At 39.1% G+C, this 72089-nt stretch overlaps 1 long non-coding RNA gene across 2 annotated transcripts; it reads right to left on the minus strand.

The window, feature by feature from the left end:
• Nucleotides 1-36861: 36861 nt before the first annotated feature.
• On the minus strand, nucleotides 36862-39096 carry LOC132614813 (uncharacterized). 2 transcript variants are annotated; one of them, XR_009572453.1, is made up of 4 exons: nucleotides 38814-39096; nucleotides 38225-38270; nucleotides 37442-37703; nucleotides 36862-37288 (listed from the first exon to the last, which is right to left on the minus strand). It is a non-coding gene; the product is annotated as an uncharacterized LOC132614813 (long non-coding RNA). The 2 variants fall into 2 exon arrangements; XR_009572452.1 differs by having other exon boundaries at nucleotides 36862-37703.
• Nucleotides 39097-72089: the final 32993 nt, after the last annotated feature.

Below are 72089 nucleotides of genomic sequence, written 5' to 3' on the forward strand. Positions count from 1 at the left end.
GGATTTAAATTGAAGAAAGAAGAGGCGGTGCAATTGGTGCAAGCGAGTGTAGAAATTGGTTTGATTGTGGTTGTTGTTAGATTTTCAGAACCACTCCAAAGGGGGTGCGAGATTTTACTATTTCATTTCATTTACGACTTATGTTTACTTTCCATATCATTATTATTATGCCGAAAGCGGCATGCCCGAAGGGGCCAGGATCATTATTATTATGCCGGAAGCGGCATGCCCGAAGGGGCCATCATTATTAAGCCGGAAGCGGCTGCCGAAGGGGCCATCATCATTATTAAGCCGGAAGCGGCTGCCCGAAGGGGCCATCATTATTATGCCGGAAGCGGCCGTCCGAAGGGACTATTGTGATACTAGCCGGAAGCGGCTGTCCGAAGGGACCATTTTGTTAATATGTCGGAAGCGGCATGTGTGTTAGATTGCATTATTTACTTAAAGAATGTGTGTTAGATTGCATCATTTACTTAAAGATTGTTTTGGAGACTTTGTGTATATGTTTATGTTTCTTCCAGCGAAGGTTGCAGGTATTGAGTTAGATTGTGATTTCTTCTCTCCTAAATCAAATTATGATTATGATTTGTTACCACCTTACATACTCAGTACATTATCCGTGCTGACGTCCTTTTGCCTGGGGACACTGCGTTCATGCCCGCAGCCCCAGATTGTTTGGCAGGTTAAGTATATAGCTAGGATGCTTGGACGTCAGCTGGGATTGGCAAGTTCGACCTCATTCTGGAGCTGTGCTGAGTCATGTATAGATACGTATGATTACGGGTATGTCAGGGCCCTGTCCTGACTCATAGTGTTCAGTTTACTCCTTAGAGACTTCTGCAGACAGTGTCCTGTGGTATGTTTGTCGAGATGTCGACAAAGTGATATCAGTTGAGTCATTTATGGATTGTAAAAGAGTATGTATTTTCGATGATTTAGATTGGTCTAAAGTACTTATTGATTGAAATTTTTCATAACCGTTATAGACATAATGATTTCTATTTGGAAAATTTTATATTTTTCAAAGTTTTTGAAATGACAGGTTTTAATAGAACGAATGTCTAAGGGTTCGCTCGACTCTGACGAGAGTCGGGTGCCCGTCATGCCCTATCAAGATGAGGGTGTGACAAAGTGGTATCAGAGCAGGTCGTCCTAGGGGTTGTCTGCTAAGTCGTGTCTAGTAGAGTCTTGTTTATCGGTGTGTTGTGCACCACATCTATAAACAGGAGGCTACGAGACATTAATAGGGTGTCATTCTTTCCTTCATATCTATGATCGTGCGATAGAGCCCACTCGTAGGAAATGAAATTCCTTATACTAACATTTGATTTCAGCAAAAGAATGATATCGACAAAAGAAAGCAACCGATGATATTGGAAGCTACACAATACGCAAGTAAGTTATGGTACGAAAGAGGCGTGTCGGATAAGGTAAGAATATTGGAATATGATTGAAATGTGAGATTGGAGGATGAAAGAGAATGTGGATAGAAAAGTACAACAGAACAGATAGTTAGAGGTTCAGGTACGTCTCAAGGTGCGATATGTGAGGTAAGTCCCGACACCTTTATACTTTTTCTGGAAATTGGGAGCCCTGTGTGGCTGTGATACGATATGATATATGTGTATATATGTTGGCCCTGTGAGGCATTGTTGGTCTTTCCTGCGTGCAGGTTCTGCGATAGTAAGAAATACAGAGGAAACTCTGCCCAAATTTTCCCAGGAATAAGAAAAAAAAAAGAATGAAATATAGGTTCATGATGTGCCTTGAAAGTTGATACCGATAGGGCAAGATCAATTAGAAAAAGGTGAAGGTTTAGGTACGCCTAGTCCACAGGATGTAATTAAAACATAGTAAGAATCGCGAATAAGATTAAGAAGTGTTACGTTATAGGATGGATTACAAACAGGATGTAATGTGAATACCATAAGGATTGTTATAGAAGTGAGTGAAGCCTAGCAAGGAAGTAACTAGAGGATATGATGTGATTAGTGTGAAACGGGAAAGCAAATGTAAAATAAGAAAGACTTACAAAGTTCTATAGGGAAAGTTCAGAATAAAAGTCAAGTGGTAACGAAAGTGAAAGCGAACACACGAAGAGAAGGAGTCAAGTTAAGACTTAGCGCTCAAGGAAGAAAGTAAGATTTCAACGGAAGAGCTCGCAATACAACTGACAACGGACTGCGAAGTAAGAGAAGGGTGAAGGCAATGACGTGGAATTATTATCTCGGGAAGTAACATAAAGAAGAAATATTACTGGAATGACTATGTAAAGACCTGGAGTACGTTATAATGGATTAAAGCGAATCGACCAATGAAAGAGGCACGTGAGGAGCATAATTAAATAAGAGAACACTTGAGTAAATATTGGGAGTTCAGGACCAGTTTAACATTCGACGACGAATGTTCTAAAGGGGGGAAGGATGTTATACCCCGTATTTTTATACGTCAAATTATTCATAAGTTAATCGACATAAGTTAAGGATGGGATTATTTTGGGATATGTAATAGGAAATTTTAATTCTCAATTTTAATTAGTGCACGAGTGTTTATAAGTTTCAACTAGTATGAAAATATTAATGGAGATTAGGGATTTATTTAACTATGATTAAATTATTAAGTGGCACATATTGATTAATTAAAGTTAAACAAGTAAATTAGTGGGACATGTGTCAATGTTATGGGCTATATATATATAGCCATAAGATGACTCATAATACACCATTTTCATTCAAAAAATTCAGCCATCAAAATAGAGTTAGTGAGAGAATCTCTCAAACTTAAAGAAAGAGAGAGAGTCACGGATGCACGGTTCACGCGCCACTGTTCACACTGCCACTATTCACGGCGACGCACTGTTCACGGCCGCCACTGTTCACGGCCAGCCTTGTTAAAAAAAATTGATTAAATCTCCAAGGTGATTTAAATGTCCCAAAGGAAGCGGCAAGTTAGGATTTAAATTGAAGAAAGAAGAGGCGGTGCAATTGGTGCAAGCGAGTGTAGAATTTGCTCCGATTAAATTAAGGTAAGATCTTCTCACTTTATGGTATAGTGGATTAATGGTGTGGTAATGGAAAGATTAAAATTGTATGAAGTGGAATTGGAAGTAAGAAAATTGCATGATTAAGTGTTGGTGTTGAAATGGACAGAATTGAAGTTGTTTAAGTTAGAAATTGGTTTGATTGTGGTTGTTGTTATTATTGTTGTGAATTCTGTGTTAAAAGTAAAAGGTTATGTATGTTGATGTTGAATTATAAATTGAGTCGTGTAAGGGGAGTGTTTTGAGTAAGAATGATGAATTGATTTTAGTAGCATTATGGAGGAATTAAATGATTAAATTTAAAGTTGTGTTATTTAATGGACATGTTGTTATCCTTGCTGAATTGAAAGAATTGAGGGTATGATTATGTTCATATGATTATTGTTGTTGTTATCGTGGATTATGTGATGAGAATGAAGGAATTTAATGGTTAGAGTTGGAGTTAAATTTGTTGTGGGTTGTTGTAGGGATTATAATGATAATAATGTGGTTTACTTGCATATGGATAGATGATGCAGTTGTGGTTTAGCTGCGGTAGTATTTCATTAAATTTGCTGCAAAGATTGCATGAAATAGTGTATAAGTAGTGTATGTGGGCTGCTTGGTGTATTGTAGGTGTTCGGTAGAATTTCGGGCATCTTTATGTTATAGTTGGGGGCTGTTTTGATATGTTGTTGTTCTTATTGAATTAAAAAGAATTGAAGATATGGTTGTGCATATATATTGTTGTTGGTATTTCTGTGTCAACAGGAGAGTAATTGGAAATTCGGGATAGGCGAATATATAGGGGAGGTGCTGCCCGATTTTCGTCAAGTCTTTAGATAATAGAAAGCCTTAAAACAAATATATGTGAACTAATGGATAAGTTCTATAAGGAATGGGCTATGGAATTGTGAACCAGAAAATGTAGTTACTAATGACAACGTTACTTTATATAAATAGGCTAAAAGAGCGACGAGGTGAAAAGGATTCGCGAATAAGCGCTAAAGGTATGTTAAGTCTATTCCTTCTTTCATTTTGGCATGATCCTTGTTGTTATTCATTCTATAAGTACTCCATATGATTCCATTCTTAGACGAGTAAGGTCTAAATGTTTCTTGTGATGGTTTATTGATATTGTACTCCTATTCTGTTCCGAAGGGAACACCCATAAGGTGCCAGTTGAAATGTGTATAAGGTTTTACTAATGATTTCGAGGAAATTAGTTTTATACTAAACGAAACATAAAGTTAGATTTTCAAAACCACTCCAAAGGGGGTGCGAGATTTTACTATTTCATTTCATTTACGACTTATGTTTACTTTCCATATCATTGTTATTATGCCGAAAGCGGCATGCCCGAAGGGGCCAGGATCATTATTATTATGCCAGAAGCGGCATGCCCGAAGGGGCCATCATTATTAAGTCGGAAGCGGCTGCCGAAGGGGCCATCATCATTATTAAGCCGGAAGTGGCTGCCCGAAGGGGCCATCATTATTATGCCGGAAGCGGCCGTCCGAAGGGACTATTGTGATACTAGCCGGAAGCGGCTGTCCGAAGGGACCATTTTGTTAATATGTCGGAAGCGGCATGTGTGTTAGATTGCATTATTTACTTAAAGAATGTGTGTTAGATTGCATCATTTACTTAAAGATTGTTTTGGAGACTTTGTGTATATGTTTATGTTTCTTCCAGCGAAGGCTGCAGGTATTGAGTTAGATTGTGATTTCTTCTCTCCTAAATCAAATTATGATTATGATTTGTTACCACCTTACATACTTAGTACATTGTCCGTGCTGACGTCCTTTTGCCTGGGGATGCTGCGTTCATGCCCGCAGCCCCAGATTGTTTGGCAGGTTAAGTATATAGCTAGGATGCTTGGACGTCAGCTGGGATTGGCAAGTTCCACCTCATTCTGGAGCTGTGCTGAGTCATGTATAGATACGTATGATTACGGGTATGTCAGGGCCCTGTCCTGACTCATAGTGTTCAGTTTACTCCTTAGAGACTTCTGCAGACAGTGTCCTGTGGTATGTTTGTCGAGATGTCGACAAAGTGATATCAGTTGAGTCATTTATGGATTTTAAAAGAATATGTATTTTCGATGATTTAGATTGGTCTAAAGTACTTATTGATTGAAATTTTTCATAACCGTTATAGACATAATGATTTCTATTTGGAAAATTTTATATTCTTCAAAGTTTTTGAAATGACAGGTTTTAATAGAACGAATGTCTAAGGGTTCGCTCGACTCTGATGAGAGTCGGGTGCCCGTCATGCCCTATCAAGATGAGGGTGTGACAAAGTGGTATCAGAGCAGGTCGTCGTAGGGGTTATCTGCTAAGTCGTGTCTAGTAGAGTCTTGTTTATCGGTGTGTTGTGCACCGCATCTATAAACAGGAGGCTACGAGACATTAATAGGGTGTCATTCTTTCCTTCATATCTATGATCGTGCGATAGAGCCCAGTCGTAGGAAATGAAATTCCTTATACTAACATTTGATTTCAGCAAAAGAATGATATCGACAAAAGAAAGCAACCGATGATATTGGAAGCTACACAATACGCAAGTAAGTTATGGTACGAAAGAGGCGTGTCGGATAAGGTAAGAATATTGGAATATGATTGAAATGTGAGATTGGAGGATGAAAGAGAATGTGGATAGAAAAGTACAACAGAACAGATAGTTAGAGGTTCAGGTACGTCTCAAGGTGCGATATGTGAGGTAAGACCCGACACCTTTATACTTTTTCTGGAAATTGGGAGCCCTGTGTGGCTGTGATACGATATGATATATGTGTATATATGTTGGCCCTGTGAGGCATTGTTGGTCTTTCCTGCGTGCAGGTTCTGGGATAGTAAGAAATACAGAGGAAACTCTGCCCAAATTTTCCCAGGAATAAGAAAAAAAAAAGAATGAAATATAGGTTCATGATGTGCCTTGAAAGTTGATACCGATAGGGCAAGATCAATTAGAAAAAGGTGAAGGGTTAGGTACGCCTAATCCACAGGATGTAATTAAAACATAGTAAGAATCGCGAATAAGATTAAGAAGTGTTACGTTATAGGATGGATTACAAACAGGATGTAATGTGAATACCATAAGGATTGTTATAGAAGTGAGTGAAGCCTAGCAAGGAAGTAACTAGAGGATATGATGTGATTAGTGTGAAACGGGAAAGCAAATGTAAAATAAGAAAGACTTACAAAGTTCTATAGGGAAAGTTCAGAATAAAAGTCAAGTGGTAACGAAAGTGAAAGCGAACACACGAAGAGAAGGAGTCAAGTTAAGACTAAGCGCTCAAGGAAGAAAGTAAGATTTCAACGGAAGAGCTCGCAATACAACTGACAACGGACTGCGAAGTAAGAGAAGGGTGAAGGCAATGACGTGGAATTATTATCTCGGGAAGTAACATAAAGAAGAAATATTACGGGAATGACTATGTAAAGACCTGGAGTACGTTATAATGGATTAAAGCGAATCGACCAATGAAAGAGGCACGTGAGGAGCATAATTAAATAAGAGAACACTTGAGTAAATATTGGGAGTACAGGACCAGTTTAACATTCGAGGACGAATGTTCTAAAGGGGGGAAGGATGTTATACCCCGTATTTTTATACGTCAAATTATTCATAAGTTAATCGACATAAGTTAAGGATGGGATTATTTTGGGATATGTAATAGGAAATTTTAATTAGTGCACGAGTGTTTATAAGTTTCAACTAGTATGAAAATATTAATGGAGATTAGGGATTTATTTAACTATGATTAAATTATTAAGTGGCACATATTGATTAATTAAAGTTAACCAAGTAAATTAGTGGGACATGTGTCAATGTTATGGGCTATATATATATAGCCATAAGATGACTCATAATACACCATTTTCATTCACAAAATTCAGCCATCAAAATAGAGTTAGTGAGAGAATCTCTCAAACTTAAAGAAAGAGAGAGAGTCACGGATGCACTGTTCACGCGCCACTGTTCACACTGCCACTATTCACGGCGGCGCACTGTTCACGGCCAGCCTTGTTAAAAAAAATTGATTAGATCTCCAAGGTGATTTAAATGTCCCAAAGGAAGCGGCAAGTTAGGATTTAAATTGAAGAAAGAAGAGGCGGTGCAATTGGTGCAAGCGAGTGTAGAATTTGCTCCGATTAAATTAAGGTAAGATCTTCTCACTTTATGGTATAGTGGATTAATGGTGTGGTAATGGAAAGATTAAAATTGTATGAAGTGCAATTGGAAGTAAGAAAATTGCATGATTAAGTGTTGGTGTTGAAATGGACAGAATTGAAGTTGTTTAAGTTAGAAATTGGTTTGATTGTGGTTGTTGTTATTATTGTTGTGAATTCTGTGTTAAAAGTAAAAGGTTATGTATGTTGATGTTGAATTATAAATTGAGCCGTGTAAGGGGAGTGTTTTGAGTAAGAATGATGAATTGATTTTAGTAGCATTATGGAGGAATTAAATGATTAAATTTAAAGTTGTGTTATTTTATGGACATGTTGTTATCCTTGCTGAATTGAAAGAATTGAGGGTATGATTATGTTCATATGATTATTGTTGTTGTTATCATGGATTATGTGATGAGAATGAAGGAATTTAATGGTTAGAGTTGGAGTTAAATTTGTTGTGGGTTGTTGTAGGGATTATAATGATAATAATGTGGTTTACTTGCATATGGATAGATGATGCAGTTGTGGTGTAGCTGCGGTAGTATTTCATTAAATTTGCTCAAAAGATTGCATGAAATAGTGTATAAGTAGTGTATGTGGGCTGCTTGGTGTATTGTAGGTGTTCGGTAGAATGTCGGGCATCTTTATGTTATAGTTGGGGGCTGTTTTGATATGTTGTTGTTCTTATTGAATTAAAAAGAATTGAAGATATGGTTGTGCATATATATTGTTGTTGGTATTTCTGTGTCAACAGGAGAGTAATTGGAAATTCGGGATAGGCGAATATATAGGGGAGGTGCTGCCCGATTTTCGTCAAGTCTTTAGATAATAGAAAGCCTTAAAACAAAAATATGTGAACTAATGGATAAGTTCTATAAGGAATGGGCTATGGAATTGTGAACCAGAAAATGTAGTTACTAACGACAACGTTACTTTATATAAATAGGCTAAAAGAGCGACGAGGTGAAAAGGATTCGCGAATAAGCGCTAAAGGTATGTTAAGGCTATTCCTTCTTTCATTTTGGCATGATCCTTGTTGTTATTCATTCTATAAGTACTCCATATGATTCCATTCTTAGACGAGTAAGGTCTAAATGTTTCTTGTGATGGTTTATTGATATTGTACTCCTATTCTGTTCCGAAGGGAACACCCATAAGGTGCCAGTTGAAATGTGTATAAGGTTTTACTAATGATTTCGAGGAAATTAGTTTTATACTAAACGAAACATAAAGTTAGATTTTCAAAACCACTCCAAAGGGGGTGCGAGATTTTACTATTTCATTTCATTTACGACTTATGTTTACTTTCCATATCATTATTATTATGCCGCAAGCGGCATGCCCGAAGGGGCCAGGATCATTATTATTATGCCAGAAGCGGCATGCCCGAAGGGGCCATCATTATTAAGCCGGAAGCGGCTGCCGAAGGGGCCATCATCATTATTAAGCCGGAAGCGGCTGCCCGAAGGGGCCATCATTATTATGCCGGAAGCGGCCGTCCGAAGGGACTATTGTGATACTAGCCGGAAGCGGCTGTCCGAAGGGACCATTTTGTTAATATGTCGGAAGCGGCATGTGTGTTAGATTGCATTATTTACTTAAAGAATGTGTGTTAGATTGCATCATTTACTTAAAGATTGTTTTGGAGACTTCGTGTATATGTTTATGTTTCTTCCAGCGAAGGCTGCAGGTATTGAGTTAGATTGTGATTTCTTCTCTCCTAAATCAAATTATGATTATGATTTGTTACCACCTTACATACTCAGTACATTGTCCGTGCTGACGTCCTTTTGCCTGGGGACACTGCGTTCATGCCCGCAGCCCCAGATTGTTTGGCATGTTAAGTATATAGCTAGGATGCTTGGACGTCAGCTGGGATTGGCAAGTTCCACCTCATTCTGGAGCTGTGCTGAGTCATGTATAGATACGTATGATTACGGGTATGTCAGGGCCCTTTCCTAACTCATAGTGTTCAGTTTACTCCTTAGAGACTTCTGCAGACAGTGTCATGTGGTATGTTTGTCGAGATGTCGACAAAGTGATATCAGTTGAGTCATTTATGGATTTTAAAAGAGTATGTATTTTCGATGATTTAGATTGGTCTAAAGTACTTATTGATTGAAATTTTTCATAACCAATATAGACATAATGATTTCTATTTGGAAAATTTTATATTCTTCAAAGTTTTTGAAATGACAGGTTTTAATAGAGCGAATGTCTAAGGGTTCGCTCGACTCTGATGAGAGTCGGGCGCCCGTCATGCCCTATCAAGATGAGGGTGTGACAGTCTGAGCACAACATTCCATCCTCAAAGCGACGGACAGGCCGAGCGCACTATACCGACGTTGGAAGATATGTTGCGGGCCTGTGTTATTGACTTCAGAGGCAGCTGGGATGATCACTTGCCATTGATTGAGTTTGCTTATAATAGCAGTTACCATTCCAGCATCCAGATGGCTCCGTACGAGGCTTTGTATGGCAGGAAATGCAGATCACCAATCGGCTGGTTTGATATTGGCGAGACAGAGTTGATTGGCCCAGATATGATCCAGCAGGCAGTTGATAAGGTGAAACTTATCCGGGAGCGACTATTGGCAGCCCAGAGTCGACAGAAATCATACGCAGATAAGCGACGTCGACCGTTGGAATTCCAGGTAGGAGATTGGGTATTCCTGAAGGTATCGCCTATGAAAGGCGTGATGCGGTTCGGCAGAAAGGGTAAGCTCAGTCCGCGTTATATTGGGCCTTATCCGATTGTTAGAAAAATAAAAAATGTCGCCTATGAGTTAGATCTGCCATCTGATTTGGAAGCGGTACATCTGGTATTCCATGTATCTATGCTCCGCAAATGCATTGGTGACCCTTCCAGAATATTTCCTGCGGATGACATTCAGGTGACGGAGCAGTTATCTTACGAGGAGCAGTCCGTAGCAATTTTGGACCGCCAGGTAAGAAAGCTCCGAAACAAAGATGTAGCCTCTGTTAAGGTGCTGTGGCGTAACAATAATAGGGAGGAAATGACCTGGGAGGCCGAAGAGGAAATGAAGAAGAAATATCCTCATTTGTTCCCTATGCCCACAGGTAATCTCAAATCTTTACCTAATTATATTCGATAATGAATGTATGCCATTTATGCTGACCATAAACAGAAACTCCCCCGAAGCCTTTTCAGACCCTATAAGATTAATTTAACATTCGAGGACGAATGTTCTAAAGGGGGGGAGGATGTTATATCCCGTGTTTTCACACGTTGGAAAAATTTGAAAATATTCTTGACTTGTAAGAAATAAGGTCATAATTAATTTTTATTTGACATTGGAGTTGTGTATGAAAGAATATTAATGTGGAAGTGTCGAATAAGGCCAAGGGCAAATTTGGAATTTTGGAAATTAATTTCGGGAATTACAAAACGTGGACTATAAGTCATTGGGCCAAGAATAATGGAAAAAAAATGAGGCCCAAAGATTCTAGGGGTGGCCGGCCAAGCCAATGGCCCAAACCCATGTTTTATTTAATTTCTCCATGTGATTAATTAACTTAAGGGACCATGTTATATATATCATCTTATCCCTTAGAAAGTTCAAGAACATTAGAAGACAAGAAAACAAAACAAGAGAGAGCAAGAAGAAGAAGGGTTCGGGTTTTGCTTGGAAATTTCACCACCAAATATCTTGCCTTAAAAATTATTCTCTTGTTGGATTTTCACTAATTCAAAGTCACTTTACAACTTGGTATAGTTGGTTTGGAGAGAGAAGCACTCAATTCTTCAAGGTGACCATTCATTCAAGTGAAGAAGAGGGAGTAAAAAGGTAAGAATTCACCCCTTATTCTTGTGTTATGATGTTTTGTTTGTGTTGTAGTATGTGGAAATGTGTTGATTGCATGAAGAAATAGAAGTTTGCAAAGTGGGTGTGTGGTATATATGTGTAGCCGTGTGTATGCATGCATTGTACACCAATGAATAATTGAAATTATGTTGTATTCTAATTGTGAATGTGATGGAATTCATATTGAGAATGAAAGTTGAATAAAATTGGATGAATTGGCAAAAAGAGCATTTGGCCGTGTGGTATGGAGTTGTATGGAATGAAATGGATTAAGTTTGTTTAGTGTGTTAGTTGTGTTATTGTGATTCTTGCAATGTGAATGAAAGTAAAATGATATGAGTTTGCTTTGAAATGAAATGTCGAAACTTATGTCGCTTTAGTACGATTTTACGACGTTGTGAAAATGAAAATGTTAGGGTATAAGTTATGATGATCATTGATGGATTTGGAAGATGGAAACAGGTTATGAATATGTATGCCAAAGATTAGAAGTTTTGGACGAGTTAGGACTTTGTCGGAAAGTTTGTATATTATGTATATCGTATGTATAATTTGAGGAAACGATATGAAACGCTTCTAAACTATGTTGTGATGATCTAGTTTGATAATGAATGCGAAATCATTGAAATTGGTTTGGGAATTGAAGTTGAAATGAAGGTTATGGCATTATGTCGGCAAGAAGAACCAGTTGTGCCATATTGTGTTTCTAGTGTTTGTTGTTGATGTTGATGTTCTTGTTTGGATTGTTGTTGATGATTTTGAGCCGAGTTGAATTCTCGGGGGTGCTATATGTATAGGGGAAGTGATGCCGAAATTTCGGTAAACAAATATGAGTTGAATTGAATTCGTAGCATCTATAACTTACAATTGGTAAATATGACCATTTGCAGATTTTCGACGAAACGGGGAGTGAGCTTGGATAGGCTTAAAAAGCTCAAAAGGTATGTAAAGCTACCCCGATCCTTCTTTTGGCATGCCTAATTGTATTAGAATCGAATTCGGGCCTCGAAAGACTTTCTGCCCATCGGAATCCGCAATTGAAAATCTCGCTTTTTCCTTCAGTAAGATTGAGCCCTTTTGGTTTGTATTCTTGAAAATCATGCAAACTTTCCCTAAACTACTTGGAAAGCTATAGAACGTCCGTAGAACCTTTGTAGGTGACCCCATATGTTTAAAATACGTAATTTGAGCCCACCACCTTGCTTGTCCCGAGGTGGGCCCGCTATTCCCGGTTTCGCCCTTATTGTACTTAAGTCCTATTTTCGAGCGGTTTTTGAAAGAAATGTTTTGACTACCATTCTAATTACCTAACAAACATTGTTTTAAATATTCCATTAAGTCTGATAAATTGTTTTGACACTCGAAACAACTTCAGAAAGGTTATACTCTGTAATTCATCATGATATCCGAAACTCGTTTACTATGATCCCTTCCGACTTCATTGGATCGGTTTGTCTTTGATATGCCTCATCTAGTCTATGGAAACATTTATGATATTTTAATTGCATTAGTCTCTCACTACTCCACTCGTGGATGCCCCAATGTTTCCCACACTGAGCCCGGGCCAGGATATGTTGTCAAGCGTGATCCTCTGCATTGTTCGCCGTGCCTCGATGTGAGGGGGCAGGTATATGCGTACATGGGTCTGTGGAGTATGATGTGCCATGTCCGCTTTTCTGATATGATTTGCTATGGCCATTTGATATGACATATTATGTTCGGGGTTATGCCCCTATTCTGATTCTTCTGTGTTGTGGCACCAGCGTCGGGAGGGTGGCCACGTTCTGTCTGCCGAGTCCCTTAGCAGGGGCCGGATTTGATATGACATATGTTTCTGTACACACTCTGCATGTTTTGAAAATATGTATCTGATACTTTGGATTTTCTGTTTACTTTCTGTACGTTCTGTACCAGTTATGATTTTGTCTCTGTAATTCAGGCTTTACATATTCAGTACATATTTCGTACTGACCCCCTTTCTTCGGGGGCTGCGTTTTCATGCCGCGCAGGTACCGACGACAGGTTTGCAGATCCGCCCGCTTAGGATCTTATTCTGCTATTTTGGGGCGCTCTTTTATTCAGAGCCCATCTTTTGGTACAGTCTGTCATTACTGTATATGTATATTCTCGTTCATGGGTACGGCGGGGCCCTGTCCCGTCATATGATTCTGTAGGTCTGTTTAGAGGTCTGTGGACATGTTTGTGGGTTGGGGTCTTTCTGTACAGATGCGGGTATATGTTGTGTTTGGGCGATCCCATTCGCCGCGGCGGATGGTCCGCATATGTTTAAATGTTGTTTCGTTGGCCTTGTGTGGTCTTCTGTTGGTATTTTCTATGTGCAGGGTTATTTTGGATAGTCTGTAAAACAAAGGAAACTCTGCCGAAATTTTTCTGGAAATTATCTAACTTCGAAATACAACCTTGTCGGCTTCTGCTATATACTTGAATGCGTGTTGATAAAATCGAGATAGCTTTTGATAAATGTGTTTGGGTGCCCAGATCGGGCACTAGTCACGGCCTACGGGGTTGGGTCATGACACATCAAGACCCATAGCTCAATTCATACTATTTCTCAAAATGACACTATTCCATAATCATGACTCATTTTTCTATACCCTTCTACAATCCAAGTATTTCAACTCTTAACTACCTTAAACAACATAGAAATATCATGAATCTTACCTTAAATGTTGTACGAACAAGCTTTAGTTGATAATACTCTCCACTTTGAGCAAAACCCTAGTTTATCTCCATTTGGATTTCTTGACCTTGGATGATCTTGATGGTTTTCTTGCACTTGATTCCCTTGATTTATGTTGATCACCAAATATCCTTGAATTCTTATGGAATATATGTAGAGAGATGTTCTAGAGAGAAGGGTGTGATGTAGAAGTGAAATGAAATAAGCCTTGGTCCCTTTATTTAATGACTTAAAAATCTGATTTGAAGTGCACAGTGGACGTAAACTTGGTTTACGGTCCGTATTCAAGTTTACGGACAGTCCTTCGTGGTCGTATTTAATCATAACAGAACCAGAAATTCAGGCTGGGACATGGTGATTGACGATCATGGTTTACGGGCCGTAAACCACTTTACTGTCCGTATTCCAGGTCGTATTTAACCATTTGATCATTTGGCAGAAAGTTTGAAGTTTTGGAAGCCACAATACGACATGGCAGATTACGGACCGTATACCACTTTACGATCCGTATTTCATTTTACGACCACTGGCCAAAGTGCAAATCTGCAACTTTTCTCATTTTCAGAACCTATAATTATTCATTATGGAGCATAGCCTATCTCTTATTGCAATTGCCTTCGGAATCTTACTTAGGGTCGTCAAATGTTATTTCTTACTCATGAAAATGTCAGATACTCGTACTCCTCGCGGGTCCATTCACTTGGGCAAAAATGGAGGATTTTTCCGAGGTGTAACATTCAATTAGAGCTTAAGTGCATTCGTAAAACACTCCATTCGAAGTATCCATGGAAAAATCTATGCACTCCTAAAAACGTGAACATGAACATGGTTGGATTTAATCCATGGATGTCAAAAACATGACTTGTATATAGTTTAACATACATCATATGATGTGTTTGCATGAGGCATAGAAAACATGTAAAATCGTTGGAGTAAAGTAACATGGGGTAGACTTGAGTTTACATGGATGACAGATAGAATGATGGAAATGCAAAAAACATTCATGAATATAAATACTGAAATATATTTGAACCTGACATGTGTTGCTATAATTTCATAAGAAAACATGTATCTAGGGTTTATCAAGAAATGATACCAAACACCCTAGAAATCCGAGGAAAACATGGCTTATGAATCAAACGTAGTGTGGGGAAGAACAAAGATATTCCCACACGTAGATTGAAGCCCTACATACCTCTAAACGCTCCAATCTAGCGAACTAGGTTGCCTCTCTGACGAAGAACTCAAAAACCTTAGCTTTGAATGCTTGAGAAGATTTTCCTTGGAAATCCTATATTTTGGTTGAAGAATCATGTCACAAATCATGAATTAATGTTAGAATTGCCTAGAAATCCTTAGAGCGGTCTTATCTTGACATAGGAGCATCAAGAGAGGAGAAAAACAGCTGCTTAGGGCTTTAAAACGAAGTTGGAACGTGAAAAATGACATAAAGTTATCTAATGGTCGCATTTATAGGCCTGGGGAAAAGTCCTCCTTAGCTCATCGAGCGAGTTCTAAGGTGAGCTCCCAGCTCACTTTGGGCATCACCGATACTCGCTTTAGGGCATGCTAAGCATGCTTCAATAAAATGGGCATAAATCTTTGTACGAATATCCGTTTGACCTGATCCATATATCGATGGAAAGGTATTTCAAAAGGTTACAACTTTAATGAAGGGAGTTTTCCCAAATTCCCAACTAATAATTGAGTTATACTCACTTGAAGTGAGACCTTGTGCAAATTCACATAAAAACATGCTCTATAGAGTAGCTTCCAGCTTTACTTTGTCCTAAGACTCTACTTATGCCTTCATTAGGTTTCAAAACCCTTTCTACACTTCTCAAATTTGTTCTATTATACCTCCATCTTACGAGTCAAACCTTAGCCCAAAAGTATGGGGTGTTAAATTCTCTCCCCTTGGGATCATTCATCCTGGAATGATGGTCGTGCCTAGAAATGGGACTAATTCTGGATTTCTATTGAAATGTTGGCAGAGTTTCCTTTGTAGATAGGACTATCCTAAGATTTGTCAAACACCTGCCAACTAATAAGACCACAACACAGGCCTTACAGGGCATTATAATATGCAAGACATAACATAACAGGGTAATTGAAACATGGACGTGACTAATATGAATATGTGATTACTAATTGTCATGAACACTGATCTGACATAAACACATGGATATTGAGCTAAATGAATACATGAATACTATACATGGAATTTGGAAATGAATTTGTAGGCACGAATGACATGAGTACTAGAACACGAGCATGAACATGACATGATTACATGTGTCACAACCCGACCAGGGGCCGTGACGGGTACCCGGGGCTAACCACCGAGCACCACTCATTCTATTGCTCATCATAATCATAATACACTTCTTTAATATTCATATGCCCGTAATCATAGGAAAAATCATTTTTCATTTGGAAACATAATTACCTTATATACATAAGCCTTCTGGCTATCAAATAATATATACATACGAGGAGAATCCGTGAGACCATATTACCCAGACATATGTATCTACGAGCCTCTACTAGAGTACTAGACATATGGACGGGACAAGATCCCATCGTGCCCAAAATACATACATACATACATACATACATATATATATATATATATATATATATATATATATATATATATATATATATATATATATATCAACTTCATACACGAATTATAGGAAAAATATATTTTAGATAGAAATATAAATGCTTTATATACATTCGCCTCTCGGCCATCAAAATAATATATGCACATAATAACATCTTGTGAGACCATCTAACCCACACTGCGTATCTACGAGCCTCTACTGACATACTGGATATATAGACGGAACAAGACTTCGTCGTTCCCAAAATATGCATATATACCAAAAGGAGAATCACAAGCACCTCCGAACAATGGAGTGCCCTCAATCAGCTGACAGCTACTAAGAATCTGGATCAAGCTCACCTCCCTGTCTTCCTGTGGGCATGAACACAGCGTCCAAAGAAAACGGACGTCAGTACGAATATTGTACTGAGTATGAGAGGCATAAACAATGAAGAAAGACAACAATAATATAATGAGAACATCAATATGAAACATCTGGATCTGAATGGCAATCATAAGAGAAGTAATGCATGCTGTCTTACTCATACTCATCATCATATCATATATGCATAATATTTAAGCTGCCCGTCCATATCGGAACGGTGTGATAATCAATAACATTAGCCCGCGTCCGGGGTACCATCTCATGCCACCCCCTAGTGGTGTCTGCCCATGCCAAAAGGTCATGGTGTATCCGTATAGCTGCCCGCCTTGGCGGTGACTGCCCGGCCAACTAGGCCCGGTGTGATGCAATCATGACATGCTTATCATAAAATACTTATAGTAATATGCTTATCAACATATACTTGTCATCATACATGCAATAATACTCTAGCACAACTGCATTCTATCGAGGTGACGTAAGGTCGTGGACCCTCGATTCCATTATGAACATATATGAGCATTCTGCCTCACCTTGAAGGAAATAATACATAAGGTGAGTGTGAGAAATAAATAACATCATTATCAACATGGCATCATCATATCATATCTCCTTATCTTATATGGACACTTATGGATATAGGCTTTTAGCTTTCCGGAATATAGGAATTCATGAAGAGGAAAGGAATTCATGCTATAGGATTCATGCCATTAGAAAGAAAGGACTAGCCTCACATACCTTTGTCGTTTAGCTAAGCTGTCGATCGCTTTCTCTCTTTAATGTCACGTCGCTACCTTCACGAAAGAATCTGTATTAACGTTAGCTAATCAACTTAAGGGAATACGTCACTATTTCTAGAGAAATTGGGCAGCACTTCCTTTATTTATACTACTTTTCCCATAGTCCATATCAACTCCCACGTCCATAACAACATTCACCATATTACAATCAACAACCATCATTTATATACGTTTATCACATTCCACCATTTTCCTCCAATTTTCCCACATTTGTTCTTATAACTCATTTTTGTGTTTTCGCACATTTAATACTTGTTTCACGATATAAACATCATTTATAACGTATTCATAATAACAACACATCATCATTCCTGATTCAATTCCACTATCATTCAATGGTGACACTATTCACCCATTCAAGACCCATTTACCATGTCTTTCTACAATTCAAGCTTCTTAGTCTTCTAATACCTTAAACAACATGATAAAGTCATGAAACTTACCTTGGATGATAGTTGAACAAGTCGTGAGGTGAAATGCTTCACTTGCACAAAACCTTAGTTCCACCTTTTATGGAATTTCTTGACTTAAATGATCCTTGAGGTGTTCCTTACACTTGGTTTTGGTGGATTGATGAAGTTTATCTTAATTCTTCACTTGAATTCTTGGTTTAGAAGAGTTTGGAATGTTATAGAGAGAGATTGGGTCGTGGAGTGAGAAGGAGGAATGAATAAAATGAACTTGGATCATTTTTTTATAAAATTGAAATCTGTCCCGATGCCATTATTGTTATATCCCGTATTCTCGCGTATTCGGAAAAATTTGAAATAATTTTTGATTTGTAAGGAATAAGGTTATTTGTTGATTTGAATTAGTATATATGTGGGTTGTTCATAAAAAGTATTGATGTGGAAACACGGAGGGAGGTCAAAGGCCAAATTGGAATTTTCGAAATTAGTTTCGGGAATTACAAAACGAGAATTTTAAGTCATTGGGCTCAAAAAAAAAAAGGAGAATTTTGGCCCAAAATGAGAAGGGTGGCCGGCCAACATGGCCTTGGCCCAACCCCTCATTTTAATTAATTTCCCATGTGTTATAATTTATATAAGTGAGCTCTATCCATTAGAAGATTCATGAAACATAAGAAAAACAAGGGAGCAAGAACAAGAGGAGAGGGGTTCGGCCCCCTCCAAAGAAAGAAAAAAAAATTCCAAGTCTATTCTTGATCCAAAAAAATCATAATTTTCTAGCAATATTACTAACTCATGGATGCTCTTCAAGATGGTATAATTTTTAAGTCAAGAAAGCACTTGTGTTGGCAAGTGGAAGTTTGAAGAAGTTGAAGAGAAAAGGTAAGAATTCATTCCATATTATTATGTTATGAAGGTTTGTTTGTGTTGTAGTGTATGGAAATGAGTAGAATTCATGAAAACATGGAAGTTTGCAAAGTGGGTATGGAATATGGTCCATGGCCGTGTATATATATACATTGTATGCCTATGGTGGATTGAATTTATGTTGTATTCTAGTTGTGCGTAGGATGGAATTCATATTGAGAATGAAAGTGGAAAGAATTTGGTTGAAGTTGGAAATGTATAGGTTGGCCGTGTGATATAGGGAATGGAATGGGAATGAATTAAATTTTGATTTAACATGTTAGTTGTGTTATTGTGATTCTTGCAATGTAAATGAAAGTAAAATGATATAAGTTTGCCTTAGGATGGAATGTAGGAACTTATGTCGTTTAGGTATGATCTTACGACATTATGAAAATGAAGTTGTTAGGGTGCAAATTAGGATGATCATTGATGAACTTGGAAGATGGAATCATGTTATGAATATGTATGCTAAAGGTTAGAAGTTTTGAATGAATTATGACTTTGATGGGAAGTTGTATACTTTGTATATCGTATGAATATTTTGTAGAAATGTTATGAAATGCTCTCGAATTATATTGTCATGGTCTTAATTAGTAATGAATGTGAGGATGTTGATATTGATTTGAAAATATGAAGTTGGAATGAAGGTTGTGACATTATGTCGGGAAGAAGGTTAGTTTTGCCATATTGTGTGTTTTGTAGCTATGGTTATTGTTGTTAGTGTTGTTGTTGGGTTGTTGTGAATATTTTGCCCGAGTTGAATTCTCGGGGGTGCTATATGTATAGGGGAAGTGCTGCCGAAATTTCGGTAGACAAATATGAAGTTAAATGAATTCTTAAGTTTTACAATTCCTAATTGGTAACTATGACCAATTGCAGATTTTTGACGGAACGGGAATCGAGTTTTAACGAGCGTAAGAAGTGAGAAAGGTATGTAAGGCTACCCCATTCCTTATTTTAGCATGTCCTAGGTATACTAGGTCGATATCGGAGCCTTGGAGGCCATTCTGTTCTTGGAAATCCGAACTAGAAATTGGGTACTATTCATTCAATTCAATTGAAGCATAAAACTCTCATTTGTGTTAAAAAGTGATCTAATGTCCGAAACGTTTGTAAATGTATTCGAATCGCTTCGAAACTTCCACGTATGATCCCATAGACCCCAAATGTCCGTAACTCATGTCTGCCACCTCGACTCGACCCGAGGTGGGCCCGCTAACTCCGAAACTCTTTTGTTTGCCCTATAAGGCTCATTTTTGTATAACGTCGGCAAAAGACTTTTGTTTATGAACTTGGCTATTGTAAAATAATGTTTTGATTGCCACGATGTCCTAAATTATATTTTGAACCAGAATTACCGTTTTGGAAATACTTTTGTGAAATGAACCTCATTTTGATTAATTGTTCGAACTATTTTTGACTAATGAGTCAACATATGATTTTGTCAAGTTTGCAAAAGTATTTTGATATGTAAATTGCATTGTTTTCTCATGACTCCGCTCGTACCCTTATTATGATTTCGTTCACCGGTTCCCGGGCCGGTTATGATTCGTGCGCCCTATGATTAATTCGGCCGTATGCTGTGTTACGGTTCCCGAGACCTCGCCATAGGGCCGGGTTCCGTTTGGAGTTATGCTGTGATATGGCTGGTGATATGTTATGATGATATGTGTGTGTTCGGGGATGTACGGAGATTTGAACCTTCTGGTGTTATGCTGTGTGTGGCACCTGCGTCGGAGGGGTGACCACGTTCCTGAGCTTTGCATGATTTTTATCTGCATTATGTACATACGTTTTGGTACAGATTTTGATATACTGGTCAGTATTCCCTTTTTTGTATCCTGTTTGGTTTCAGTTATGGTTTACACTTCTGCACTCTATGCTTTACATACTCAGTACATCTTTCGTACTGACCCCCTTTCTTCGGGGGCTGCGTTTCATGCCCGCAGGTACAGACGCCGGTGATCCACCACTGTAGGCTCCCCGTCCTGCTACTACAGAGTGCTCCTTTTGATTCGGAGCCCATATGTCGGTATAAATCTTTTGTGATGTATATGTATCTGTATATTTGACTATTTGGGGTATGGCGGGGCCCTGTCCCGTCATATGTTTTCGTTTTGTATTTGTAGAGGCCTGTAGTCATGTTTGTGGGTCGAGGGTCCTATATGTGTCTGTTCTATTACGATCTGTGTCTTAATGCGGTCCGTTTGTTATGGTGGCCAAAATGGCCCTTATGTTTATATTTGTACATATGATCGGTAATGTGCATTCCACCGTTTCTATTTGTTCCGATATGATATTTTGGTATGCGACCGCTTAAGACAAGTTTTGTTTTAAATTATGTTTAAAATAACTATTGTGAACTCTGAGCTAAGTTTGGATATGATAATTGGATATGTAAGTCTGTCTGGGTGCCCAAGTAGGGTGCCAGTCATGGCCCACGGATCTGGGTCGTGACAAAAGTGGTATCAGAGCGGTTTGTCCTCGGAATGTCTACAGGCCGTGTCTCGTAGAGTCTTGTTTATCGGTGTGTTGTGCACCACATCTATAAACAGAAGGCTACAGGGCATTTAGGGTGTTACTTTTCTTTGGATCTTAGATCGTCCGATAGAGCCAGCTGTAGGAAATTAATTTCTTTTTCTAACCTTTGATTGCAGCTGGACAACGGTATCGACGTAAGACAGCGACTGCTGATATTGGAAGCTACACAGTACTCAGGTAAGCAATGATATGAAAGATGTATGTTGGGTAAGGTGTTTGAAATACGATTGGAACATAAAGTCGAACATTGAAAGGAGAAATAAAACATGAAAAGTGTAGCAGCTGCAGTTGAGTTGGGCATGTGAGGTAAGCCTTGACATCTGTATACTTCTATCTGAAATTGTTAACCCCGTGTGGCTATGATTCGACCTGATGTGATATGTATATACGTATATGTGTTGGCCCTGTGAGGCATGGTTGGTATTTCCTGTGTACATGTTTTGGGATAGTAAGAAATACAGAGGAACCTCTGCCCAATTTTTTTTTGTTTTCTACAAATACGAAAGGAAAAATGAGATATAAATTCCCAACATATCTTAAAGGTCGATATCGATAGGATAAATCTATTATGGTGGATTAAAAGTTTAAGAGGTACCCTCCATGTCATTTGTAAGAAGCATTACCCTTATCGGAAAAATTTTATCTCGAGAAAGCATATACGAGTAGCAAATTCGCAATTTATTTGGAGGGACCAGAAATATGTTCCAACCCATTTTGTTTTAGCACAGCCCATGTGAAGGGCAAAAATGTCCGACGATCAAGTTTCCTCTAATTGAAAGAATACAAAACGTATGACAAGCAGTTGAGAATTGAGCGGTTCGCTCTCCGCTTAAGTATATAGATATATATAACCGTGGAGGTAATTATGTGAATTAGGCATTAGAAGATTCCGCGAAGTTCGTCGGGCTCTAGCTTTCTTTTGCTGGTGGTCGGAAGATACCCTACGATAAGGTTTTATCAGTTTTCCTCGACCGGGTGGAGGTGGAATTTGTGGAATAAAACTTAAACTTGTGGGCGGTCTAGAATCATATATATACATGAAGGTAAATATTGAGGGTTTACAAAAGGGGCGACACGGTAACCATATAGTCAGAAAAGTAAAAGAATCCTCGTTAGGCCGGGGTGGGATCCGCTACGAAAACGTTTTGAAAAGTTGTTAAGGCCCCGACTTGTCTCAAATTACATGACAAAGGCTGTGGGGGGAAATCGGTGTGATTACACGGTCTTAACGTGCCTAAATTCATTAAAGTGGTAAGGTTAAGCGTGCCAGGGCCAGAGTAATTCTAGGATGGGTGACCCCCTGGGAAATGTACAAAAATGTTCGCGAACTTAGATATGAGAGACGAATAGGAAATTCTGGGTAACCAAAATGGAATTAGGATGTGTGATATGGCTAGAAACTTTATAGGGGCCACACGAGCTGAGACGGATTAGATTGCTAAAAAGGGAAGAAAAAGTAGCGCAGCTCCGAAGCTAGAGTAAGTATGAGCGAGTGATTGAAGATGTACTGTAAAAGAAATAGTAGTGATATATATATATATGTAGGGCCCCCATTTATGACTGCGTCAATTGATTGGCGAACCCTGATAGCTATTGTTGTAATATATGGAAAACGTTAACCGGACAGAATTTATGAGGCAAAGCGAAAGGTATGGCACAGATGTTACGAAATAAACTGATATTCATTTCGCTACCGGTTGAGATTGGAAGATTCTAATACGATGATGTTTGGGAAGAAAAGAGAATGATTGAGTGGAAGGTAATCAAAATGTCAGAAAAAGTGAGCCGTGGGAAACGTAATTAAACAGAGCCTCTAAAAGAGTCAACGGGTAAAGCACGAGAATTATTTACGAGGACGAACTAAATTGTAGTAGTGCAGGACAAAGGAAACCTAGGGCATGGAATGATGAATCATGTGCATATCAGTTAATTTGAATATCGAGAAAAACAGAACGACGGATAAGGAACGGGTGTGAAAGAAGGAATAACTTGGCCAAATCATCCCATGAGGAAGGATGTAATTATTAAAATATAAATTGTTATATTAATTGCGATATCTGAGTGTCAGCTATTGGATAAGATTGTGTATTACGTAATTATGATTCTGTTAAGGTTTCGTACCAAAATAACCAGGTTGTAGGTTAGAAAGAAAAGATACGAATATGGTGTAAGTATAACCCCAAAGAGGGGGAACGAAGGAGAGTAAGTAAAGTAAGTATACATGGAAACAACTGACATACAGAAGACTGAAGTGATAAAGGACTAGCCTAGGCCTTCGACATCGACTGAAATATGTAGTTGTCTGGAAGCGGTCAGATTATAGCCTATGTTCCCCGGCAGCTCAGACCGCACGAGAAGAAATTATTTCGCTCATGATCTGGAATTAGCTACGGCGATTCATGCTTTAAAGATATGGCGGCATTACTTATATGGGGTCCGCGTTGACATTTGTACGGGCCCTAAGAGCCTCCAGTATATTTTAAGCTAAGAAGAGTCGAATTCGTGGCAGAAAAGATGGTTCGAATTATTGAAAGATTATGATGTTAATATTTTGTGCCACCCTATAAGGGCTAACGTTGTGATAGACGCACTTAGTCGTGAACCTATAGACGGCATTGACCGGCGTACGTTCAGAAATAAAGAATTGGTCTGTGGGACTCAGCAGTCGGCTAGCCTTGGAGTCCGTCTGGTCGGTTCTGAAGATATTTAAATTTTCGTCTGAGAAATTGCAGAATCATCGATTATGGAAGAGGTAAAACAGCGTCAGTTTGAGGAGTCTGTCATGGTATGGTAGAGAGACGACCTTTGATAAGGAAAAGATTTAGCTCGAGGTTTTACCGGATTAGTATTGTTATACCGAGGCAGATCATGTGTGCCCGACATCGTAGGACGACAATGGCCAATTATGAGCGGAGCGCATAACGTTCAGTATTCTGTTTACCCCCAATCCACTCAAGGGTACCATGACCTCGGATGTCTATGCTGATGGAATGGCATGAAATGGGACACCGCAAGGCCCGTGGCCCGAATTGTCCGCAAGGCAAAAATTGAGCATCAGAAACCGGGTGGATTGTTTCAGGAAATGGAATTTCTGATTTGGAAGTGGGAAATAATTAATATGGATCTCATTACGGGTTTTCCTCGCGCTCCGCAGAAGTATGATTTCCATATGGGGTATGGTTAATAGACTGACAAAGATCAGTCCATTTTCTTCTCGTTGGAATCGCTGATCCAGCTGAGGATTATGCCAGACTATTGTATTAAAGGAATAGTGGAACTCCACGGAGTTCTTATATCTATTGTCACTGGCAGAGGTACACTAATTTATGGAGTTTTGTTTTCAGGAAGAATTAGGGGCTCGGATAAGCCTGAGCACACTATACAAACGTTAGAAGATATGTTGCGGGCCCGTGTTATTGATTTCAGAGGCAGCCGGAATGATCACCTACCGTTGATCGAGTTTGCTTATAATAACAACTACTATTCTAGCATCCAGATGGCCCTATGAGGCTTTGTATGGCGGAAAAAAAAATCAGGTCACTGATCAGCTAGTTCGATACTGGTGAAACAGAATTTAATCGGTCCGGATATGATCTAGCAAGCCGTCGATAAAGTGAAACTTATCCGACGAAGACAATTAGCAACTTAGAGTCGTCAGAAGTCATACGCAGGTAAACGGCGTCGACCCTGGGAATTCCAGGTCGGCGATAGGGTATTTTGAAAGTATCGACTATGAAAGGCGTAACGTGATTCAGCAAAAAGGGGTAAGCTCAGTCCGCAATATATCGGACTTTACCAGATTATTTAAAGGATTGGGAATGTCGCCTACGAGTTAGATTTACCATTTGATCTGGAAGCGATACATCCGGCATTTTATGTACCTATGCTTCGCGAATGCGTTGGTGGCCCTCCCAAAATATTTCCAGTAGAAGAGATTCAAGTGACGGAAGAATTGTCTGACGAAGAACAATCTGTAATTATTCTGTATCGCCAGGTGCAGAGAGTGCGCACTAAAGATATACCCCTATTAAGGTCTTATGGCAAAACAATAATGAAGAAGCTATGACTTTGGAAGTAAGGGACGGAATGGAAAAGAAATGTCCTCACTTATTTCTTATGCCCACCGGTAACCTAAATTTCTTACTTGGCTATATTCAATAGCGAATGTGTAATAATTGTGCTGACCATAAAATAAAGCTCCCCCGAAGTACTTACAGACCCTATAAGACTAATCTAACATTCGAGGACGAATGTTCTAAAGGGGGGGAGAATGTTATATCCCGTATTCTCGCGTATTCGGAAAAATTTGAAATAATTTTTGATTTGTAAGGAATAAGGTTATTTGTTAATTTGAATTAGTATATATGTGGGTTGTTCATAAAAAGTATTGATGTGGAAACACGGAGGGAGGTCAAGGGCCAAATTGGAATTTTGGAAATTAGTTTCGGGAATTACAAAACGAGAATTTTAAGTCATTGGGCTCAAAAAAAAATAAAAGGAGAATTTTGGCCCAAAATGAGAAGGGTGGCCGACCAACATGGCCTTGGCCCAATCCCTCATTTTAATTAATTTCCCATGTGTTATAATTTATATAAGTGAGCTCTATCCATTAGAAGATTCATGAAACATAAGAAAAACAAGGGAGCAAGAACAAGAGGAGAGGGGTTCGGCCCCCTCCAAAGAAAGAAAAAAAAAATTTCCAAGTCTATTCTTGATCCAAAAAAATCATAATTTTCTCGCAATATTACTAACTCATGGATGCTCTTCAAGATGGTATAATTTTTAAGTCAAGAAAGCACTTGTGTTGGCAAGTGGAAGTTTGAAGAAGTTGAAGAGAAAAGGTAAGAATTCATTCCATATTATTATGTTATGAAGGTTTGTTTGTGTTGTAGTGTATGGAAATGAGTAGAATTCATGAAAACATGGAAGTTTGCAAAGTGGGTATGGAATATGGTGCATGGCCGTGTATATATATACATTGTATGTTACGGTGGATTGAATTTATGTTGTATTCTAGTTGTGTGTAGGATGGAATTCATATTGAGAATGAAAGTGGAAAGAATTTGGTTGAAGTTGGAAATGTATAGGTTGGCCGTGTGATATAGGGAATGGAATGGGAATGAATTAAATTTTGATTTAACATGTTAGTTGTGTTATTGTGATTCTTGCAATGTAAATGAAAGTAAAATGATATAAGTTTGCCTTAGGATGGAATGTAGGAACTTATGTCGTTTAGGTATGATCTTACGACATTATGAAAATGAAGTTGTTAGGGTGAAAATTAGGATGATCATTGATGAACTTGGAAGATGGAATCATGTTATGAATATGTATGCCAAAGGTTAGAAGTTTTGAATGAATTATGACTTTGGTGGGAAGTTGTATACTTTGTATATCGTATGAATATTTTGTAGAAATGTTATGAAATGCTCTCGAATTATATTGTCATGGTCTTAATTAGTAATGAATGTGAGGATGTTGATATTGATTTGAAAATATGAAGTTGGAATGAAGGTTGTGACATTATGTCGGGAAGAAGGTTAGTTGTGCCATATTGTGTGTTTTGTAGCTATGGTTATTGTTGTTAGTGTTGTTGTTGGGTTGTTGTGAATATTTTGGCCGAGTTGAATTCTCGGGGGTGCTATACGTATAGGGGAAGTGCTGCCGAAATTTCGGTAGACAAATATGAAGTTAAATGAATTCTTAAGTTTTACAATTCCTAATTGGTAACTATGACCAATTGCAGATTTTGGACGGAACGGGAATCGCGTTTTAACGAGCGTAAGAAGTGACAAAGGTATGTAAGGCTACCCCATTCCTTCTTTTAGCATGTCCTAGGTATACTAGGTCGATATCGGAGCCTTGGAGGCCATTCTGGTCTTGGAAATCCGAACTAGAAATTGGGTACTATTCATTCAATTCAATTGAAGCATAAAACTCTCATTTGTGTTAAAAAGTGATCTAATGTCCGAAACGTTTGTAAATGTATTCGAATCGCTTCGAAACTTCCATGTATGATCCCATAGACCCCAAATGTCCGTAACTCATGTCCGCCACCTCGACTCGACCCGAGGTGGGCCCGCTAACTCCGAAACTCTTTTGTTTGCCCTATAAGGCTCATTTTTGTATAACGTCGGCAAAAGACTTTTGTTTATGAACTTGGCTATTGTAAAATAATGTTTTGATTGCCACGATGTCCTAAATTATATTTTGAACCAGAATTACCATTTTGGAAATACTTTTGTGAAATGAACCTCATTTTGATTAATTGTTCGAACTATTTTTGACTAATGAGTCAACATATGATTTTGTCAAGTTTGCAAAAGTATTTTGATATGTAAATTGCATTGTTTGCTCACGACTCCGCTCGTGCCCTTATTATGATTTCGTTCACCGGTTCCCGGGCCGGTTATGATTCGTGCGCCCTATGATTAATTCGGTCGTATGCTGTGTTACGGTTCCCGAGACCTCGCCATAGGGCCGGGTTCCGTTTGGAGTTATGCTGTGATATGGCTGGTGATATGTTATGATGATATGTGTGTGTTCGGGGATGTACGGAGATTTGAACCTTCTGGTGTTATGCTGTGTGTGGCACCTGCGTCGGAGGGGTGACCACGTTCCTGAGCTTTGCATGATTTTTATCTGCATTATGTACATACGTTTTGGTACAGATTTTGATATACTGGTCAGTATTCCCTTTTTTGTATCCTGTTTGGTTTCAGTTATGGTTTACACTTCTGCACTCTATGCTTTACATACTCAGTACATCTTTCGTACTGACCCCCTTTCTTCGGGGGCTGCGTTTCATGCCCGCAGGTACAGACGCCGGTGATCCACCACTGTAGGCTCCCCGTCCTGCTATTACAGAGTGCTCCTTTTGATTCGGAGCCCATATGTCGGTATAAATCTTTTGTGATGTATATGTATCTATATATTTGACTATTTGGGGTATGGCGGGGCCCTGTCCCGTCATATGTTTTCGTTTTGTATTTGTAGAGGCCTGTAGTCATGTTTGTGGGTCGAGGGTCCTATATGTGTCTGTTCGATTACGATCTGTGCCTTAATGCGGTCCGTCTGTTATGGTGGCCAAAATGGCCCTTATGTTTATATTTGTACATATGATCGGCGATGTGCATTCCGCCGCTTCTATTTGTTCCGATATGATATTTTGGTATGGGACCGCTTAAGACAAGTTTTGTTTTAAATTATGTTTAAAATAACTATTGTGAACTCTGAGCTAAGTTTGGATATGATAATTGGATATGTAAGTCTGTCTGGGTGCCCAAGTAGGGTGCCAGTCATGGCCCACGGGGCTGGGTCGTGACAATTATACGGTCCATTATATGGCTCGAATAAATTTATACGGTCCGTATAATCGACCGTAAAACTGCTCCAGTGGCTGCCCTTTTCTGTGTCATCTTGACGGTTCATTTTACGGGCCGTATAATTTTATACGGTCCGTATAATATACCGTAAAACCCACCTTTTCTCAACTTCACTCTGTGACACTTCTACGGTTCATTATATGGCCGTATAACGTTATATGGTCCGTATAACCCATCAGTTCACTGATCCTCATTTCATCACTTCGTTTGATATCCGATCCCTATGGAACCTTCTTAACAATTGTTCAACACTTCGATACCAATCTAAGGGATGTCATTACTCATCAAAACATCGCATACGCTATGTCCTTTGTTAGCCTATTCACTGTACGCTAACGGGAAAATTTCCGAGGTGTAACAACAGCGTCCAAAAAAACGGACGTCAGTACGAATATTGTACTGAGTATGTAAGACATGAATGAAATAAGCATAATAGAAGAATCATAAACCATAGGAGGAAGATATAACCTGCATGAGTTTTATAGGTGAATACATTTCATACATATATCGTATACTTATATAATCATAGTAAAGGTATCATCATAGCATATATATATCATCGCGTCATCATCATAATCGTTAACCCGCGTCCGGGTAACCATCATATGTCGTCCACTAGTGGTGATCATGCCCGGCCCTCTAGGCACGGAGTATACATAGCAGCCCGTCTTAGTGGTGACATGCCCTGCCATTTAGGCACGGTGGAATCGTATGAAGCCCGCCTTCGCAGTGACATGCCCGGCCATTTAGGCACGGTGGAATCGTATCGTCACATAATCATTCATAACTTAACATTTTCATACCTCGTGTAAGTATATCGTAAAATTACATTATTGTATATCTCATAGACATACCATGACTTAGCATCACTATATATTTATCATTAAAAACATACATTAGAACTTGAAGGCAACTATGGCTATGTCGGGGTGACATAAGGTCGTGACCCCCGATTTCATTTTGGAGAATTTATAAGTATTTTGCCTCACCTTGAAGGAAATAGTATATAAGGTGAGTGCATACTATAAACAACATCAATGGATCATAATATGGATTATTAGCCATGTAAAACCATGATATTATAGGCCATAGAATCTTTAGACTTAGACTCATCCTCATTATTATGGCATTCGTAACATATCTCTTATCTTATCCCATATGGCTATTCATGAATATAGGCTCTTACTTTTCTGGAAGGTAGGAAAGTCATGGAGAGGTAGGAGGATAATATTATAAGAGTCATATAGGGATCATTAGCTTCGTAGGAATATCATATCATGAACTTTATGACTTCTAGACTTAGATTCATCATCGGTGTTGTCATGTTCGTAACGTATCTATTTTCTTTACCTCGTATGAAGTTCTTTATACTCATAGATTCATTGTTCCCAATATGTAGGAAAATCATGGGGGATAGGAGGATTCATACCATAAGATTCATGCCTTAGAAAGAAAGGACTAGCCTTACATACATCTTTCGTTTAACAGTTTTATCGCTTGATCATTCCCCTCCGATGCTCGCGTTTCTACTTTCAAGAGGATTCGCATCAATCATTAGTTAATTGACTATAAGAACGCGTTACTATTTCTAGGGAAAAATTGGGCAGCATATCCTTTATTTATACGACTTTCCCCATATACTATATCAACTCCCAAACATTCATAACAACATTCACAATATCGCAAACAACAATCATCATTCATCTACATTACCCACATTTCACCATTTCACTCCAATTTCTCCATAATCATGGTCATAATTCATTATTGCATTTTATCACATATAATACCTATCCCACATTCTAAACATCATTCATAACATATTTACTATCACAACATATCGATAATAATGGCTCAATCCAAACCTTTACCCAACAATGTCACTATTCACACAATCATGACCCATTTCCTATATCCAAGTGTTTTTAACTTTCAACGCCTTAAACAACAAAGAATGATCATAAAAATCACCTTAGATAATGGATGAGTAAGCCTTGAGTGGGAATTCTCTTCATGCACAAAAACCCTAGCTCACTTCCTTTGGGATTCCTTGACGTAAGATGAACTTTGGTAGGTTTCATACACTTGATTTTGTGGATTTGATGAAGTTGATCATGGATTTCCCTTGTTTTCTTGTGGATGAAGAGTAGAGAGGGTTTTCTAGAGTGTTCTTGAAGTAAGAGGTGAAAATGAAATGAAATAAAATGAACTCGGGTCCTCTCATATAAATCATGAAATCTGTCCCGACAAGGATATACGGACCAACATACGGTCCGTATCTTTTATACGGGCCGTATGTTTGGTCCAGTGAACTTTTCCCCTCTTGGCTAAATATACGGCCTAACATACGGCCAGTATAATTTATACGGCCAGTATGTTGGGCCGTATAATGCCCAGCTGATCCGATTTCGTTCTCGTCGACTCGTTTGATCTCCAATCCTTATGTAACCTTCTTAACACTTGTTTAAAACTTCAATACCAATCTAAGGGATGTTATTACTCTTCTCCAAAGCATCATTAAATCATCATTGACTCGTTAGTTATAATTCGTTCCGATACACAACGTATGCCTTGCCTTCCTTGACAACTTTCTTCCCTCACGTCCAAGGTCTTTAAAATTTTGATTAGGACCGTCAAATACTATTTCTTACTTATCAAAACATCGCATAAGTCATAATCTTCGTCAGTCTATTCATTGTGCATGGTCGAAAAATTTTCCGAGGTGTAACATTCTTCCCCCCTTGGGAACATTCGTCCTCGAATGTTAAACTATCCGGGATTCCACGAAATTTCGCCATATATTTTCCTTCAATTGACCTGGAGTATCATGATCATACTATTCTTGCTTACCTCTTACTACTCTCTTTAAGTACCCACTTGGTTTCATTGGCGACGCATAAATACTTGCGAGTTACATAATCATTCTTGCGTGATTTGTGTACATACATATCTATACATATACAAGTATCCACATCCGTATCCATATTCATAATCGTACTCATTTACCTGTCGTATGCATAGTCATATTCATATGCATATCATTTACATAGCATGCCCGACAACGAAGATTCAGTGTTTCGCGTACCCGATCATGACTAGGCTCGATGATCATCCATACCAAAAGTCTTTTGTCTATCTGTAGCAACTTATCTCGTCGTGCTCTCTTCCTTCCTATAATTTTTTTATTATTATTATCATATCTTATGTTCTACTTTGCCATACCACTTTTCTCTGATTTCTTTTTCAAGTTGACTTCCCCCTTTTTGCTGGATGTCATTTTTGTCATTGAGGAATACCTGTGCTGGACTTTACCCTAACAAGGTCTTTTAAGCTTTCTCATCTACTGCCCCATTGCTCGCTTGCTGGTATGACTCTTGCAGTCGTTTCCTCGCTATACTTGGTATTATAGTTCTTGTTATGTTCTCATTATACCTTGATCATAATCAACGCTATAGAAGGCCACTTCTTTACCTTATTCGCAAGTGTCACGACCCGACTAGGGGCCGCGACGGGTACCCGGGGCTAACCACCAAGCACCGCTTAATTCCTCACTCGTCATAGTAATTTTACACCTTTTTATCATCCACAATCTCATAATCATAAGGCAATCATTTTCGGTTGAAAACACAATTGAACTTATATACATACGCCTCTTTAGGCTACCAAAATAATATATACCAATATACTGTAGTAACCTTGTGAGACCACCTAACCCACATTGCGCATCTACGAGCCTCTACTGACATACTATACATATAGACGGAACAAGACTCCATCGTGCCCAAAATATACATACATACCAAAAGAACAACCATAAGTACCTCCGGACAATGGAGTGCTCTCAATCAGCTGACAGCTACTAAGAATCTGGATCAAGCTCACCTCCCTGTCTACCTGTGGGCATGAACACAGCGTCCAAAGAAAACGGACGTCAGTATGAATATTGTACTGAGTATGAGAGGCATAAACAATAACAATACATCAAGAAAATAAGGGAGGCATCAAATATAGAGCAGACTATAACTGACTATGAATCATATAAGAAGTAATGCATGCTGACTTACTTTTATACTCATTATCGTCTCATGTATGCATAACATGTATATATATATATATATATATATATATATAAACTGCCCGACCATATAGGTGCGGTGTGATAATCAATAACGTTAGCCCGCGTCCAGGGTATCATCTCATGCCGCCCACTAGTGGTGCCTGCCCATGCCAACTGGCCATGGTGTATAAGCTGCCCGCCTTGGCGGTGACTGCCGGGCCAAATAGGCGCGGTGTAATAGTAATATCATCACAATATGCTTAACTTATCATAATACATGCATAAGGGTCAAGATCAACCATATTTTATCGGGGTGACGTAAGGTCGTGATCCCCCGATTGCATTATGGAGCAATCATTGACATTCTGTCTCACCTTGAAGGGATTAGCATATAAGGTGAGTGTAAGCAATAAATAACATCATTAGAATCACTAAACTTTAACTCATTACCTTGTGTAGCTAATTATGGACATAGGCTCATATCTTTCGGGACTTAAGAAGTTCATGGATAAGAAAGAAAGTACACCACAGGATTCATGCCATTAGAAAGAAAGGACTAGCCTCACATACCTTTTATGTCTAACTAAGCTATCGTTCGCTTGTTCTCCTTCAATGTCACGTTTCTACCTTCAAGAGAAAATTCACATTAACGTTAGTTAATCGACTATAAAAACGTGCTACTATTTCTAGGAAAATTGGGCGGCACTTCCGTTGTTTATACTACTTTTCCCATATTCTATATTAACTCCAAAACGCTCACAACAACGTTCACAATATTGAAATCAACAATCATCATTTACATGCACTAACCACAATCCACCATTTGTCTCTAATTTTTCCACATTTATACTTATAACGCATTATCGCGTTTCCTCCTATATAATACTTATTTCATGGTCTAAGCATCCTTTTCAACATATTCATAATCATAGCACATCAACATTTACGATTCCATTCAACTACCATTCAATTGTGACACTATTCATTCATTTTAAGACCCATCTTCTATGTTTTCCTACCATTCAAGCATCTTAGCTTTCCAATACCTTAAACAATATGATGAAGTCATGAAACTTACCTTAGATTATGGTGGAACAAGCCTAGAGTGGAATCCTTCCTTTTGCACCAAAACCCTACTATGAACCTTTCTTGGAACTTCTTGGTTTGGATGAACTTCACTTCAGTTTCACACACCTTGTTTCATGGATTTAATGTTGTTGATCATTGATCTCCTTGTTATTATTATGGTTGAAGTGTTTGGAGAATTTTCTAGAGAGTTCTTGAGTGGTGTAGATGAGAAATGAAATGAAAATGAATAAAAGGGCCCCTTATATTAATCACAAAATCTGATTTTTGATGAACAGTAGTCGGGATGCACAATGGTCGTAAACCCACTTTACGGACCGTATTCTGGTTTACGGTCCGTACTTCGCGATCGTATTTAAGCATAACAGAACCAGAAAGGTTTGCTAGAGTCATTGTAGTTTATGGTCACAGTTTACGAGCCCTATTTTGATTTACGGTCCGTATTCTGGGACCGTATTTAACCATTTAGACATTTGGCAGAAAGTTGATGTTATACCTCGTATTTTTATACGTCGAGTTATTCGCAAGAGAATCAACTCAAGTTAAAGACGGGATCATTTTCGGACACGAAATAGAAATCTTTAATTTTCAATTTTAATTAAAACATAAATTGTTTATAAATTTTATTTAGTGTTAAAAATATTATTGGAGATTAGGGATTAATCAATTATGATTAAATTATTAAGTAGGGATTAGTGATTAATTCATTTAATTATTGAAAGTGGGCCCCACCCGAAATAAATAAATTAAAAAAAAACGATAAAGCATGATCAAATGGGTGAGTCATTGGAGTGGGCACGTGTAGCAGTATTAGGCTCCTTATAAATGATGCTTCATGATTAAGAATAGATATGTACACATTCCATTTTCAACTAAACAAATTAAAAGGAAAAAAATGTTTAATTAGAGGAAAAAAAAAAGGGAGGTTCGGCCATGGCTTCTTTCAGCCATGGCAGTCCGTTGTTAAAAAAAAAAAGGTTTTGCTTGCTTAGATTAAATTCCAAAGTGAATTACAAGTTCAGGGAGGTGATAGCAACATTGGATATTGAATCGAGGAAGAAGAAATTGCGAAATTAGAGCAAATAAGAGTAGAAATTCCTCCGAGAAAATTAAGGTAAGATTTTCTTGTTCTATGGTGTAATTGTTTTAATGGTGTTGTAATGGAAAGATTAAAATTGGATTGGATAAAATTGGAAGTAAGAAATTGCATGAAATCGTTGTTATACGAAATTGTGGGTTAAATTGGATTTAGAAAGGTTGTTGGGTTGTTAGAATTGTTATGGGCAGAATTGTGAGAATTTTATATGTATATCTCTGTTGTTGGTATTTTTGTGTCAACAGGAGAATAATTGGAAATTCGGGTTAGGCGAATATATAGGGGAAATGCTGCCCGATTTTCGTTAAGCCCTTAACTAATGGAAAACCCTAAACAAGAAAATATGAGTTAAAGAATAAGTTCTATAAGCGATGAGCTGCGGATTTATGGACTAGAAAGTATAGTTACCAACGATAACGTTACTCTTATATTAAATAGGCTAAAAGGGCGACAAGGTGAACGGGTTTGCGAATAGTCGCTAACAGGTATGTAAAGTTAACCCTTCTTTCTTTTTGGCATGATCTTTACGAAACGAACAAACGGCGTGTATATGGTTCTAAAGAAATTCCTATTCTTAGAGCCACTAGGATGGTTAATTTTCTTGATTCCCAGAACTTACTTTATTATGTTTTGATACGCACATATGATTCCAGAGTTCTATTTTGATATGATTCACAGTGACATTCGAAAGGTATTTGATATAACTATTGTCTTGATTTGCAAATGATGGTTCGTTTTGATTATTCCATTGAGTCTCAGATATGATTTAAATTGCATATAGTTGCTCACTACTCTGCTCGTGCGTGCCTCAATATGTCTTTCGCTGAGTCCCGGGCCAGGACACGTTTTCGTGCACAGTTTCACTGCATTGTTCACCGAGTCCCTCACTAGAGGGCCGGGACACGTTATATATATATATATATATATATATATATATATATATATACATATGATGTGATGATATGATTGTGTGATGATGTGATGATTTGATTATGGCGCCAAAGATGGTATGTGGCGACCTTATTCACCGAGTCCCTCACTAGAGGGCCGGGACACATTATATATATGATATATGATATGGATATGCATGATTTTCATTTCATAAGGCAAGTGTATTGATGTTTTAAAGTCATACTTGTTTCTGGTAATCTCTATTTTAGTTGTGATCCTCTTTACTGAATTTCATGCTTTACATACTCAGTACATATTACGTACTGACCCCCTTTCTTCGGGGGGCTGCGTTTCATGCCCGCAGGTACAGATAGTCGGTTTGGTGACCCTTCAGCATAGGACTTCTACTCAATTGTCTTGGAGAGCTCTGTTGTTCCGGAGTCTAGACTTTTAGTACATATTTTATGATATATATACGTATATGTTATCCAAGGGTACGACGGGGCCCTGTCCCGTCATATTTCGCTATCGATACTATTAGAGGTCTGTAGACATATGTGTGGGTTGTGTATAAGTTCTGTTCAGTTGCGTCTATACGATGTGCTATGATATGATGTCCGTCTGTAGTGGCAGCCTTGCCGGCTTGCATATGACATGATACCGATGTGTAGTGGCAGCCTTGCCGGCTTGCATATGACATGATATTGATGTGTAGTGGCAGCCTTGTCGGCTTGCGTATCATTTTATGATTTGATCAGTTGTGACAACTCAGGAGTCAATTTATCTGAATATACATATATGATGACGCTATGAACATTCGGAGTTCTTTTGTAAAGTTCCTGTCACGACCCAACCCCGTGGGCCGCGACTGGTGCCCTACTTGGACACCCAGACAGACAAACATATCAAATCGTAACACACTTATCCAAATCTAATCACATACAGATAACATATTTAGGCACAAATATCACACGCTGCCTCAAATTATATCAAACTGTCTTAGACATATTTCAAACACAACCATATGCATATACATATATCAAAAAGCCGGCAAGGCTATCGAATGTATCAAAAGCCGACAAGGCTATCAAATGGCACAACGGCCCAAAACATATACAAATGCACGCCGACAAGGCTGCCATAGCGAATAGGATCATACAAACACATCTGAACAGAAGTAGGCACACACACCCACAAATACGTCTACAGACCTCTAAACAGACCAAACGGATCATATGGCAGAACAGGGCCCCGCCGTACCCCTGAACAAATATATACATATGCATCAAACAAGTATATATACCAAAATGTAGGCTCCGGAATAAGAGGAGCACTCCAAACAGCAGAAGAGGATGTCCTAAACTGGTGGATCACCAAACTGTGCGTCTGTACCTGCGGGCATGAAACGCAGCCCCCCCGAAGAAAGGGGGTCAGTACGAAATATGTACTGAGTATGCAAAGCAGAAAGTACAGGAACAAATCTGAGGCATAAACGAAATAGTAGTACAGAACATAAGTATAAATCCAACATATCAAAATGTTTACTTTCAAAATATAAGTCATGCATAAGGTACAGAAGAATATGGTCGCCCGCCCGTCGATGGCGCTATAACACAGCATAACACCAGAAGGTTTCAAATCTCCGTATCCCCGTCACATATCACATCACAACATAACGCCATACACAGCATAACACCAAATATATGTGGAACCCGACCCTCTTTTGCGAGTAGCTCGGTGAACCATAAACACAGCATAACTCCGGAGTATATCAAAGCGCGCACGATAACAGAACCGGCTCGGGAACCTGCGAAAGATATAACAGAACACACGAGCAAAGTCATGAGTAACCATATGCATAAAATCATTATCATAGACTCAAATATAAGTAAATGACCATACTTGAAATTCGAAATGATAATCATACCAAATTCTTTCAAAAGTCGTCTGAATTACATAAAGGAAAGTCGCGGGACCCACGGATGGGCATTGACCCGAGTCGGGCCCGCCTATGGAAAATATACTCATTATATGCCATATAAACTTCTACAAAAATATTGAAGCAATCCGAGCCTTTCTGTGAAAGATATGACGTTCACAAATTACGAAATTCTTTAAAGTGAAACCTTTTTATGCAAAGTTCGGAAAGCGATTATTTCAAAGACATAATGGTTCATATTTCATCAAATCATACATAAGAGTGCGAAGGAATATTTATAAGGCTCATAACATGCTCGGATTTCGAATTTAGAATTTCCTCGAGGCTCGTGATATAGCCTATTGAAAACTAAGGCATGCCAAAAGAAAGAAGGGTTGCGCTTTACATACCTGTTAGCGGCTATTCGTAACTCGTTCGTCTCGTCGCTCCTTTAGCCTATTTATATAAAAGTAACGTTATCGTTAGTAACTATATTTTCTAGTCCACAATTCTATAACCCATTTCTTATTGAACCTATATTCCAGCTTATACATATTCTCGTTTAAGGTTTTCTATTATCTAAAATTTAGCGAAAATCCGGCAGCACTTCCCCTATATTTTCACCTATCCAAAATTTATAATTAATCTCCGATTATCAAAACAATACCAAAAACAACCTAGTAATATCTCTTAATCCCTTTTCAACTAATTCAAGAACTCAAAATCACTTTCCTCGAGTTCTAGTCAATATCTATGTCGATAAATTTTCCATCGATTCTCTTTATAAACACATGGACATATATAGAGACATCAGGAACGTATTATTCATGCTATTTACCATAATTTCCATCCATAACAACATCTACATAATTCACAAACATCCCATAAGCCAATAATAATGTCAAATACAATCTACGATATAATTTCCGTATTTCCCATCCCACAATTTAGCTATGACTTCAATGAGTTTGAGTATACTTAGAAGAGGATAATTCTTACCTTATATGCCAAGATATACTCTTCTTCCATATTACTTCGCCTTGAAGAAATTCCAAATTTGCTAACATCCGGAGGAAGCCAATGTTACAATCACGTTACCAACGTTGACATAAATTTTATGTCGCTATTTAGCGCTTCACGATCCCTACTGGAAGGTGAAATCATTAACAATACACTTTATTGCCTATGTATATTTTCCAAGAATGGAACTGCTTCAGTTCCGATTCATTTCCATGAAAAGAGGAACTCATATTCACAATTTCTATGTGAAGCTTTCCAAAGGTACAATGAGATATCATTTAATAAAGGAACGTTAATCCTTTTTCCCACTAAATGATGCCACCGTTACACATAGTAGTGCTTAGTCACCAAATTGTTTGCTCCCACGGTGCCATGTGGAGTGCATCCACTTAATCCTATCCAATTATTATTATTAAATCATTTATCCCACTAAAATCCAATATTTACTCCGTACTCATATAATTAATTTCTTGATCACAAGTCACTTAAATAGAAATCATTTTTAATACACTCCATATTCATTTTCATGGTCATGTGACATAGCAGTAGTCCATAGCCCCTTTTTGTACACACAAAATATTATTTCCAATCACCATCATTCCACTTTCGAGTCCTAAATAATTTTGGGACGTCATTCCTTTTACACATTGATCTCTTGATTCCCATACTTAAATATGACCGAATCCTCGAGGTTCATATAAATTTGCTCATGTTGGATGGTCAAATTTCCAGGTTCATTATTTGGGATATTATAGCTTGGACCGTATTTCATTCAAATAAATTTTGAACCTCGACGAAACTTATTTTCTTCCATTGGTTTAACTTCAAATCCTTACTATACATGTATACCATCACTTTAATCACCTATAAGCTTGGGGGACAACCTCGTGTCCGTTACTAATATCATTTAACTCGCACACTTCCCAACGTATGAAAATACGGGATCTAACAACACGTGCCCTCCTATGTGGCATCTATATTTTTTTTGAATGACCATGGAATTTTTTTTTAAAAAATATTTATAGGCATTTGGGAGCACGGTTGATCTTTTCCATACATGGAATTAGCTGCTTACATTCAGTTCACTTATCAAAAAGATGACTTTGACTCAAGCACTATGCCTAATTAATTCCAAAGCATTTGAATCGTGGGGTCCACTTCCCCTATATAGTATAAATGAATTGCACAAACCTTAAGGTAGCAACAGATCATCAAGTTATATTAATATGAGTCACTTTGATGTTTTACATCAATCCTACACGTGGAATACACCTAATTAAAGTAAGTTTCCTCTCTTGTCTTTTTCGTTTTTTTTTAAACGGGTGGGGCCCACTTGTAATAATTAAATTAATTAATTATTAATTGACCAATAATCATTACTTAATAATCTAATCACAATTAATTATCTCCTAGTTTCCAATAATATTTCTACTCTAAATAAATTTACAAACAATTTATGTTCTAATAGAAACCGGAAATTAAAGATTTCTACTTCGTGCCCGAAAATGATCCCGTCTTTAACTTGAGTCGATTCTTTTGCGAATAACTCGACGTATAAAATTACGAGATATAACAGTTCCATATTGTTCGTAGTTTCAGTTTGACTATATCTGGCAGGTATGTATACGGGTGTCCAGGTCGGGCACTAGTCATGGCCTACGGGGTTGGGTCGTCACAAAAGTGGTATCAGAGCAGTTCGTCCTCGGAGTGTCTACAGACCGTGTCTAGTAGAGTCTTGTTTATCGGTGTGTTGTGCACCACATCTATAAACGGGGAGCTACAGGACATTTAGGATGTTACCTTTCTTTCATATCTAAGATCGTGTGATAGAGCCTAGCCATAGGAAATGAAATTCCTTATACTAACCTTTGATTTCAGCTGAAGAACGACATCGACAGAAAAAAGCGACCGATGATATTGGCAGTTACAAAGTACACAGGTAAGTAACGGTGCGAAAGAGGCATGTCGGATAAGGTAAGAATAGTGAGGTATGGTTAACATGTAAATTTGAAGAATGAAAGGGGAGGCAGATAGGAAGGTGTAACAGGACAGATCGTTAAAGGATCAGGTACGTCCTGAGGTTCGATATGTGAGGTATGTTCCAACGCCTTTATACTCTTTACTGGAAATTGAGAGCCCTATGTGGCTATGATACGATATGATATATATACGTATATATGTTGGCCCTGTGAGGCATTGTTGGTATTTCCTGCGTGCAGGCTTTTGGATAGTAAGAAGTACAGAGGAAACTCTGCCCAAATCTTCCCAGAAATAGGAAAAAGAAGAGAATGAGATATAAGTTCATAATATGTCTTGAAAGTCGATACTGATAGAGGAAAATTTATTATGTTGTACTAAAGCTTTAAGAAATACCCCCCATGTCATCCGTAAGAGGCACCATTCTTATTTGGAAAATTTTATTTAGAAAAAGAATATATGAGCAGCAAAGTTTGGACTTCATTTGGACGTACCAGAATACTTCCCAATTACATTTTGCCTTAGAAAAAGCTCATGTTGAAGGGAAAAAACGTCCGACAATTAAGTTTCACTTTATTGGAAGAGTACAAAGCATACAACAAGTAGTTTATGAACTAAATAATTCGTTCATGACTCAAGAATAAACCTGGAGGTAAACTATGTAAATCAAGCATTAGAAGTCCTGTGGTGCTTGCCGGATTCTAGTTTTTCTTCTGGTGGTGGTTGGTGAATGCTTCATGGTGACATTTTATTAGTTCTTAATCAACTAATTGGAGATGGAATTTGTGGAAAGAAAGCTCAAACTTGTGGGCTGTTTAGGATCATGTATTTCATGTATTGTTGATGAAATGCTAGGATGATTCGTAAGGGCTTGTGATACTAAGGGATGATTTAGAAAAAGGTGGCAACTCTTAACAAAATATTTTATTGAGGTATCGAGTGAACCGATAAGTAGGGATAAATTACGACGAGTTTACATTTAAAAGGAGTAGTAGTATGATTGAGAAAATAATACGGAGGAGGAAGAATTATGACAAATTATGAAGGTATTGATAAGACAGCTTGTGAGATATTAAGGGTAAGATTGATCAGAAAGGGTGAAGGGTTAAGTACGCCTAGCCCACAGAATGTAATTAAAACATAGTAAGAATCGTGAATAAGATTAAGAAGTGTTGCGTTATAGGATGGATTACGAACAGGATGCAATGTGAATACCATAAGGATTGTTATAGAAATGAGTAAAGCCTAGCGAGGAAGTAACTAAAGGATATGATGTGATTAGTGAGAAACGGAAAAGCAAATATAGAACGAATAAGGAAGACCTACCAAGTCCTATAGGGAAAGTTCAGAATAGAGTCAAGTGGTAACAGAAGTGAAAGCGAGCACAGGAAGAGAAGGATTTAATAGAAAGAGGAAGATAAGAAGAAAGCGAGTGGGATTACAGTGTAGCGATGCGTTATGACATGTATAGCTTGGAAAACGAGTAATACAAGTGACAGAATTGTGAAAGACCAACCTAAAGGAAGATGAACAACAAGACAGAATGAATGCCAGAAATGAATGGTATGATAAGACCAAGTAGAGATGAACAAAATATGTTTTGAAACGAAGGAGGGATTATGTAAAAGTAGTGCTTTCCGAAGGATGTAGGGGTACCATAAGATTACTCATGCACAAATAAAAGATGGACATAGACTGAAGAAATGGAAGGAATACTAAAGGAAGCACTCAAGACGGACGTAAATAATTGAGTATGAGTATAGGATAAAAGGGAAATGTATAGCTACAAACTTAAGGTGTAGTATGACGAGAAGGTGATAAGACAAGACCACTATTAAGACGAATTTGATATGATTTTGAGTAAGTTAGAAGTTAGCGCTGGGCATACAACAAGGGTGAAAGAGCATGAGGCATAAAGGAGTACTGCGTGTATGTGACTTCACCTCGGAAAATAGTGAAATCCTTACAGGGCAAGGATTGTAGATTTGCCAAACAACTGATGTATTGTGAGATTATTAGAAGAAACAGATGATATTCGTTGGGATAAAGATAATTTTATGAGAAAGCTTTGGACACTTATCATCAGAAAATAAGTGCTACCTAATGGAGAATTTGGAACGACTATAAGCACTAGCTAATTCTGATTGGAATGAATAGAATGTGGCTTTGGATAAATTGCTACATTAATTATATTACTCGAGTACCAACCATCAGATTATATTTTGTACTATATATTGAGAGTTCTCATCGCCTCGTGATGGTGTTGGGGTTTCATACATGGGTAATCTAAGTTATAGATTAAATAAAAGAAGACATGGATATGGTGCAGTATACCAAATGTATTGGAAAAGAATCATGTGAATTTGAAAATTTGAAATGGGGACATAGAGTGGAATATAAGTAGATAATAATGTGAGTACACCCAAAAGGGGGAAAGCAGATGAGAGAAATGCAAGTGTAAGATGAAATCAACTGACACTGCAACACGTTTAATGTGAATACTTAAACTTCAAGTGAGATCCCGTGCTGAATCAAGTTAGTGAGATCTGAAAGCCAGTGACAAACGGATAGAAGCCAAGATGGTATTTGAGACAGTGCTGAGAATTATTGGAAAAGATCTTGGATAATATGACACCAGAAGATGGATGTTTATAAAAAGGGAGAATACGATAAGGAAATGGTAACGAGTAACTTAAGAGATATTATAAAGAATAGATATGCTATATTGGATTGGAGGTTGAGACGTTGGTAATGGGGTTGCTCGCTAATGATATTGTGACTTATAAGTAGCAAAGAAGAAGGGATAGGGAATCTCCTATAGTAGGATATGAGAAAATTTAATGGTAAGTAAAGGAAGGGCAAGGAGTATGAAAAAATAGACAGCAAGTGAGTTTTAGTACAATAAGAGATGTAGAGCAGAATAAACCAGGAGAAGGAAAGACTATGACTAAGATTGGATGCACTTTGTACAAATTGTACAAGAATAGTTGTGCAACCTACGAATATTTGTATGCTAAGGATGAGACCAAGTAAGTACTTGATAAGAAGGGTAAAAATTCAGTAACAACAATACAGTTGCGATATTTTGGGTACATCAAAGAAAGGTGTAAGATGGTTTGAGACAAAACTACGGAGATATAATTAGTACTGAGGGCAAAAGCCATAGTTGAGCTTTGATATCAACTGAAAGAGATAAGAGAAGAATATAGGGTCTGCATAAAGACTAGCGTGGCGACGCTAAGGTATTTTCTGGGCGGATTTGAGCACCTACACATACCCGTGTAAAGATTGCAATAAGATGCGTGATAGGAGGACTAAGACCAAATTTGAGTAAAGGGGCAATAGCAGAGTTTGAGTCAAAAATAGAGAAACGACACGAGGTAATATGCCCAAAGTAAGTCCAGTTAGAGTAAAGGAAATTACGAAATGATTTAACCGAGACGATAGGAATAAGCAGGTTACTGGTTACGAGATGACAGTAAATCTATAATATGAGGGGACCCTAGCGCTATTTGATAGCCAACCCTTAAGTCAGAAAGTGACACATGATGCTGAGGATTTCAGAATACGGACAGTCACAGCCGGAGTAAAGCAAGGATATTGGAGTATAAAAATGTTACCCTCTGGAAAAGTTCGTTTTACTCGTAGAACCTGCGAAGGGCCACATGTTACCAGAGGCATACAGTACTCCAGGAATATTAAAGTCTAATGAATCGATTGAGGATGTCTGCGCGTTATAGAAATCTTGTTTAAAGATTGAAAGGTAAGATGAAGGAAACGATATCTTAAGGGAATAACTATAAGAGAAGAAGCAGTCGAGTTATGACTACGTGCACCATGAGTACAAATCCGAATCAATCAGTGACAATACAACTGGGCCCTATGCGGACCAGAGAGACAGTAACAATTCAGCGGAAGATCCCGCAATACAGCTGATAACCAACTGTGAAATAAAGAGAGCAAAGACAACGACGTGGAATAATTACCTCGGGAAGCAACAGAAAGAGGAGATATTACAAGAATGACTATGTAAAGACCTGGAATGCGTTATAATGAATTATAGCAAATCGACCAATGAAAGAAGTATATGAAGGGCATAATTAAATAAGAAAACACTTGAGGAAGTACTGAAAATTCAGGATCTGTTTAACATTCGAGGACGAATGTTCTAAAGGGGGGAAGGATGTTATACCCCGTATTATTATACGTTGATGTATTCGCAAGAGAATCAACTCAAGTTAAAGACGGGATCATTTTCGGACACGAAATAGAAATCTTTAATTTTCAATTTTAATTAAAACATAAATTGTTTATAAATTTTATTTAGTGTTAAAACTATTATTGGAGATTAGGAATTAATTAATTATGATTAAATTATTAAGTAGGGATTAGTGATTAATTAATTTAATTATTGAAAGTGGGCCCCACCCGAAATAAATAAATTAAAAAAAAACAATAAAGCATGATCAAATGGGTGAGTCATTGGAGTGGGCACGTGTAGGAGTATTAGGCTCCTTATAAATGATGCTTGATGATTAAGAATAGATATGTACACATTACATTTTCTACTAAAAAAATTAAGAGGAAAACAAGGTTTAATTAGAGGGAAAAAAAAGGGAGGTTCGGCCATGGCTTCTTTCAGTCATGGCAGTCCGTTGTTAAAAAAAAAAAAGGTTTTGCTTGCTTAGAATAATTCCAAAGTGAATTACAAGTTCAAGGAGGAGATAGCAACATTGGATATTGAATCGAGGAAGAAGAAATTGCGAAATTGGAGTAATTAAGAGTAGAAATTCCTCCGAGAAAATTAAGGTAAGATTTTCTTGTTATATGGTGTAATTGTGTTAATGGTGTTGTAATGGAAGGATTAAAATTGGATTGGATGAAATTGGAAATAAGAAATTGCATGAAATCGTTGTTATACGAAATTGTGGGTTAAAATGGATTTAGAAAGGTTGTTAGGTTGTTAGAATTGTTATGGGATGAATTGTGAGAATTTTATATGTATATCTCTGTTGTTGATATTTTTGTGTCAACAGCAGAATAATTTGAAATTCGGGTTAGGCGAATATATAGGGGAAATGCTGCACGATTTTCGTTAAACCCTTAACTAATGGAAAACCCTAAACGAGAAAATATAAGTTAAAGAATAAGTTCTATAAGCGATGAGCTGCGGATTTATGGACTAGAAAGTATAGTTACTAACGATAATGTTACTCTTATATTAAATAGGCTAAAAGGGCGACAAGGCGAACGGGTTTGCGAATAGTCTCTAACAGGTATGTAAAGTTAACCCTTCTTTCTTTTTGGCATGATCTTTATGAAACGAACAGACGACGTGTATATGGTTCCAAAGAAATTCCTATTCTTAGAGCCACTAGGATGGCTAATGTTCTTGATTCCCAGAACTTACTTTATTATGTTTTGATACGCACATATGATTCCAGAGTTCTATTTTGATATGATTCACAGTGACATTCGAAAGGTATTTGATTTGACTATTGTCTTGATTTGCAAATGATGGTTCGTTTTGATTATTCCATTCAGTCTCAGATATGATTTAAATTGCCTATAGTTGCTCACTACTCTGCTCGTGCGTGCCTCAATAAGGCTTTCACTGAGTCCCGGACCAGGACACGTTTTCGTGCACAGTTTCACTGCATTGTTCACCGAGTCCCTCACTAGAGGGCCGGGACACGTTATATATATATATATATATATATATATATATATATATGATGTGATGATATGATGGTGTGATGATGTGATGGTGTGATGATGTGATTATGGCGCCAAGGATGGTATGTGGCGACCTTATTCACCAAGTCCCTCACTAGAGGGCCGGGACACGTTATATATATGATATATGATATGGATATGCATGATTTTCATTTCATAAGGCAAGTGTATGGATGTTTTAAAAGTCATACTTGTTTCTGGTAATCTCTATTTCAGTTGTGATCCTCTTTACTGAATTTCATTCTTTACATACTCAGTACATATTCCATACTGACCCCCTTTCTTCGGGGGGCTGCGTTTCATGCCCGCAGGTACAGACACTCGATTCGGTGATCCCCCAACCTAGGATTTCCAGTCAGCTGTCTTGGAGAGCTCCGTTGTTCCGGAGCCTAGACTTTAGGTACAGATCTTATGATGTATATGTGTTATCCAGGGGTACGGCGGGGCCCTGTCCCGTCATATTTTGCTATCGATGCTCTTAGAGGTCTGTAGACATATGTGTGGGTTGTGTATAAGTTCTGTTCAGTTGCGTCTATACGATGTGCTATTATATGATGTCCGTCTGTAGTGGCAGCCTTGCCGGCTTGCATATGACATGATACCGATGTGTAGCGGCAGCCTTGCCGGCTTGCATATGACATGATATTGATGTGTAGTAGCAGCCTTGTCGGTTTGCGTATCATTTTATGATTTGATCAGTTGTGACTCCTCAGGAGACAATTTATTTGAATATACATATACGATGACGCTATGAACTTTTGGAGTTCTTTTGTAAAGTTCCATATTGTTCGTAGTTTCAGTTTGACTATATCTGACAGGTATGTATACGGGTGTTCAGGTCGGGCACTAGTCATGGCCTACAGGGTTGGGTCGTGACAGTTGAAATCTTGGAAGGTTGGAGGACGATACCAGTTTACGGTCCGTAAACTACTTTACGGGCCATATTCCACTTTACGACCAACTGGGCCAAAGTGCAAACCTGCAACTTTTCACTGTACGTTCACGGGGAAATTTCCGAGGTGTAACACTCTTCCCCCCTTTTTGGAACATTCGACCTCGAATGTTTAGTCATCGGGGATTCTAGAAAAATTTCACCAGAGTTTCCCCTGTAATTTGGCACTACCAACCTGTCACAACATCCCGTAATATCATCGCCTCACAGGGCTACATCACAACATCGACATATCTATGGCCACACGTGACCAAAAACATGAAAATAAGCATACGTACCTTATCTCGTTGGCGTTTCATCTTGAATCTCTCCTGGGGGTCGAAATAAATGCGGATACTTCGACTTCATACTCTCTTCCGCTTCCCACGTCATTTCTTCCCTGTTATTGTTTCGCCACAAGACTTTAACTGAAACCACCTCTTTGTTTCGGAGTTTTCGCGCTTGCCTGTCGAGGATAGCAATAGGCACTTCTTCATAGGTTAGCTTTTCCGTTATTTGTATATCGTTTATCGGGACAATCTTTGTGGGATCTCCAATACACTTACGGAGCATCGAAACGTGGAAAACTGGATGGACTGATTCAAGCTCCGAAGGTAGATCTAATTCATAGGCTACCTGACCCACCTTGCGGATGATTTTGTAGGGTCCAATATATCTGAGGCTTAGCTTCCCTTTCTTACCAAATCTCATCACCCCTTTCATTGGTGACACTTTCAAAAATACCCAATCATTAATTTGAAATTCCAAGTCTCGTCGGCGGTTGTCCGCATAGGACTTTTGGCGACCTTGAGCTGTCAACAACCGATCTTGGATCACCTTGACTTTTTCTATTACTTGTTGGACCAATTCAGGGCCCACTAATTACGCTCGGCCTGCCCATCGGTTTGCGGATGAAATGTCGTGCTAAACTTCACTTGCGTGCCCAAACCTTCTTGAAAAGATTTCCAGAACTTAGCTGTAAACTGTGCTCCTCTATCGGTGATAATAGACAAAGGAATTCCATGGAGTCGCACAATTTCCTTGAGATACAACCTCGCATAGTCTTCCGCTGAGTATGTGGTCCTAACTGGAAGAAATTGGGCTGCTTTTGATACAAGACTAACTCCATCGAGCTTCATGAAGATGGAGTCTTTGAAAATCATGGGAGGTCCACATAGGATGGCCTTCAAGATATGGGAGATAGCTTGGATGGAAGGCTTCAAGAACGTCACATTCAAGATATGGAAGATAGCTTAGGAGGCTATTTGGAGAAGAAGGCTATTCATGCAAAAGGCGCTAGTAATTAAATACAAGCCTTTTCAAGTTTCACTTCCATGGAAGACATCCAAACAAGACCCTTACTTCATTAAGGGTATAATTGTAATAGAGCTAGTTGTCTTCCTTATTTTCTTAGTATAAATAGTAGACTAAACATTTCAATAGGGGACTTTTGATGAATTGATTAATTGATGAGTGATATTGAGAGTTGTCTCTAGAGAGAGAAACTTGTGAGAGAGGCCATGGATGGCTCTTGTTGAATCTTTGATTGTTGAGAGGTTGGTTGCTTGGGAATTTAATTCCCTTGAGGTCAACTTAAGAGTTAGGTGCTAATTAGTTTTGTAATTAGGAGGTCAAGACTTTAATATAGTTTTGGTTGCTTAATTCTCTCTAATCTTGTGTCTATCTTTCTATCTTTTCTTTCCCTTTTGTTTATCTTCTTAATTTCTCGCTTTCGCGTATCCGTTATTGTATCAATTGGTATCAGAGCTTAGTTTAGAGTTGTTCCACCAAATCTAATCTTGGGTTTTGATTCAACAAAAAAAAATCGAAATTAAAAAAAAAACGAATTTTCTTGTTGATTTTGTTGAATCTAGTGTTAGATTTGAGTTTCTTAGTGTTTCTAGAGTCTAAATCTTCAATTTCGAGTCAATTTGGAGTTAGGGTTTGTGTTCCACCATTGTTGAGCTTCAAAGCTTCAAGAACAAGGTTTGTGGATTTGAAGAAGGTGAAAAATTGAGGGTTCAAGTTGATTGGGGTTTGTTCTCTAGTTGATAAGGACTCTAAATCCGAAATTTGGAGGTTAAATGGCTAAGGATTGAAGGATCTACCATTTTTGAAATTTGAAGCTTTGAAAACATCAAGAACTTGAAAGTGGGTCTTGTTGAAGAAGGTGAAATTGAGGGTTGAAACCTATTGGGCTTTGTTCTCTACATTAAAGAGAACTTAAATCCAAAATTTGAGCCAATTTGGGGTTGATTTGAGGGTAGTTGAATTTTTGAATTGTTCTTGTGTTCTTGAAGACCTTCAAATCTTCATAAGGAAGAAGACTCTCCAAAGGGCCATTTGATCCGGAAGTTGTCAAACAAAGTTGTGAAAAAGTGTTATAAGACCCAAAAGAGGAAGATACCAGGTTTTGTGGGCCCAAGTACAAGGAAAATTCAGAGAAAAAAAAAGTATCGAATTGGCCCATATGCGACACTACATGCGAAACATGCGAGTCGCAGGTGGTGTCGCACCTTGTGACAGAGACTTGAACGTTTTTTGGGTGCATCATCCGCGAGACGCAGATCACCATCGCAGGTAGAACCTGCGAGTCGCAGGTGGTGTCGCACCTTGTGACATAGAGTTGAACGTTTTGGGGGTGCATCATCCGCGAGACGCAGATCACCATCGCGGGTTGAACCTGTGAGTCGCAGGTGCTGCATTTGGTATACTCAAGGTACCTTTTCAAGTCCAAATTTCATTTCATTCCACTTCCGTTTCTCAAGAATTTCTTGGTCCTTAGTTAATGGTCTTGTGTCCCTAATCCTTTGGTAAGGAACAAAAATTTCCATTATTTCAAATTGATACCTTGGATCAATTGGGGCTTCCCGGTCGTGTTTTCAAGTTATCACCTACCCGGGCCCAAAATTTTAGTTATTTTCCCGATTTTTGCATTCGATTTTCTTGTAGTAGTTGTTCCTACTTGTGTTTGCTAGTTCTTGAGCCCGTCTTTCTTCGAGTCCAACAAGAATCCATTCTGATCTCGAGTAGCAATTGTGCACCTTGCAAGCAACCGAATCCAATCGAGAATCAACATCGGCCAATACATTTGAATGGTAAAAGGAAAGAGTGTGTGAGTTCACTTGAGTGGTGCTAGCCAAGCACAAACGAGTGTAAACAGGAGTGTGGTGAGGTTTCTTTACTACTAACGTGTTTGCTAAGTGTTCTTGCAGGTACTTCTCCATGGATTCCGATTCATGTGGTAGCGATTGCGATTGTTATGATGATGATGGTTGTAGTTATGAAGGGGAGGACTATGGGAGCTATCAACGGTGTGACGATGGGGAATATGAGGGCTATATGGGAAATGGTGATCATGAGGAAGTTCGAGGAGAGAATTACTATTTTGACGGAGAATATGATGAGAGTGGTTCTCATGTGTCTCATGAGGAAGATGGGGATGAAGAAGAACCTTGTTATGCTTTGTATGATGAAGATAATGAAGGTGAAAAGTCTTGTGCTATACCTCGTGATGATGAAGACGACTCGAAATATGACTCTCCTTCGCATGTGTCTTATGGGTCTTATGGGGAAAATCTTTATACAAATAGGACTCACGGAGGGTATGTCTATGGAGGTAGTGAAAGTGCTAATGTTGATTATGGAAGGACTTCTAATGGGCATACATATGCTTCTTCTTGTAGTACTTCCTGCCCGAAGCAAAGAGGCATGAGTAGGAATGTGAGTACTAGTTGGAGTCGTCCTATGCAAAAGAAGGTGGTTCCAAAGAGGCGATTCATGGAGACCAAGGTAAACCTTTGTGGTAGAGAGGGAACCCTTGTGCTTGATGACGATTGTTACACCAATTTCATCACCCCTCGTGCGGTTGAAGAGTTAAGGCTACCTTGTGTGAATAGGCAAAGTCCTTATTATGACGAGGGAGGGTATTGGGTTGATAAGAGAGTGATGGTATTCATTTCACTTGGTGCGTACCAAGAGGAGGTTTGGTGTGATGTGCTTCCAATGGGCAATTGTCATGTATGTTTAGGAGTCCCTTGGTTCCAAAAGCATGGAATCCCACATGAACAAGATTGGCATCGATCTGTAATGGACAAGAATGGAAAATTTCTCTTTCCATGCGTACTTCCTAGGAAGAGTCCAAGTGCAAAAGTGCAAGATACCCGTGTGAACTGGCCTACCTTGGCTAAGGAAGCTAGTGGAGAAGAATATGAGAAATGGGAATCCATAATAGATGAAATCTTCGCTAGCTACAACTATTCACAACAAATGAAGATGGACTTAGCCGTTCAAACTTTTGACTCAAAGCTTGTCAAATATTGGTTGTATGTGAAATGTTGTGGGAGATAAGTGAGGAGTCCCATCAAGACTTGGGAGGACATGAAAAGGAATAAAGAAGCCAATATCCCAAGCCACATATGGGAAGAAATGAATCTTTGAGGGGTACCTCTTTTGAGAGAACCCCATGCTTGAAGGCAAGGACGGCGGCCACAACCATTCCTTCCATTAGTCAAAGGAGCTTGCATGAGCGCCAAGGTAAGATCACTTATCCTCATACTCCTACATCTTTGTGTGATTTTAATGTCCAGTCAAGCATGAAAGTTAGTTTACCTTGCGTTAAGCCTAAGGCTTCTTTGCCGTGTATTGCTAATGCCATTGTTGAAAGTGTCCCCACACTTGCTGATCCTATTGATGACCGAATTGATCCTTCTTGTAAGGTCGATTTGTGTCCACCTAGTGTTGACACTTGTGCTTTGAATGATAGTGCATTATCGAATGAAGGTGCTCAAACACTAGTTGATCCTTTAGATGACAAAATTGATTCTTCTTGCAAGATCGATTTGTGTCCACCTAGTGTTGACACTTGTGAATTGATTGGTAGTACAATGTCATGTGGTCATCATGTTAGTGATCCTTACGAGTTTGACATACTACCAACTAGTGTTGATCAACTTGCTTGTAATGATAATTCACTACTTGAGGATCCTTGTGATGTGTTTAATGTACCTCTAGTTAGGGATATTGTTGATATAGTTGGTCAATTCAAAGAATGTGACATCTCACCCTTGTTTGTTTCATGTCAAAATGGGTCTCTTGATCGTACTTTAGTGTCATGTGATAAGACTCCAATTTGTAGTGGTGATGTGTGTCATGTAGATAGTCATGTGAGCAAAAATACATTGAAAGATGACATTGGTTGTTTTGAGAGTGAAATGACATGCTTTGACTCCTCATTGTTCATGGATTACTCTCTTGTAAAGGATAATGTTTTATTTGAGGATGACATGACTATTGAGAGTGATGAACGTAGTGGGGTGTTTGGTAATGTTGAACGTTTAGTTTTATTTGGAGGCTATAATGTGATGAAGACACTCTTTCCCATGATGGAGATCTTCCTTTGAGGAATTGTGATCCATTTGTAGGGAAGGAAAGTGTTACAAAGGAAGGTAATTCTTGTCTAGAAATTGCAAATTCTTTCTTTCATGTTCAACTTCATAGGTTCCCCTTGGATAATCTTGTCATTGAACCGTATGGTGAGGATGTTATTTTACGTGATACCTTTCTTTATTACTTGTTTGCATATGATGACATTCTTGAGCATATAGGGTGTGCATCTTATGTGGGAGAAGGCTCTTATGATCTAGCCGATTGTGTTCTTGACCACACTAGATGGATGCTGGTGTGATTTGAGAGCACTATCTTTGGGGAGTCCTTGTTTGAAAAATGAGAGTGTTCTTTTTTGGACATTATGCTACATGTCAAATAGAACCAATGTCGAGTTGCATACTTCGTATTTTGGATCCATTGGTATTATTACAGCCTAATGTCATGAACCTTGGAGGAATCAACCTTTTGATACCTCATGTGTGCAAATGTTAGTCATGATTGTAATAGATGTATGGTTGTACCACAAGTTTGTTCATCCTTGGCACGAATATGTGATTATTGCGTTGTGTGCTAACCCTCAATCCTTGAGGAGTATGTTTTTGTTTGTCTCCCTTATGGTTTTGCAAGGTTTAGATTCGAGGACGAATCCTTTTCAAGAAGGGGAGAATGATACAAGACTAACTCCATCGAGCTTCATGAAAATGGAGTCTTTGAAGATCATGGGAGGTCCACATAGGATGGCCTTCAAGATATGGGAGATAGCTTGGATGGAAGGCTTCAAGAACGTCACATTCAAGATATGGAAGATAGCTTGGGAGGCTATTTGGAGAAGGAGGCTATTCATGCAAAAGGGGCTAGTAATTAAATACAAGCCTTTTCAAGCTTCACTTCCATGGAAGACATCAAAACAAGGCCCTTACTTCATTAAGGATATAATTGTAATAGAGCTAGTTGTCTTCCTTATTTTCTTAGTATAAATAGTAGACTAAACATTTCAATAGGGGACTTTTGATGAATTGATTAATTGATGAGTGATTTTGAGAGTTGTCTCTAGAGAGAGAAACTTGTGAGAGAGGCCATGAATGACTCTTGTTGAATCTTTGATTGTTGAGAGGTTGGTTGCTTGGGAATTTAATTCCCTTGAGGTCAACTTAAGAGTTAGGTGTTAATTAGTTGTGTAATTATGAGGTCAAGACTTTAATATAGTTTTGGTTGCTTAATTCTCTCTAATCTTGTGTCTATCTTTCTATCTTTTCTTTCCCTTTTGTTTATCTTCTTAATTTCTCGCTTCCGCGTATCCGTTATTGTATCATCTTTGGTCAGTCTATCCACGATCACCCATATATAATCATACCTGCCACGGGAACGGGGTAATCTCACGATGAAATCCATGTTGATCACTTCCCATTTCCAAGCGGGGATTTCTATTGCTTGCAATAAGCCTCCTGGCTTCTGATGTTCAACTTTTACTTGTTGGAAATTTGGACATTGTGCTACAAATTCTGCTACGTCTCTTTTCATGCCATTCCACCGGTACATCATCTTGAGATCATGATACATTTTGGTCGCACCTGGGTGAATAGAATACCGGGAACAATGCGCTTCTTCTAAAATTCGTCGGCGCAATTCCGCCACATCCGGCACACATAGCCTGCCTCGGTATCTAAGAATTCCATCAATGGAAACTTCAAACGGAGTCTTTTCTTTCCCATGAGATGCGTCTCTATAACGACACAACTGAGAATCTTCATACTGCCATTCCCTGACTTTCGTATCCAAGGACGAGGTTGTGGAATCATTGATACTAATCCCTGCATCACCCGAATCAATTACACGTACCCCAAGACTAGCTAGTTGGCGAAGTTCTTGAACCATCTCTTTCCTTTCTGGAGGGATTTCATATAAACTACCTATCGATCGTCGGCTAAGCGCATCGGCTACTACATTTGCTTTCCCGGGGTGGTACAAAATGTTCACATCGTAATCCTTCAATAATTCTAACCACCGCCTCTGCCGTAAATTCAACTCTTTCTGTTTGAAAATGTACTGAAGAATTTTGTGATATGTATATATATCAACATGCACACCGTACAAATAATGTCTCCATATCTTTAAGGCATGAATGACTATAGCCAATTCGAGATCATGAGTTGGATAATTCTTCTCATGTTTCCGCAATTGCCTGAAGCATATGCAATAACCTTACCATGCTGTATCAATACACATCCCAATCCGACACCAGAAGCGTCACAATACACAACATAACCATCTGACCCCTCTGGAAGTGTTAAAATTGAGCTGAGGTCAATCTATCCTTCAACTCTTGGAAGCTGCGTTCACAAGCGTCATTCCATTGAAATTTGGCTGACTTCTGGGTTAGCTTAGTCAATGGGGCTGAAATAGATGAGAAGCTCTCTACGAATCTTCTATAATAACCTGCCAAACCCAGAAAACTACGAACTTCTATGGGTGTCGTAGGCCTTGGCCATTTCTTCACAGCCTAAATCTTCTGAGTGTCGACTCGAATGCCATCATCTGAAATAACATGGCCCAAAAATATTACCGAATTTAGCCAAAACTCGCATTTTGAAAATTTTGCATACAATTCTCGGGCTCGAAGAATGCCAAGAACAATTCTCAGATGGTCTGCATGTTCTGATTCTGTGCGAGAATACACCAGAATATCATCGATAAATACTATCACAAATAGATCCAAGAGAGGCCTGAATAAGTTGTTCATCAAATTCATAAATACGGCCGGAGCATTAGTCAACCCGAATGGCATCACCCGAAATTCATAGTGGCCATATCTCGTTCTGAAGGATTTCTTGGGAATATCCGCTTCTCTAACCCTCACTTGATGATAGCCTGACCTCAAATCTATCTTGGAAAACCACTTGGCACCTTGTAGTTGATCGAACAAATCATCAATCCTTGGAAGATGATATTTGTTCTTTATCGTCACTTTGTTCAATTGCCTGTAGTCGATACACATTCGTAGAGATCCGTCTTTCTTTCTCACGAACAAGACCGGTGCTCCCCATGAAGATTAACTGGGCCTAATAAATCCCTTGTCAAGCAAATCTTTCAGCTGTGCCTTTAGCTCTTTCAGTTCTGCCGGAGCCATTTGATAAGGAGGAATAGAAATGGGCTTGGTGTCCGGCAACACATCAATTGCGAAATCAATTTCCCTTTCTGGAGGAAGTCCTGGAAATTCATCTGGGAACACATCTGTGAATTCATTCACTACCGGAACTGACTGGAAAGTTAGCGGCTTTGCCTCGGTGTCATGAACCCGAACTAAATGATAAATATAGCCCTTGGCTATCATCTTCCTCGCTTTAAGGTAGGAAATAAACCTACCCTTCGGAGATGCTGCATTACCCTTCCATTCGAGCACGGGCTCTCCCGGAAATTGGAATCGAACCACTTTCGTGCGGCAATCAACATTGGCATAACATTGAGGCCAACCAATCCATACCCATAATTACATCGAAATGTATCATCTTCAGCTCAATCAAATCAGCTTTGGTCTGACGATCACATATCAGAATGACACAATTTTTGTACACTTGCCTTGCTATCACGGGATCACCAACCGGAGTGAGTACCTCAAAGGGTTTAATTGACTCGGGTTTCACCCCAATACAACCAGCAACATATGGAGTAATATAAGAGAATGTAGAACCCGGATCCATCAATGCATACACATCACGGGAAAATATAGACAATATACCTGTAACTACATCCAGAGAGAACTCGAGATCCTGTCATCCGGCTAAAGCATATACACGGGGCTGAGTGGCACCTAAAGTAGATGCTGCCCCTCTGCCTCTACCTCGACCTACTGACATCTGGGGAGTCTGCCCTACCGGGCGTACTGATGAAGAACCAGCTGCTGAACCTGTAGGCTGAACTCCCACTCTGCCACTCATCGACAGGCAATCTCTCATCATATGCCCCACCTGACCACAAGTATAGCATGCATCCGAACCCTGACGACACTGTCCGGCGTGTAATCTGCCGCATTGATTGCATCGCGACACTGGGGGTCTCCTCTGACTATAATCTTCCCTGAACTGGGAATCTGAAGCCCTCGAACTCTGGCCCTCTCCTGAACGGAAGAAGCGATCGAACCTCCTACCTGCGAATCGAGGAGGTGCACTCGTCACTAACTGGCCTGAGTTCCCAGAATATGTCTGCCTTGATCCCCCTCTATGATCACTGCTAGCTACCATGGATCTGGCCCTCTTGTCTTGCCTTCTATCAATATCACGGTCGCCTCTTTGTTGTTTTTATCGCCCCTCCAAATTCTGAGCATGGGCCTGTATTCGAGAAATATCCATCCCGTCTTGCAAGGAAGCCATCAAACAATCTCTAAACTACTGTGGCCCTAGGCCACTTACAAATCTATGCACCCGGTCTCCCATGTCAGTCACCATAGCCGGGGCATACCTTTCCAAGGAATTAAACATGCTATACTCCTGGGCACTCATATTTCCTTGCCTCAGATTCAAAAACCTGTCCGCTCTAGCTCGGCGGACCTCGGGTGGCAAATAATGACGAATGAAAGCGTCAACAAACTCTTGCCACACGGGAGGAGGTGCATTTTCTTGTCTCGATGCTATCCAATTGTTGTACCATAATACCGCCACATCTCGAAGTCTATAAGATGCCAACTCCACCGATTCAGTTTCAGAGGCATGGACAATCTTCAATGTCCTCAACACCTCATCTATGAAACCTTGCGGGTCTTCATCCGGCTTTGACTCGAAAAACTCCGAAGGGTTTAAGCTCATAAAATCACGGGCTTTGGTACTTGCTGCCCGACCGCTTGAACCCACATTTTGTCGTTGCGCCTGTGCGGCAACCAATTGCGTCAATAACTGGATGGCCTCGGTCAATTGTTGATCCGAAGCAACTGGTGGAGGAATTGGAGCTGGGGACCCTCCTTGCTCTTCCACATTAGGTGGGGTAGAAGAGGTATTAGACAGGGCCTCATTATGCGATTTTCCCTCTTCTATGTTCATCGGAGGCTCTCTTTCTACCCGCCACTTTGTCGTAGCCTTGCCTCGCTGGGCGGCTATAACCTTTCCCTTTGGCGGCATTCTGAAATCATAACACACTATTAGGGAGGATAAAATCTTAAACATGGCTCTATCGCACGATCTCATGAGAAGAAGGATGGTCATTTTTCCTAAATGCCCTGTAGCCTCTTGTTTATTGATGTGGCGCGCAACACACCATAAACAAGACTCTACTAGAGAAGGCGCGTAGACACTTCCTAGGACCGAACTGCTCTGATGCCACTTTTGTCACGACCCGACTAGGGGCCGCGACGGGTACCCGGGGCTAACCACCGAGCACCGCTTAATTCCTCACTCGTCATAGTCATTTTACACCTTTTTATCATCCATAATCTCATAATCATTAGGTAATCATTTTCGGTTGAAAACACAATTGAATTTATACATACGTCTCTTTAGGCTACCCAAATAATATATACCAATATACTGTAGTAACCTTGTGAGACCATCTAACCCACACTGCGCATCTGCGAGCCTCCACTGACATATGATACATATAGACGGAACAAGACTACGTCGTTCCCAAAATATACATACATATACCAAAAGAACAATCATCAGCACCTCCGGACAATGGAGTGCTCTCAATCAGCTGACAACTACTAAGAATCTGGATCAAGCTCACCTCATTGTCTACTTGTGGGCATGAACACAACGTCCAAAGAAAACAGACGTCAGTACGAATATTGTACTGAGTATGAGAGGCATAAACAATAACAATACATCAAGGAAATAAGGGAGGCATCAAATATAGAGCAGACTATAACTGACTATGAATCATATAAGAAGTAATGCATGCTGACTTACTTTTATACTCATCATCGTCTCATGTATGCATAACATGTATATATATATATATATATATATATATATATATATATATATATAAACTGCCCGACCATGTGGGTGCGGTGTGATAATCAATAACATTAGCCCGCGTCCAGGCCTCTCGCGTCCGGGGTATCATCTCATGCCGCCCACTAGTGGTGTCTGCCCATGCCAACTGGCCATGGTGTATAAGCTTCCCGCCTTGGCGGTGACTGCCCGGCCAAATAGGCGCGGTGTAATAGTAATATCATCACAATATGCTTAACTTATCATAATACATGCATAAGGCTCAAGATCAACCATATTTTATTGGGGTGACGTAATGTCGTGATCCCCCGATTGCATTATGGAGCAATCATTTACATTCTGCCTCACCTTGAAGGGATTAGCATATAAGGTGAGTGTAAGCAATAAAATACATCATTAGAATCACTAAACTTTAACTCATTACCTTGTGTAGGTAATTATGGACATAGGCTCATATCTTTCGGGACTTCAGAAGTTCATGGATAAGAAAGAAAGTACACCACAGGATTCATGCCATTAGAAAGAATGGACTAGCCTTACATACCTTTTATGTTTAACTAAGCTATCGTTCGCTTGTTCTCCTTCAATGTCACGTTTCTACCTTCAAGAGAGAATTCGCATTAACGTTAGTTAATCGACTATAAAAACGTGCTACTATTTCTAGGAAAATTGGGCGGCACTTCCGTTGTTTATACTACTTTTCCCAAATTCTATATTAACTCCAAACGCTCACAACAACATTCACAATATTGAAATCAACAATCATCATTTACATGCACTAACCACAATCCACCATTTCTCTCTAATTTTTCAACATTTATACTTATAACTCATTATCGCGTTTCCTCCTATATAATACTTATTTCATGGTCTAAGCATCCTTTTCAACTTATTCATAATCATAGCACATCAACATTTATGATTCCATTCAACTACCATTCAATTGTGACACTATTCATCCATTTTAAGACTCATCTTCTATGTTTTCCTACCATTCAAGCATCTTAGCTTTCCAATACCTTACACAACATGATGAAGTCATGAAACTTACCTTAGATGATGGTTGAACAAGCCTAGAGTGGAATCCTTCCTTTTGCACCAAAACCCTACTTCACCTTTCTTGGAACTTCTTGGTTTGGATGAACTTCACTTGAGTTTCACACACCTTGTTTCATGGATTTAATGTTTTTGATCATTTATTTCCTTTTTATTCTTATGGTTTAAGTGTTTGGAGAATTTTCTAGAGAGTTCTTGAGTGGTGTAGATGAGAAATGAAATGAAAATGAATAAAAAGGGTCCCTTATATTAATCACAAAATCTAATTTTTTATGAACAGTAGTCGGGATGCACAGTGGTTGTAAACCCACTTTACGGGTCGTATTCTGGTTTACGGTCCGTCCTTCGCGACCGTATTTAAGCATAACAGAACCAGAAAGGTTTCCTAGAGTCATGGTAGTTTACAGTCACAATTTACAGGCCGTATTTCAATTTACGGTCCGTATTATGGGTCGTATTTAACCATTTAGACATTTGACAGAAAGTTGAAATCTTGGAAGGTTGGAGGATGATAGCAGTTTACGGTCCGTAAACTACTTTACGGGGCCGTATTCAACTTTACGAACAACTGGGCCAAAGTGCAAACCTGCAACTTTTCACTGTACGTTCACGGGGAAATTTCCGAGGTGTAACACTCTTCCCCCCTTTTTTGGAACATTCGTCCTCGAATGTTAAGTCATCGGGGATTCTAGAAAAATTTCGCCAAAGTTTCCCCTATAATTTGGCACTACCAACCTGTCACAACATCCGGTAATATCATTGCCTCACAGGGCTACATCACAACATCGACATATCTATGGCCACACGTGACCAAAAACATGAAAATAAGCATACGTACCTCATCTCTTTGGCGTTTCATCTTGAATCTCTCCTGGGGGTCAAAATAAATGCGGATACTTCGACTTCATACGCACTTCCACTTCCCACGTTATTTCTTCCCTGTTATTGTTTCGCCACAAGACTTTAACTGAAACAACCTCTTTGTTTCGGAGTTTTCGCGCTTGCCTGTCGAGGATAGCAATAGGAACTTCTTCATAGGTTAGCTTTTTCGTTATTTGCACATCGTTTATCGGGACAATCTTTGTGGGATCTCCAATACACTTACGGAGCATCGAAACGTGGAAAACTGGATGGACTGATTCAAGCTCCGAAGGTAGATCTAATTCACAGGCTACCTGACCCACCTTGCGGATGATTTTGTAGGGTCCAATGTATTTGGGGCTTAGCTTCCCTTTCTTACCAAATCTCCTCACCCCTTTCATTGGTGACACTTTCAAAAATACCCAATCATTAATTTGAAATTCCAAGTTTCGTCGGCGGTTATCCGCATAGGACTTTTGGCGACTTTGAGCTGTCAACAACCGATCTTTGATCACCTTGACTTTTTCTATTGCTTGTTGGACCAATTCAGGGCCCACTAATTGCGCTTCTCCTATTTCGAACCACCCGATTGGAGATCTGCATTTCCTTCCATATAAAGCTTCGTATGGAGCCATTTGTATACTAGAATGGTAGCTATTGTTATATGCGAACTCAATAAGGGGTAAATGATCATCCCAGCTACCATCGAAATCCAACACACACGCCCGTAGCATATGTTCTACGGTTTGAATGGTACGCTCGGCCTGCCCATCAGTTTACGGATGAAATGCCGTGCTAAACTTCACTTGCGTGCCCAAACCTTCTTGAAAATATTTCCAGAACTTAGCTGTAAACTGTGCTCCTCTATCAGTGATAATAGACAATAGAATTCCATAGAGTCGCACAATTTCCTTGAGATACAACCTCGCATAGTCTTCCGCTGAGTACGTGGTCCTAACTGAAAGAAAATGGGCTGCTTTGGTCAGTCTATCCACGATCACCCATATAGAATTGTCACGACCCGACTAGGGCCGCGACGGGTACTCAGGGCTAACCACCGAGCACCACTCGTTTCCTCACTCGTCATAACCATTTTACATTTCTTTATCATTCATAATCTCATAATCATAAGACAACCATTTTTCATTTGAAAACACAAATGATTTTATATACATGTGCCCCTTAGGCTATCAAAATAACATGTACAAATATAACATAGTCATCTTATGAGACCATCTAACCCACACTGCGTATCTACGAGCCTCTACTGACATACTGTATACATAGACGGAACAAGACTCCGTCGTGCCCAAAATATGCATATGTATCAAAAGAGTAATCATAAGCACCTCCGAACGACGGAGTGCTCTCTATCAGCTGATAGCTACTAAGAATCTGGATCGAGCTCACCTCCCTGTCTACCTATGGGCATGAACACATCGTCCAAAGAAAACGGACGTCAGTACGAATGTTGTACTGAGTATGAGAGGCATAAACAATAACAATACATCAAAGAAATAAGAGAAGTATCAAAGATGGAGCAACTGTATCTGGCTGTGAATTATATAGAACGTAATGCATGCTGACTTACTTTATGCTCATCATCATCTCATGTATGCATAACATGTATATGTGCAAGTAAACTGCCCAACCATATAGGTGCGGTGTGATAATAAATAACATTAGCCTGCGTCTAGGCCTCCCGCGTCCGGGGTACCATCTCATGCCGCCCACTAGTGGTGTCTGCCCATGTCCAAAGGTCATGGTGTATCCATATAGCTGCCCGTCTTGGCGGTGACTGCCCGGCCAACTAGGCCCGGTGTGATGCAATCATGACATGCTCATCATAAAATGCATATAATAATATGCTCATCAAAATATACTTGTCACCATACATGCATAAAGACTCTAGACAACTGCGCTCTATCGAGGTGACGTAAGGTCGTGAACCCTCGATTCCATTATGGACATATATGAACATTCTGCCTCACCTTGAAGGAAGTAGTGCATAAGGTGAGTGTGAGCAATAAATAACATCATTATCAACATGGCATCATCATATCATATCTCTTTATCTTATATGGGCACTTATGGATATAAGTCTTTAGCTTTCCGGAATATAGGAATTCATGAAGAGGAAAGGAATTCATGCTATAGGATTCATGCCATTAGAAAGAAAGGACTAGCCTCACATACCTTTGTCGCTTAATTTCGCTATCGTTCACTCGTTCACCTTTCAGTATCACGACGCTATCTTCACGGGAAAATTTTGGCTAACGTTAGTTAATCGACCACAAGAACGCATTGTGATTTCTAGGGAAAATTGGGCAGCATTTCCTTTATTTCTACTACTTTTCCCATATTCTATATCAACTCCCAACATTCACAACAACATCCATGATATAGAGACCAACAATCATCATTTATTCACATTGAGTAAAATCCACCATTTCTCTCCATTTTTCCACATTTAATGGTTATAGCTCATTATCGCGTTTTCTCTTATATAATACTCATTTCATGGTCTAAACATCGCTTACAACGTATTCATAACCATAACGCATCAACATTCATGATTCCATTCTACTATCATTCAATTGTGACACTATCCACTCAGTAATGGTCCATTTTCTATATTCTTCTGTATTTCAAGTATCTAAGCCTTCCAATACCTTGAAAAACATGGTATAGTCATGAAACATACCTTAGATGTTGGTTGAACAAGCCTTGAATGAGAATACTCCTCTAGCACTAAAACCCTTCTTTACCTCCTTTGATTTTCTTTGAGGAAGATGAACTCTACTTAGTTTTCATACACTTTGATTCATGAATTTGATGTTATTGATCATTGATCTCCTTGGTATTTTTGTGGTGGAAGTGTTTTGAGACTTTTCTAGAGAGTTCTTGAGTTGGAGAGTGGAAGATGAAATAAGATGGAATGGAAAAATAATCCCTTAAGTGATTTAAAAAGCTGGCCGACCAACATTATACGAACCAACATACGGTCCATACTATTTATACGGATAGTATGTTTGGGCGTACATTTGTTCCAGTGGCTGGTCCCTCCTTTGGCCAATTATACGGCCAAATCTACGGCTGGTATACTTTATACGGTCCGTAGATTGGACCGTATAATGCCTAGTGGTTCCGTTTTCGTTCTCGTTGTCTCGTTTGATCCCCGATCCTTATGGAACCTTCTTAGCACTTGTTTAACACTTCAATACCAATATAAGGGACATCATTGCATGTCTCTAAGACACCATTATGCCCTCACCCAATCGTTGCTCGTCATTCTTATCCGATATACAACATACGACTCGCTTCCTTAACAACTTCCTTCCCTTATCTCGGATGGTTTTGAAATCTCGTTTGGGGTTATCAAATACTATTCCTCACTCATTGACATGTTGTATACGCCATGACCTTCGTTTTCCTATCCACAGTACATGTACGGGGAATTTCCCAAGGTGTAACATTCTTCCCCCCTTTTGGAACATTTGTCCTCGAATGTTAAACACTCGGGATCCTACAAAAATTTCGCCAGAGTTTCCCCTCTAATTGGGCACTACCAACCTGTCACAACAACCCATAATATCATCACCTCACAGGCTACATCATAATATCAACACATTTATGGCCACACACAACCAAAAGCATAAAAATAAAGCATACGTACCTCATCTCGTCGACGTTTCATCTTGAGTCTCCTCCGGGGGTTGGAATAAATGTGGATATTTGGCTTGCATATTCTCCTCCTCTTCCCAAGTCATTTTTTCCCGATTATTGTTTCGCCACAAGACTTTGACTGAAGAAACCTCTTTATTTCGAAGTCTTCGCACCTGTCTATCTAAAATGGCAACCGGTACTTCTTCATATGTCAATTTCTCTGTCACTTGGACATCATCAACCGGAACTATTCTTGTTAGGTCTCTAATGCACTTGCGGAGCATCGAAACATGAAAAACTGGATGTACGGACTCAAGCTCTGAAGGCAAGTCCTGTTCGTATGCTACACGACATACCTTATGAATAATTTTTTTAAGGTCCGATATATCTTGGGCTCAACTTACCCTTTTTGCCAAACCTCATTACCCCTTTCATTGGCGATACTTTCAAGAATACCCAATCATTGGCTTGGAATTCCAATTCTCGTCGACGGTTGTCCGCATAAGACTTCTGGCGACTTTGGGCTATCAATAATCGATCTCGTATCACCTTGACCTTTTCGACTGCTTGTTGATTTAAGTCGGGGCCTATTAATTGTGTCTCTCCGGTCTCAAACCATCCAATTGGAGATCTACATTTTCTTCCATACAAAGCTTTATATGGAGCCATTTGAATACCAGAATGGTAGCTATTGTTGTATGCGAATTCTATAAGGGGTAAATGCTCATCCCAACTACCGCCAAAATCCAACACACACGCTTGTAGCATATCCTCCAAGGTCTGAATAGTATGTTCGGCTTGTCCATCCGTATGTGGATTAAACACCGTACTGAGCTTGACTTGGGTACCTAGACCTTCCTGGAAGGACTTCCAAAACTTGGCTGTAAACTGTGCCCCTCTGTCTGTAATAATGGCTAATGGAATTCCATGAAGTCGCACAATTTCTTTCAAGTTCAACCTAGCATAATCTTCCGCTGAATACGTGGTCCTGACTGGAAGAAAGTGAGCTGCTTTGCTTAATCTATCCGCGATCACCCATATAGAATCGTATTTGCCTCGGGAGCGAGGTAATCCTACAATGAAATCCATATTAATTTCTTCCCATTTCCATGTAGGAATCTCCATTGCCTGTAATAAGCCCCCTGGCTTCTGATGTTCGGCTTTCACTTGTTGGCAATTTGGGCACTGTGATACAAATCCTGCTATGTCTCGTTTCATGCCATCCCACCAATACATCAATTTGAGATCATGATACATCTTGGTGGCACCTGGATGAATAGAGTACCGAGAATAGTGTGCTTCCTCTAGAATCTGTTGGCGTAATTCTGCTACATCCGGCACACATAGCCTGCCCTGATATCAAAGGACCCCATCTATGGAAACTTCAAATGGAGACTTCTCTTTTTCATGAGATAGGTCTCGGTAATGGCTTAACTGAGAATCTTCATATTGCCGTTCCTTCACTTCTATACTCAAAGATGACATTGTGGGGTCATTGATGCTAATACTTGTACTACCCGAATCATTATGAGCCGTATTCTGGTTTTACAGTCCGTCCTTCGTGACCGTATTTAAGCATAACAGAACCAGAAATGTTTGCTAAAGTCATGGTAGTTTACGGTCACAATTTACAGGCCGTATTTCGATTTACGGTCCGTATTTTGGGTCGTATTTAACCATTTAGACATTTGGCAGAAAGTTGAAATCTTGGAAGGTTGGAGGACGATAGCAGTTTACGGTCCGTAAATTACTTTACGGGCCGTATTCCACTTTACGACCAACTGGGTGTCACGACCCAACCCCGTGGGCCATGACTAGTGCCCGAACTGGGCACCCGTATACGAACCTGTTACATATAATCAAACTGAATCTATGAGTAGTATGGAAACTTGCAGAAGAACTCCAACGGTTCATAACGTCGCCATATATGTATATTCAGATAAACTGTCTCCCGAGGAGTCACAACTGATCAAATCATAAAGGGATACGCAAGCCAACGAGGCTGCCACTACACATCAACATCATGTCATATGCAAGCCGACAAGGCTGCCACTACAGACGAACATCATATCATAGCACATCGGATAGACACAGCTGAACAGAACTTATACACAACCCACACATATGTCTACAGACCTCTAAGAGTACGAATAGCGAAATATGACGGGACAGGGCCCCGTCGTACCCCTGGATAAACATACATATATATCATAAGATCTGTACCAAAAATCTAAACTCTGGAACAACGGAGCTCTCCAAGACAGCTGAATAGAAGTCCTATGCTGAAGAGTCACCAAACCGACTATCTGTACCTAAGGGCATGAAACGCAGCCCCCCGAAGAAAGGGGGTCAGTACAGTAAAAAGGATCATAACTGAAATAAGGAGTACAGAAAACAAGTACAATGTCCAGAATACCAAAACACTTGCCTTTGAAACATAAATCATGCATGTCAATATCATATATCATACCCGGCCCATTATGGGACTCGGTGACATAATCATATCATCATCATATACATATATACCGTACCCGGCCCTCTAGTGAGGGACTCGGTGAATAATGTCATCATATGCCCTCCTGGCCGCCATAACATATCATATATATATATATATATATACCGTACCCGTCCCTCTAGTGAGGGACTCGGTGAACAATGTAGTGAAACTGTGCGCGATAACATACCCGGCCAGGGACTCGGTGAAAGATAAATTGAGGCATGCACGAGCAGAGTAGTGAGCAACCATATGCAATTTAAATCATTATCAAGACTCAAACAGAATAAGAAGAAAAGATTAACACCTGAGTATCAGTAGCGACAATTATATCAAGTATCCCTCGAATGTCATCATAGTTCATATCAAAAGAGTCTTAGGAATCGTAGACACATGTGAATATAGTGTGAAATAGCTTATAGAAGTCAGAGACATTAGTTCTCGTAGAGTTTCTAGGAATAGGGGCTTATATATGTCGACTATTATCCAACGCATAGGAAACTGGAGAGGGAAGCTCAATCACTTAAGAGCTCTAACATAAAGAAGTGCATAAGAATCATGAATCACACTAAAGACTTATGAATAGGATTACCCCAAAGCTCATATCATTCATTACTTAAATCTAAGACATGCCAAAAGAAAGAAGGGACAGCTTTACATACCTTTTTAACGACTATTCGCAAATTCGTTCGCTTTGTCGACCCCTTTAGCCTATTTAACGTCAAAGTAACGTATCGTTAGTAACTATACTTTCTAGTTCATAAATCCGTAGCCCATCGCTTATAGAACTTATTCTTTAACTTATACTTTCTCGTTAAGGGTTTTTCATTAGTTAAGGGCTTAACGAAAATCGGGCAGCATTTCCCCTATATATTCGCCTAACCCGAATTTGAAATTATTCTCCTATTAGAACAGAAATACCAACAACAAAGATATACATATAAAATTCTCACAATTCAGCCCATAACAATTCTAACAACCCAACAACCTTTTTGAATCTATTTCAACCCACAATTTCCTATAACATCGATTTCAGGCATTATCTATTAACGTCCAATCCAATTTTAAAAATTCCATTACAATACTATTAACACAATTACACCATAAAACAAGAAAATCTTACCTTAATTTTCTCAGAGAAATTTCTACTCTTAATTGCTTCAATTTCGCAATTTCTTCTTCCCGGTTCATTATCCAACGTTGCTATCACCTCCTTGAACTTGTGATTCACTTGAAACTTGATCACAACATATAACCAAAAATATTTTTCCTCCATCCATGGCTGGCCGAGCAGCCATGGAAATTGTTGGAAGTTTTTTTTTTCTAAATTTCAACTTGTAAAATGAAAGATCAACCCCTAACTTGTTCATCCAACTCCATATATATGGCATCTTCCCAAAATGACACGTGCTGCCCCCCTCCATGACTCATCAAATATTTTGTTGATTTGTTTTTTTTTATTTATTTAAAATGGGTGGGGCCCACAATTAAAAATTAAATTAATTAATCACTAATTCTTACTTAGTAATCTAATCACAATTAATTAATCCCTAATTTCCAATAATATTTCTATACTAAGTAAAATTTATAAAAAAATTATGTTCTAATTAAAATTGAAAATTAAAGGTTCGTATTTCATGTCCGAAAATAATTCCTCCTCCAACTTGAGTCGATTTTCTTGCGAATAATTCGACGTATAAAAATACGGGGTATAACATCCTTCCCCCCTTTAGAACATTCGTCCTCGAATGTTAAACTGGTCCTGAACTCCAGTATTTACTCAAGTGTTCTCTTATTTAATTATGCCCTTCACATATGTAACACCCCGTAAATTTGAACTAGGTGTGAGTATGTAAAAATCTAGTGTTAAGACGATAGTTTATCTATATGAAACCATTCTTGATGAATTCGGGTGGAGAATGGTCGTTTAGAAGTCAAACCAACAATCGAAGTTCTTAAGGGCTCTTAAATTCACCTAAGTTTTGGTAGGTCTGTCTTCTGGGCGACTTTAGTGAAAATGTGTTGCGAATTGGGAAACACCCCTGAAATAAAAGTTGTAGATCATTGAAATATCTTTCCAACGGTATATTATGGGGGTCAAACGAAAATCTGTGCAAAGCGTTATGCCCATTTTACTGAAGCCTGTCTGCACTGGAAATTTGGTCTGCGTTACGGACCGTCCCTTGGGGCCGTAACACGAGTTACGGACCGTCCCTTGGGGCCGTAACGTCCCACAAATTTCCAGAACCTCACTGGAAATTTGGTCAGTGTTACGCTCCAAGTTACGGGCCGTAACACGTGTTACGGACCATCCCTTGGGGCGTAACACAGGTGAAAACAGTACGTTTTCAGGCGTTTCTGCCTTCGGGAGGCCATAAACCCATTATTCTTTGGGAATATGGAAATACTTCCTTGATGAAAGTTGTAGCTCTTTGAAATAGCTTTCCAACCATAGGTCGTGGGCCCCCATGTGACGTCGGGATTAGGAGATATGGGCGTTTTAAGAGAGAAAGGTCAAGCTGTTGGCCCAACCCAATTCAAAACCGGGTCAGGCCCATTTCCCTTGGTATTTAAGGGAAATGTTCAGCCCTAGCAGCCACATTTCCCCTACCAAAACTTCAGATTTTTAGAGAGAGAGAGAGGAAATTTAGAGAGAGAAAGTGGTGAATCAATCAAGTTCGAGGCCCCGAATCCCGAGGCTCGTGAAGGATAAAGTGTAGAACAAGTTGTTGCCGTCGTTCTAAGCTAAAAATTTAACTTGGGGGAGGTTGTTTTCGTGGTGGATGCTCATATAAGGTATGCCTAAGATTTTAATAATGTTTTTATCCTTACCATTGATAGATTTGACGAGTTAGAATAGAGAAAATGACATTGGAAGTTCGGTTATAATTTTTGGATATCAAGTGATTTGTGGGCTGTTTTGGTATGATTAAATGGATAGGATTAGTTGGATATTGATATAAAATAATTGTTGATATTGTTGTTGATGTTGTTGATAAGTTGTTGTTCTTGAAATTGAGAGAATAAAGTGTATGAATATATTGTATACAAAGCGTATACCGGGCTGTTTTGTGACGATATATTTGGGGGCTGTTTATATGATTTCGTGGCTATTTTGTGACAATATTTTGGGGCTGTTTTATATGATTTTCGTGTATTTTGGGGCTGTTTTATATTTTGTTATTGTTATACTATGGATATACGGAAATAAAGAAGTGTATACAAGCATTGGCATCCGAAGGTATAGTGGGTTGTTTTGGAAGTAATTTAAGGACGGATTTAATTTCAAGATCCTTTAATGAATCAAATGAAAAGCAATCTTTTCATGTTCCTTGAACTCTAATTCATGTTTTAAATGGTGGTTAATGTGTGTGAGGGGACAAACCCACATTAAACCTAGATTGTAATAAACTCTATTTATGTATAAGATATTATGAATGTTTTCCTCTATGAGAGATGCTTAGTAATGCTAGTTAAGAGTTGGTAATGACATTCCCATTGGTGAATTAGGACATGGAAATCTTTGTAAAGAAGTTGTATGTTTTCAAAACATTGATTGGAATGATTTATCTTTACGATATGGCATAACGAACCTTAATGGTAAATGGTGATGTGACTGCTTTAAGATGAATTGTAATTCGGCTTTTAAGCTATGAACTCTGTTGATGTATTTATTCCTAGCCATTCGGGAGGATGAGTGGTCACCGGGAATTTCATATTCCGGTGTGCTTATGCCTAGCCATTCGGGAGGATGACTGGTCATCGGGAATTTCATATTCCGATGTGCTTACGCCTAGCCATTCGGGAGGATGAGTGGTCACCGAGGTTTATATTCCGGTGTGCTTACGCCGAGCCATTTGGGAGGATGAGTGGTCACCGGGGATTTCATATTCCGGTGTGTTTATGCCTAGCCATTCGGGAGGATGAGTGGTCACCGAGAATTTGTAATTCGATGTGGTGCGTTGTGACAAGGGAACCCTACGGTCAACCCCTCGATGTGATTTATTTTTGGGCTTGTGTCGGTGTGTGTAATATTCGTAATCTCTCATAGAACTATTGTTGACAATCATGATCAATTTGAAAGGCATAATTAAAAGTTGTAACTTAACAAAAGACTTCATAATCGGTTTTGATAATTCTTATGGAGATACACATGTTGAATACTTGTTTCTATATTGATAAATGGCTTTGTAAACTGTTTAACAAATGATATTGAGAATCACAAAGTGGAATGACTGTTTTTATGCTATCTTTTCAGAACTGATTTCTTTATACATTATTGTATTTTATTTTCATAATACTTGTTGTCCCCGAGGCACTCACTGAGTACGAAAGTACTCAGGCATACCATTGTTGTTTTTTATGGTATGTTAGGTAACGAAGAAGAGCAGGTTCGTGATACTTTCGACGCTTAAGAGGACTTGCTACTGCTGTGGATTCGGTGAGCCCACAGCCTTGTTCGTGGGACACTTCCTATTTCATTTATTATTCTAGATTTCCGGGCTGCGTCCCGAAGTTTGACGATTGTTATGTCTCTTAGAAGCTCCATAGATAGTTGTCAGAATTGTGGGTAGATTGTCAAAAGTCTCGTACGACTTAATGGGTGTTTGCCACGTTGATGGCTATTACTTATAAAGACTTCCGCTGATTTAATTCATGTGTTCATGATATGTTGCATTTAATTTATAAATTGTTGGAGGCGAATGTTGAACCTGGCGGGTTCAAGTATCATTATTGTGTTGTTTAGGTTCTTCCGATATTGTTCGTGACGTCGGATGCCGGTCACGTCTAGGGTGGGTTTTGGGGCGTGACAAGCTTGGTATCAGAGCCTAGGTTTAAATACGTCCTAGGATTATTGCTGGTGTCTGTGGAGCTATGTCTAGTGGAGTTTTCCTTGTGCAGCCTGATCACCTGCATGATTGAGAAACTCCCAGGACATTTATAGGTGTTTCCTGTTCTTCTTGATTCTAGATTGTGCTGTAGAGCTTAAAGTCCTTCTTAGGATCGTTCTAATTCGCTCGTAATTCGTGCCTTGCAAAAATGACTCTGACGCGATCCAAAAGTTGTAAACAAGGACGTCCCGCGAAAGTTAACCGAAATCTTGGGGGCGCGAATGCTGGTAATGAAAATGATGCTGGAAATCAAGCACCACCTCCAGCACCGCCTGCTCCTGCTGTCCTTGTTGCGGGTGTACTTGAGATTGG

The sequence above is a fragment of the Lycium barbarum genome, chromosome 10 (assembly GCF_019175385.1).
Source record: "Lycium barbarum isolate Lr01 chromosome 10, ASM1917538v2, whole genome shotgun sequence".
Classification (NCBI taxonomy): domain Eukaryota; kingdom Viridiplantae; phylum Streptophyta; class Magnoliopsida; order Solanales; family Solanaceae; genus Lycium; species Lycium barbarum.